This window comes from Pantherophis guttatus, chromosome 1 (genome assembly GCF_059756535.1).
Source record: "Pantherophis guttatus breed Tessera chromosome 1, ASM5975653v1, whole genome shotgun sequence".
In the NCBI taxonomy this organism is placed as follows: domain Eukaryota; kingdom Metazoa; phylum Chordata; class Lepidosauria; order Squamata; family Colubridae; genus Pantherophis; species Pantherophis guttatus.
The window spans coordinates 273,589,372-273,650,319 of record NC_142063.1 but is presented as its reverse complement, the minus strand read 5'-3'; the positions used below and the strand labels follow the sequence as shown (position 1 = coordinate 273,650,319).

The window sequence follows — 60,948 nt, the reverse complement described above, 5'->3', positions numbered from 1 at the left end:
TTCCCAACCCACTCTGGGGCCAGCCAGAGGTGGTATTTGCCGGTTCTCTGAACTACTCAAAATTTCCGCTACCTGTTCTCCAGAACCTGTCAGAACCTGCTGAATAGCATCCCTGGACATAACCACATGGGCCCAACCAAATAGGTTTGTTCTACACAGAGCGAAGGATACAGACAGAGCTGGGAGGTTTCTGTTAAATCTGATGGATATTTAAGTGCATCAGAGCTACATCTTTCCCTCTTATTTTTAAACTGCTTCATGAGCTACATAATGACGAGGTCATCTAGATATTTAAGCTAAAATGGACAATATCTCATATTTCTATTTGTTAATTCCCCCTGAAGAGAATACAACTAAAATGTCCCCCTGATATTTAAACTGATATCTGAGAAACTTGGGGAGGAAAACTCAAAACTTAATAAAAATATTAAAAATGAAATATGGAAATCAGCTGATCAGGATAATAATACCTGCTGACTATGTTCCCCAAATTACAATGTTTTTTATTATTGTTTTAACGATCTTAAGACTTTTTCTTTAGGCAACAGTTTTTATTGCAGGTTTATCCAGAACAGTTGATGAGAAAGCCTTATTGTATCCAATTAATTTCATTGCAATTATATTTAATGCACTTGAAATAAAAGAATAAAGCCATTGGTATTATAAGAGGATGTTTGAGGCTGTGCGAAAATATGAAGTTATAGATGCTATCAAAGTGTTGTAATAATGAACACTTCCCTGTGGATCAAAGCTTTAAAATGCTGATATTAGACCTAGAGAACATAAGGATGAATTCTGAGTTAACAAATGCACTGAAAATTAAATGAAACAGCTTTACAAACAGTCAATTAAAACCATCTATGTAGGTCAGAAATACAATAAACAAAAGCAGCTATTTTTATAATGTGGAAATTGAGGCTTTGCTAAATATTTGGAGGAAGTGGAAATGTTTACTGTGCCTGCCATGGTTACAGGCAACTTGAGCCAGACAGGGTCTTCAAAGCAACCTTCCACGGAATACAGCTGCTTTAACCGTTTAGAGATGGTAGACAACCATTTTTCACACTTATGACAGTTACAGCGTCCCCATGGTCACGTGATCAAAATTTGGATGCTTGGCAACAGGAATATGTTTATAATGGTGGCAATGTCTTGGGTCATGTTTTACAACTTTCTGACAAGCGAAGTCAATGGGGAAGCCAGATTCATTTAAATTTTCAATGAGTCATGTACATATTTATGTCAGTTATCAATCTTGTTCTAACATGATCTTAATTTTTTAAAAATTTTAATAGTACCCTGGAGGTCCTATATAGAGTATCTTTGTATATGGAATAAGTATATTAATAAAGAAAATAACATATGAACAGATAAAAGAGGTACAGTTACTAATGTTCAGATATATGGATTCTTATATTCCATATAAGATAGCAATGAATGGAACGATGCAAGTTTCAAGGTGGAGTAGGATTCATTTAACAATTGTGGCAAGAAAGGTTCTAAAAATGGGGCAAAACTCACTTAACAACTGCCTTGCTTAGCAACAGTAATTTTGGACTCATTTGTGGTTGAAATTATATTCCTTTTTGCATTTTGACCTTTTGATTCCTCTAAAGGCACCATATGTTATTGGAGCTCTACCTCTCTCCACACATACTTTGGGAGATAGGTGGTGGTAGCAGAGACAATCTCAAAGCAGAAGACAGAGCCATGGTAGGAGCAACCTGAGTGGTTTTGGAAAAGAAGGTTTGTGACAACCCTAAAATTAGACCAGAACATGAAACTGTTCTATAGGCTCCATAGAAAGACTATAATTATACTTTATTGAGATAGGTGATAGTAACAGAATCTTGCCTTTCTGCTTTTGTTTTACCTTCTCTCTCTCTCTTATCTCATTAAATCAGCCTGAACCACTTCCAAAACAATGTTCTACTGTAAGGAATGTTGTTGAACCCCAAATATTTCCCCCGAATATTTCCTTCAAGGCAATCTCCATGGATCTGTGCCTTCAGCCTTACATCCTGCAGGCTTAAAATCCTCTACAAATTATTTGCTGTGACTTTTGTAAATTATAGAGGAGAAATTCTTTAAAGATTCTCTAGCGATAGCAATAGAGATATTTATTACTAGCAATAAAAATATTTCAAGAAATCCAAGTGGTTCTTGTTTTCTGACTTTGCCAGTCTCCTACAGCTTGACATTAATCTTAAAAGCCTACCATACAATATTATACCTGGTGTCCTTACTAGAATTGCTCTGGGTCTTTTTCTCACACTTTCCCCTACCCTTGGACTTAAAATTCTCCACTGCAAGAATCTTATCTTGCTCCTTGGTTTGCTAGTTTCCCATTAGTGTTCATGAAAAAGAGGCAGTTTTCAGTCTTTTAAATTATCCAGATATTGCAGAAATAATACACTACTGAGAAAGGAATTTGTGTGAAATTAACTCCTCATATACCCAGGTCATGTGGCTGGATTAACAGAGCAATAATAATATTATTTAACAAAAATTGGAGGCAATGTCTGTGTTTCACATTCCCTTCCGTTAAATCTCATAATAAAATATCCAGAAAAGTCAAGAAGAGATTTCCTTGATCAGAAAAAAGACAATATTTATTGCTGACTGGAAACGGCTTATAGACTTTTTGTGTGAAACAGGAAAAAAATGAATTTATAAAGAGCCTATGTTTTAATTTATATACTTATAATTGTACTTATAACTTCTGTAAAGAAGATCAGAAGCTACTCTTTGTATCTTTTTTTCTGTTTTTCTATTACTTTTTTCTTCTCTTACACTTTTATCATTCTAATTTTTCCTTTCTTTTTCTTACTTTATATTAGTTTTAGTTTTTCTTTTAAAAATCTTTAATACATCTATAAATTAAAAAAGTAAGCAAAAGAAGACAAAGACAAAGAACAGGAGAAATTAAAATTAGGAGTCAAATTAATATGGTTAGGATATCTATTACATTTATTTTTGTTTTCCTTCTGCAACAGTCAGCTTTCCACAGAAAAATTAAACTCTTTTTTACATTTGACATATTTAGGTTTAGTAATATTTATTTGCTGTATTTAGATCAAAATTTTGTGCAATAGTCCTTGCTTAAGTACAGTAATCGGGATCAGCAACTGGATTAGACACAGTTGTAAATGTGTTGTTATGCAGGTGGATTGACTTATGATAGTAGTTGTGGCAATTCTCATTGCCACTGTTAAATGAATTCTGCACAATTGTTATGTGTAACATCACATGATCATTATTTGTGACTACCTGGTGGCTTCCCTTCTTTTCTCTCTACCTGTGTTGGTGTGTACAAGTGTGAATTTCCTGTTACTAGCATTCATTTAGATTGGCAGCATGCAATCAATTAATTTTCTGTTACGATTTATGATTAAGATTTCAATGAACAATACATAATTACATTTCAAATTGATTTCAGTATTTAATAATATATATGAAAATCTGTGTATATGGGTGTGTGAATAAACACACACAAACATATGTATGGTTGAAGAAGTAGTGTGATTAAGAGCTTGTTGATTTCTATACAATAAAAGGTCATATTTTAGATTTCTTTCTAACATCTATGCAGTTGTCTTATAGTTCTAAAATATTTTGTCATAAATCTGAATAGAAATGAATATGCTATCAGCAGGTTTAAGTAATGCAATTAAGCTTAGAAATTTATATAAATTTTGTCAGAAACTTCTTGAAATAATTTCTATTCCCCTTTCAGATTAGGGATTAGAGATATCAGAGCAGAGATTACATAAAACTCATACATTTATTACAAGTAAATAGAATGCCTTGTTTCTAAGAGTGGAATTGTTTTAGACTGGAGCTGATAGCTTTTTTCCTTGATCTTCATGTCTTGCAGTAACGATCATAGTTTATCAATTTTCCCACTTTGGTTCCTTCTAAGCGCTCTTTAAATACGGTGTCCATCTCCTTGTTGTTTGCTTCACTAAAAAGTGTTTTCCAGTCACTTACTCCACCTGTAAACAAACAATTATTTTCCTTTTCTTATATGAAAACCACACATCTTGTACTGTCAATAAGTATTTGCCTAAAGTCTGCAATACTATTGAATACTCGGAGAAATAAATAATAATTAGCTGTTTTACAAATGCTTTTTTCAAATGCTCCATACCTGCCTTTCTGGGTATATTTCCATCCATCCATCCATCCATCCATCCATCCATCCATCCATCCATCCATGCATTTTATATATAGCTGAATAGCTCAGAGTGCATAGTCCTTTGCAAATATATACTGTCAATTTATAAGCAGATGGAAATGGCTGCTGTTTGTACTTATTTATTTTGTGGATGTTTTATTGTTTTAATGTTTTTAAGTTGTTTTACTTATAATTTTAGAAATAGTTAAGTCACCAATTAATCTTTAACAATTTAAGAAGATGTTGGTTAACCATTTGTCTGAAGTGGTGTAGGGTTTCCTTTCTAAGCAGGGAGTTGGACTAGAAGACCTCCAAGGTCCCTTCCAACTAATACAGATACTACAAATTTGATTTTAAAAGTGATTTTTTTAAATCTTTGGCAGTTTCCTGTAGTTAAAAATATATACAGTAATTATCCAGTGTTATTCAGAGATGAAGTAAACGTTGTACAACTATTACTTCTCTCTCTCTCTTTAAAAAAGGAATGATCATGGACATAGAATTTGGACGTTGGGAGTTTATTCATCATCAAATCATTATAGACAGATTAAACTCTAGCATGGCTAACCGGATTTGTAATTATTATGCTTCTCTCGTTTTGTGTCCACCTCTATTTAAAAATAATAATAAAAGTTTATTCCTTTTTTCTATATTCTAAACAGAGCATAGTTTTCCTTTAAATTAATAGATTTGATCATGCATTCTGTGATGGCTGCTGAATTCTTTATTTTTTAAAAAAATGCAAATGCTCAAGAGCAAATTAGTTAGAATTTCATATCATTTTCTCTATCTATGGAATAGGGATGAATAATTAATTCTCACTAAAATAGGATATCATATTTACCAGTAGCTTCAATGATGTAACGAGTGCAACATTATGGATTTTCAAAAGTTACCTTTCCGGAAAAGAACTTCACCAAATTCTCCATGGGTTGTTTTAGATTTTTCTTTCATCGTCTTAAATGTGCTCCTTTCTGCAACACCTTGAAAGTCTTCCTCATTTAAGTTCAATTCAAGAAATGTGGAAATCTTTTTGGCTCCTAACGCTGGGTTCTGAAAAAGTGATCAATTTGTATTGCTGGTGAAAAAAAACCCCTCATTTATTTAATGTCCCATTTCTAAGACAGATATCTGACCAACTTTGGGAAGGGAATGATGCAATATATCTTCATGTCTAAGGTTCCCTCTGGTTTTCTCATTCTAAATGAGATGCTATGCTCATTCTAAATGCTATGGCTACATTCTGCACCATGCCTGCATGGTTTCAGTTACAATCAGAAAGTTCGACATGAATATATAAATATATGTATAAATACACACACACACACACATTATTATAGGGAGCAAATACAATTTCCCCATGCTCAGTTTGATCTCATTTCATGTTCGTGGATGTTGGTTTATGCTGTGGTTGGCTGGTTGGCACTGTTATTTTTACTTCTTTCCTAGAGCAAAAAGGGGTGAAATAATTATTTGGGGGAAAAGAATCAATAAACAACACAGAGTTTCCTTAACTGAAAATCATATGTGCTAACTGCTGGAGGATCATGGGTCTTTCTTGATTATGAAGTTCTTACAGGAAACCTGGAGGTCATTGATCATCTATTTTTTTTTTCTTGATCATTTTGGTAATAAGAATAGAAGACCAGTAAAAGAGATTCAGTTAGTTGGACTTTTTAACTGTTTCTATAGAATGCATTTAAAGAAACTCTAGAATATTTTCGCATGAGACGTATACTCTGGCAGAAATGTTAAAGAAGCTTAACTGATATTTAGAATGGATTCTGAACATCTAGCAGTGATTAGAATTCTGATCTGATTTGTTCCAGAAAGATATGGTGTTAAATTCCTACTACACCCTGAAATTCGCATTGTTCTTTCTCTAAGTCTTTCCATTCATTACTGTTTGTGAATATAAGAATCCATATATCTGAACAGTATTAACTTTACCTCTTTTATCTCTTCATATGTTATTGGCAAGACATTTTCTTTATCAATATACTTGTTCCATGTACAAAGATATTCTATATAGGATCCCCAGGGCACTATTGAAATTTAAAAAAATAATTAAGATCACATCTGAACAAGATTGATAACAGACATAATAAGTATATGACTCATTGAAAATTTAAGCTGGTCTCTGAATATCATTTCTATAGAGTCTAGTTTTTTTCCAATCCTTTTTCCTCAATTCTAATGTCCCTGAATATTGCAATTATCTAGAAAAAATACTCTATTCTTTTAAATTATGTCTGGTATGTTGTGTGTTAGTTAGTAATCAATTTACATATGAAAATCACATAAAAATTAACATCATCGGTAGTGTTTAATTTTGTGATGATACCAGATTTAGGAAACTCAGAAATTATAGTTTTGCATAGATGCCAATGTATTGTAGTACTTATTCAGTTCTGACATGGTTTATAATCTGAGCATAAACAAGCATATACAAGCAATATAAGTTAATTGGAAAATTGATATGGTCATTATTATTCCAAACCTTCCATCTAAATAACACTCTCGAGATATAATAGATTTCTTTTTGCTAAATATTGGTAACTGGATTTAAGCCAAAATAATATGTATCTTTCTTTTTTCATTTGGCCTATATGTAACAATGACTTAACATGAAATTACATTAGCTGCCAGAGGTTAGAATGAAATACCTTGAAAAACTGAATTACAGTTTTGGAAATAGCAGTAGCAATAGCACTTAGACTTATATACCACTTCACAGTGCTTTACAACACTCTAAGCAGTTTACAGAGTCAGCATATGTCCCCCAACAATCTGGGTCCTCATTTTACCGACCTCAGAAGGATGGAAGGGCTGAGTCAACCTTGAGATGGTCAGGATCGAACTGCTGGCAGTGAGCAGTGAGTTAGCCTGCAATACTGCATTCTAACCACTGCATTACCATGGCTCATCTACTTCTCTGGGCCTCTCAAATGGAAAAAGGCCAGCATACAGAATGAATGAGTGAGTTAATGAATGAGTGAACATATTTTTCTGCTATTCTATTGATTTATTAGTTGGATTTATATTCTGCCTTTTGTGCAGAAGTTCAAGGCCGCATACATAGCACACCTTCTTATTTTTTCCTACAATAACAATCCTGGTAAGGAGACTGGACTGAGGCAATGAGAAATGTTTGCTACTCTTTCCAAATAATATTATTTGTTCCTATATCAGAAAAGGAATCTGTTCATAGGATTAACTATGATTTTTTGAAATAAGCTGAGAACCTGAACTCAAATTTGAAGTGTGTCTGCTTGAACAAAGCATACAGTAATGAATAAAAAATAATGATCAAGATAGACAGGTACCGTATTTTTTGGAGTATATGACGCACCAAAGTATAAGTCGCAGCTTAGTTTTTGGGGAGGAAAATGGGGGGGGGGAAATCTGCCTACCAGGTATTCATCGACCTTAGTCTGGTCAGCTTCAGCACATTAGTTTGCTGGCTTTGAGCACGCCTGTGCGCTTCTTATCCCCTGCTTGGGGATATAAAACAGCTTCTAAGGAGCTAAACAGCTGAGAGGGAGTAGCAATGAGAAAACCAGGCAAGGCTTGGAAGATCGCTTCACTCACTGGCACCTCATTAGGGCTTAGAAAGCTACATTCAGAGTATAAGAAGCACCCAAATTTTCAGCCTCTTTTAGAAAGGAAAAAGTGTGTCTTATACTCCGAAAAATACGGTACTGTGTTGTTCATATCTACAGACATTAAACAATTGGAATGAATAAAAATTCTACTTTTTCCTATCATTAAAGCTCGGAAGAACTCTTCAAATGTATCATAGGGAGGATAAGGACTGAAGTTGTTTGAAAAATGGAAAAAAGATGCAGCAACATCTTTTGGATTTCGAATCAGCATCAGCACCTAAAAACCAAAAAACATTAGAATATCAAATGAGAAAGCATAGATTATATCTCCAAAATGCACCAGATTCTCAAACTACCTTTTAATCACTGAAATCTTATATACACTTGCCTGGGTGAATACCCGAATCACATTCAGTTCCTGGTATCTTACTTGGTATATTAATACAAAGATGTTAGGGAACAGAATGGCCTAGTGAGACATTATATTGCCAGATTAGGTGGGTGGACGGCAAGATTGGAAGTTTTTGAAAGTAGCTTGCCCTTGCCTTCTTCTTAGGCTGAGAGGGAGTGACTGGTCCAAAGTCACCCAACTGGCTTTATATCTCATTTAGCCCGATGCCTTAGCTACTACACCAAACTGGCTCTCTAGATTAGTATGGAACCTCCATTTCAAATCTAGTTACAATTACTTCCCCAAATGATGCCTCTGAATTACTAAAGGGCATAGCTTTAATTTGGAAACAGTCATATCCTAAAATGCAATTAAGTTGCACTGCAGTAATTATAATTATCCAAATTTAAAGGACTTATCAACAAATAATTATAGTAAACACAACTATTTACTACCCAGTCATCCATTTGTATGGTACATAATGATTATTATATTAAGCATGCTCTTGCTTATCTTTTCTTATTTTTTTTCATTGTTCAAGGCTGACTTTATCGATATACTGGTAGAAGTGCTTGTTCAATTTTATCAAGATTGTTACAATTTTAGGGCATTAAATCGGCTACTTACTTTGGCTTTGTTCTTGAAAATAGATGGTGGGAATCTATCAGGACGGAGATGAGTAAACATCACTCTCCTGGAAGGATAAGTATCCATCCTCTTCAATAATAAATAAATAAATAAATAAATAAATAAATAAATAAATAAATAAATAAATAAATAAATAAATAAATAAATAATCAACTCCCAGAATTCCCCAGCCAGCATGAGAAACACAAGATTGGACAATTCAGGTTTGAATAACTCTTGGACACTCTTTAAATTAAATTTCAAAGTCACAAAAATTATGTTAGAATTTCCCTTCTCTACCATCCCACAATCATAAAATCAGAAATTGTTTGGAAATAAGTTTATTGAACTCAAAAATCACGCCTGGTTTTGCAGGGGGAAAAAATCTAGGTAAAAATAATCCAAAGCATGGATTAGACTAAACTAGGCAAACTAAACTAGACTAGACTAGACTAATAATCACACATTTCAAATATGCAAATCTCCAGTTTTCCCACTCAATTTTAGCACCAAAAGTAACACACTTACTGGTCAGTGGATTGGTTAATATATCAACCAAGATCAATTTTATCTCAAAGACGGAGTCATGCAGAATCAACCCAGCTGTGCTAGATCAAACATAGTCTGACTGACTAATTTTATTCTGGGGACACCCTGCAAAAATACTCAATATTTTACCTCTATTGCTGTTTTAATATACGGTCTGATGAAAATTTACCACGATTGAGTAGGCAGTGTTTGTCAGTCTGCATAAATAATACTAACCTTATACTTTTCAGTATCTCCTATTTCGAGATAAGGAAATTCTGCTAGGAGCAGTTTTTCATTCAACTTCTCTGGTTCATATTTCTTTGCGGATGTTATTACTAAATCAGTAACAATCTGGCCAACCCAGTTGGTACCTGGAAGGGGGGGGGGACAAAATTAAATACAATTATAGTATATAATTGTAGGGTAAAAACATAAAAGTAATACCAATCAATTTACAATTGAAATCTTGTGAAAAAAGTGTAGGAACTGGACACATTCCAGTGAACATATGGCAGTATTTAATGTTTACCGTTTATTACCAAAATGTTTACAAATAGTCACTAACCAAGGTAGTTCCAAAAAAAGAAAAGAAAAGAAAGGAGAAGCTGTATTAAGCTTACTTAACCACTGCACTTTTCACCAATTGCACTTTCCAAATGCTTTTATAAAGTATAACCTCTCTAAAATGCATTGGAGTAATCAAGACAGGAAATAACCAAGGCAGAATAATTGTAGCCAAATTCCACTGGCTCGTTAAAAAGTATTTGGCCACATAATGCCAACTGTCATAGAATTACAAGCAATTGGGCTTTTGTGTTCATACTGCTTATTAAATGAAATTATCAAGTCTGCATAAATAAGGCTAACCTTACACGTTTCACTATCTCCTATTTCAAGATATGGAAGTTCTGCTAGAAGAAGTTTAGAACCTAAAACTCTCAGAAAACCCAATTTTTTATTTTTTTTTTAAATTTGATTTATTTTAAAAAAAAATTTAAATTTTATTTTATTTTATTTTATTTATACTATTTTGCAGACCAAGCATTAGGGATACGAGAAGCATTGAAATAAAATACTTCTGCTTTGACAAAGTGGACACGCCGCTTTCAAGGCAGTCGCTTCTCAAGGTTACTTTGAAAACTGCTAGGATCTAACAAAAATCCTGCCAAAATATTAAAGTATTAAACACCTACTATAGGTTGTCTTTCCTGCTTCTGTAGAATGAAAGTGACATTATATATTCAACAGGTAAAGTTCAATTTTAACCTCTAACATTGGCAGGAATCTATTTCTGAATGGAGCTCTTAGTCAGGATAGAAAACATTTGGACGTAATGGAGGCTTCAAAGTCTATCTTTGCTGCTGACAGAACTAAAATTCTGATGAAACAAAGTGCAAAGTCCATATCTGTCCAAAAGTTTTTCCAGGATCTTTTTCCTTACAACCTTTGGACTTGCAACACTCTCAGTCAAAGTATGCCTTTTAGAAAAGGTTTGCATTACGACTTGCCAAATTTAATTTCAGGAATACTTTGATGAAATGCACATATCCCACGATTTCTAGGAGTGTTTTGTAACGATAGACTTTCTGATGTTAGAGTACTACATTCTCATTTTCCAAAATACATGTTGACCACAAGTCCTTGCACGCTTGTAAACAATTTCAAGTAATATAGGTAACCCGCATTAAGACATTTGCACATTTTGATAACTAGATCTGGATTAATAGTTTTAACTTTCAGTGCAATAGTAGTAACCCCATTTGTACATAGAATCCCTTGGGGAAAAGATAGACAAAGTAAAAGCAGTTAAATAATACACACCTTGACAGTGAATCTTGGATCCTTTGACTACTTTTTTCTCATCAGCATGGCAAGGCCTCTTTGAACTCAGAATTTATTTGAGCCTATTTCCTTATTGTAATATGGAAAAACTTGCCTTTGATTATTATATGATTATCGATTATTTGATTATTATAGTCCATGTCCAAGGTAAGTTTTCAACACATTGTCCTCATTTACATGAAAATATATTTCATTAGAGATACTGATACTTGAGGGGCTAAAAGATTAAGAGTTTGGCAAAAATAATAATAATAAAGTAGCGCTTTTACACAATACTCCTTACTAAAAATATATAAGCCTCTATATAAAAATAAGCTATGAATAAAATTTTGCCTACCCACCGCATTTATCCATCCATCCAACCCAGTGGTGGGTTCCTCCCGGTTCGGCCCAGTTCCACCGAGCCAGTAGCGGTGATGATATGATGTCACCAAACCAGTTCTGCCCCCCCGCATTATTCTTACCTTTTATTTGGCCCCACCCCCAATCTATTTCTGCCTCCTGAGTCCCAGCTGATCGGCTAGAGGGAAAAAAACTATTTAAACTCTTGCCACAAGGCTTCAAAGGGCCACCCTACAGCTGATCAGTGTTAACAGAAAACAAATGAGTAGACCGGTACCTGCAAAAATAAATGCATAGACCAGTGCCTACAAAAATAAATGAGTAGACCAGTGCCTGCCAAAATAAATGGGTAGACCAGTGCCTGCAAAAATAAATGAGTAGACCGGTGCCTGCAAAAATAAATGAGTAGACCGGTGCCTGCAAAAATAAATGAGTAGACCGGTGCCTGCAAAAATAAATGGGTAGACCAGTGCCTCCAAAAACAAATGAGTGGACTGGTATAGCTCTGCAAGCAGTTAAAAGCCTGGTAGACCAGTACCTCTGCCAAATCCTAAATAATTGTCACATGACCATCAAGCCACGCCCACAAAATAAGCCACACCCACAGAACCAGTAGTAAAAAAAATTAGAACCCACCCCTGCATCCATCCATCCATCCATCCATACATACATACACCCACTCATCTGGACACATACACATACACATCCCATGATTTTAAAGAATATTTTGTAACAGCAGACTTTCTGATGTTAGAGTATTATGTCCTAATTTTCTAACTATTGTGTTACATTTTGATCACAAATCCTCGAATGACAGAATAATGCAGCAGAGATTTTAGTTTCTGTTGGACAACAATACAAGGCAAACACAGCTGAAAAAACTGAGTAAGGCTGATGGAATGTTGGCTGGTTGCAACATGTTCCTGTTCTAAAATGGAAGCAATCTCGTGGGATGATTAGTTACATAACAGGACCCTGGACATTAGTCGTGGAAAGTGATTTCTCAAGTTAATGCTGGGTGTTCAACGCCTGTAAAGGAGGATGATATTCCTTAAGGGGGGATGAGCGTTTTGGTGATCACGAATCCCGTTTAACATTTCTAAAGGGCAGAGAAACACCAAAGTCAGATTCATCATGGAATTTGTAGGAACATCTTTGCTTTAAACTGATATACTGTATGCCTACTTCAATGGTTACATCATACTTTTAATCTATTCCACAGCTCAAAATGGCAGGAAACAGTACTCTTAAAGGGGGTTCTGAAGGGCATTCAGTAACTGTAGGATGCTTTGGGCTTTAGTTTGCTCCTCCCTGCTTTAGGCTGAAGTTCAATGAGAAGGCCTGGATACATCAGTGATGCCATTAAGATAACACATGGAAAGTAAAGCAGAAGATAGATCATCATTTCTGTCTGCCTTACATAGGGAATGCCAGCTACATCCCACAAATATATTAAAAACTTTGTGGGATATAAAGAAAAGCCAATCCTCTACAATACACTATTTATGTTGGAAGCCCACAACAGGGAACTATGTTTAGTAGCACCATACATAGTGTTATTAGCATATTCAAAGGCATATTGTACCCTTTACAAAGGTGTAATTCCCTTTTAAAGCTGTCCAAATATTTTCCTAATCTTATACTAAATATTGTTCAACTCTATGGTATAATAGCTACTGCACACACACACACACAACACACACACACACACACACGTGTGTGTGTGTGTGTGTATGTTTGCAAGTCTTGGCATATTCGGATCTTTTCCCATGTAAGATTGAGAGTATCTTGGCGACGTTTCGACGAGGTCCCACTCGTCATCTTCAGGCTGGTGTCTTCGGCTTCGTGCCTGTGTGAGTAAAGCGTGATTGGAGATGCCGTCTCTCTATAAATACTGGTGGGGATGTGTGGAGTGCTAGCTCTGTTGTTGTAGGTGGGTTGATTGGCTGTGTTGTTACATCTTGATTAGTTGATGGAGTTGATGTTTGCAGATTAGTTGGCTGTTTCGTAACATCCTGTGTGGGCGAGGTCCTAGCTGTATGCCCATTAGTCTTTTGTGTTTTAATGACCTGGGTAATGGGTTGTAATGGTAGCATCCTGAGTTCTATTGTTGTGACATCCTGAGTCTTGTGCTTCAACATCCTGTGATGCACTGTCTTGAGCAGATGGCTGCAATGCAACATCCACAGGACTCAGGATGTCACAACAATAGAACTCAGGATGCTACCACACAACCCATTACCCAGGTCGTTAAAAGACTAATGGGCACACAGCTAGGACCTCACCCACACAGGATGTTACAAAACAGCCGATTAATCTGCAAACATCAACTCCATCAACTAATCAAGATGTAACAACACAGCCCACCAACCCACTTACAACAACAAAGCCAGCATTCCACACATCCCCACCAGTATTTATAGAGAGACAGCGATCACGCTTTGCTCGCACAGGCACGAAGCCGAAGACACCAGCCTGAACATGACGAGTGGGACCTCGTTGAAACGTATATAGGTTTTTTTTGTCTACAGCCTTTCATTACTGACCCAGGATTCTAAAATTATGTGAAAGGACTGGTTCATTTTCTCCACAGGATACATAATGTTGTGTATCTTTTCCCTCTCTGTGTGCATTGTTTCTGGTTATGCTAATGGTTATGCATATAAAATATATGAAAACGTGCCCTTTCCAAACAGGATTTTTCTTTGGAATGATAAAAGATTGAAAGTCCTACGAAAGTCATTGAACCTGCATGTTTAGAACTGCTAGTGTCATTAAACTTTTGTAGCTAAAATGTCAGCAATATAGAATCTTAGCAAGTATGGCACATATTCAATTGATCACTTTGAAGTCTGTTTAACACTACATGGTTTCTCTCTATAGACGTAATAATAGTTTTCTTTCCACAGTGCAACTTCAGAGATGAAATAGATATTATTGAGGTCCAAAATTGCTCAGGGAATGGCAGAAACCAGGAAATTACAGATAGGCAAAGATGTTTTTTCATATTATTCCTGAAGTTCCCCTTACCCTTTGATTTTATTCCAGGCTGTTACCTACAATTCATAATTCATCACTATTTCAAGTAAAATCTAATAGGGCCTTTTAAAAATATGTATCAAAAGCCCAGAGTCAACCTGTGTAGGTAGAAGAAAACAAACAAACAAACAAACTCACCAGATTTGCAGTATCCTGCTAGAACTACATCATCACTCCTAGCTTGGAAGACCTCCAAAGCTTTGAACTGCTCTGGGTTGCAAAAGACAGTTGGATATACAATTCCTTCATGAGTAATCAGCATCTCCTCTGGTGTCATCTGCTCTCCTTCTTTCATGACTTTTTCCAGAATCTCAATAAACTTTTTTCTCACGTGTGCCATTTCTGCCTTTTTTTTGGTATGAGTGGTGGAATATATATATATTCAGCTGTCAAAGTAAGGCAGTGATTAAAAACCTGCATTTACCGTGCAAATCAAACTATCCAAATACAAACAAAAACAGGAAAAAGATTTTTCTACAACTGAACCATTTCAATCCCGGATACTTACTATTAGGATGAAATTGGAAAAACATAGTTAATGACTATGTCTCTATAAACACTTATTCTGTTGGCGAGTTAGGTTACTACTCTCTGCCAGAGAGTTAGCTTTCTATTAGGATGATTTTGGAAAAACATAGTTTTAAATTATGAAAGATCTAATGACAACGTCCCTATAAACACTTAATTCTGCTAGAGAGTTTAAGCTGTTCCAGTTACAAGTTGTAACATTCTCTAATACAATGCTATTCGGTTCGGATGCAACAAGTAAGTACAACTAAAACGAGCAAATATTTTTCTCCGCTCTAAAAAAGAAATGATCATTTCATCTTGCTTTCTTGCATTTTCTTGCATCTTGCATTCTTTCCCTTTCACCCAGTTTTGCTTGTCTACTCCTCAATATTTCTGCGTTCTTTGAAATATATCAGGATTGGCTTACATTCTTCCACACTCTTCCCTCTGCAGTAAGAGACAATGTTTCTGATGCACTTCAGTATATCAGCCCTTAAGACAGTAATCAATCTTGATAGAGATCTCAGACCTTGTTTCCCTGGCAATTTAACTCTCAACAAGACGCAGCCTGCAGAAAGCTGGAGAAGAACCACCTCTGGTGTGTGTCAAGCATAAATAATCCCAAATCCCTGCCCTCCCTCTCCTCACCTTGTTGTATTTAATTTTGTGTTTCACGTCACCGGCTAACATATTTTCCCACTTTTTTATTTCCTTTCCCTCTGCTCCCCTCTCTTTCCATTTTAATTGTGAAAGTTTTTTGACCCTCACATTTTAGTTTTAATTTTGATTTACCGAGTTTGAGAAGAGTCATGCTGAAGCACTGTGTGTTTTGCTTTTCTACTAAAGAATGCTCATTTCCATTATTTTTAGAGCTGGTTCTGTTCATCAGCTTTGAAAATATTTCTGCTAGTTTTATTTTATTTTTTAAAATGGTTGTTTTATTTAAAACATTTATATAGCCACCCATCTTTTACATCAAACTTTAGGGAGCTCCCAGCCAATAATTACAACAACATCAATAGTAAAACAAAATAATACACCCATCCATTAAAAACCCTGGATCTTATTATTTCATTGGAAGGATCTGCTCAAAGAAACAAATAAGAAAATAATATGCTGCACAGGATCTGGTGGACATTTTATTTTATTGTTGTTTGAAGTTCAGAGTTAACTATTCATATCATGTGGAGAAGTTCTGAGACAGCCTTCCTGATGCTTTGGATTACAACTCCCATAATCCCCATATAGCATTATCACCCTGCATATTCACTGACTACCAAGAATAAACACACACCTCATTCTTGCAAACCCAAAACATTACAGATTCTTATACACTGTCTTACTATTCAGTTTCCACTCTAAGACATCTATATCTACCATGTTTCCCTAAAAATAAGACCTGGTCTTATAATTTTTTGACCTACAAAATAAGCACTAGGGTTTATTTTGGGGGAAATATGATTTCTGGGTGATCAGCCTGGCTGGGCACTTTGCCCTCCCGGCACGCACACAAGAGGCACCAAGTGCACAGGGACTGATGGTATCTGGCAGCAGCTGAAACCTGCCGGTTCCTTGGGTTGCACATTCTGGGGTTGCACAGCCCATGCAGCGTAGGTGACTTGATTCCCTTTCTAAACAGCAGATGGAGATAGAGGTGCAGGGGGGGAGTCAGTGGGGGAGTCAGGCAATCCGAACATACCACGCGGGTTACATGAAAGCCAAGAGTCGATGGGCTGGGGCAGGCGGGTAGCCGTAGGAGGGTTGTTGCGCAGTGCATCCAGGTCACTTGCCTTCCCCCCCATGCCTCTGCCTCCATCTGCTGCCAGTGCCACTGCACGAAGATGAGCCTCCCACATGCCTCCCTCCTGCCTCTGCCTGCACCTGCTGCTTGGACAGGTAATCAATTCACCAGTGCTGCACAGCTGTGGTTGCTGCCGGACACCGTCAGCCTGTGTGCACTAACTGCTTCCTGTGTGATGGCCACACCCACCCTCTTTGCTAGGGCTTATTTTTGGGGTAGGGCTTATATTGGGTACACATTCAAAAATCAGTCTAAGTCTTATTTTTGGGAAAACACGGTAACCAGATTAATGCCAAAAAGACAAAACATGAGCTCTTCTGAGGCAGACTCTGCCCTTTCATGCTTATGTTGCAATGTTCTGGCCAGCTGTGTAAGAGATGTAGCTTACATTGCAACATCACAATTTATCTTTTCACCCTTTGCCCCACTTTTTTGCTCAGGGATTTTACCTTGCACTGTAATCTTTCTTAGCATCTGCTCCTCCACATGATATGAATAGCCAAAACAATAACTCTTTTTATGTTTTACCATGTGACCCATGAGGCCTTTTATTTTTAAAATGTAAATTCTAAGACTGTGACTGTTCCTGTTGCAAGTCAAATTTACAAAATATGGCAATAAAGCACAAAGGATCAGCAAATTACAAGATTTGTCAGTTGAGGTTCTTTTTCTGAAAAAAGAACTTCTCTGACTTTGTTGATTTATTCAGCAGACTCCTTTATCTTCAGTGTCCTCCTTTATCTTAAGAAAACACCATGAAAGTAGGAAGTAACGTAAACTCCCACTCATAGGTGGAGTTATTTCTTATTTTACAGGTAGTCCTCAACTTACAATCATTCACTTAGTGACTGTTCAATGTTGCAACAGCTCTGAAAAAAGTGACTTATGGCTGTTTTTCACATTTATGTCCATTGCAGCCTTCCCATGGTCACCTGATCAAAATTTGGACGTTTGGCAGCTGGCATGTAAGCACTGGGGAACTATCAGATGATTGGAAAAGAGCTGATATAGTTCCCATCTTCAAAAAAGAAAAAAAAATGGATCCAAGAAACTACAATTCTATCGGCCTGACATCAATACGTGGGAAGATCCTGGAAAAGATAATCAAGCAATGAACCTGTGAACACCTAGAGGCAAACAATGTTATAACCAGAAGCCAACGTGGCTTTGTTAAAAAACAGATCATACCAGACAAATCTTATTGCATTCTTTGTAATGTGACTAAATTAGTGGATCAACTAAATGCTATGGATATAATTTACTTGGACTTCAGTAAGGCACCTGATAAAGTAGTCTACAACCTACTACTTGATAAAATAGAAAAAAAATGTGGATTAGACAGCATCACTCCCAGATGGATTAGTAACACGCTGATCAGCTGCACTCAGCATATAGTCTTCAATGGAACTGCATCTACATAGAGTGAAGTATGCAGTGGGTACCTCAAGGTTCTGTCTTAGGCCAAGTACTCACCAATGTCTTCATAAATGATTTAGATGAGAGGATAAAACAGGAACTCACCAAATTTGCAGACGACAAACTGGCAGGAATAGGATAGGATAGGATAGGATAGGATAGGATAGGATAGGATAGGATAGGATAGGATAGGATAGGATAGAATAGAATAGAATAGAATAGAATAGAATAGAATAGAATAGAATAGAATAGAATAGAATAGAATAGAATAGAATAGAATAGAATAGAATTTTTTATTGGCCAAGTGTGATTGGACACACAAGAAATTTGTCTTGGTGCATATGCTCTCAGTGTATATAAAAGAAAAGATACGTTCATCTAGAATAATAAGGTACAACACTTAATGATAGACATAGGATACAAATAAGCAATCAGGAAACAATATCAATATAAATTGTATGGATATAAGCAACAAAGTTACAGTCATACAGTCATAAGTGGAAGGAGATGGGTGGTGGGAACAATGAGAAGATTAATAGTAGTGCAGACTTTGTAAATAGTTTGAGGGAATTATTTGTTTAGCAGAGTGATGGCGTTCGGGAAAAAACTGTACTTGTGTCTAGTTGTTCTGATGTGCAGTGCTCTATAGCATTGTTTTGAGGGTAGGAGTTGAAACAGAAGTTGAGTAGCCAATACTCCAGAAGATAAGCTTAAAATACAGAAGGAGCTCAATCAGATTTCCACTTCGGTCAATATCTAATACAGGCTTAGTTATGCTTAACCCCATCTGTTGCCCACTGCATTTATTGCTACTTTTTATAGAACTTCTTGAAAATTTTCCTTGCGATGAAGCATTCCTGTTGCTGTAGTTGTTGTATAACATGATTTTATAAACATAAATAGGTAAATTTGATAATCCAAACATGAGAACTATTGGAAGTTGTCCTAAACTGAATCAGATTATACAAGTCCCCATGGAGTCATAGAGAAATCCCTCCAGGCCTACCTGGAAATTGAATTTCTGACATTCTGCATCCAAAGTATGTGGTATTTCAGTGGGGACTTCATTTACAAGTAATGTTTGACTTACGATCATTCATTTAGTGATCGTTTGAAATTACCAGAGCTCTGCAAAAAGTGACTTATGACCATTTTTCACACTTGCAGCATTCCTGTGGTTACATGATCAAAATTCAGACACTTGGCAACTGGCATGTACTTATGACAGTTGCAGAGTCCAAAGGTCATGTGATCACCTTTTGTGACCTTCTTACAAGCAAAGTCAATGGGGAAGCCAGATTCAATTAACAACTGTGTTGCTAACTTAATAACTGAAGTGATTCACTTAACAACTGTGGTAAGAAAGGTCATAAAATGGGGCAGAAGTCACTTAACATCTGTCTTGCTTTGCAACAGAAGTTTTTGCTCAATTGTGATCATAAGTTGAAAACTACTTTTTCTTGAGATGGTTCCTTGGTCTGTTGATGAACTTTAAATTTTATACAATCCCTGGACAACAATATCATTCCTGTTGGCAGCTATTTTGCAAAGGAATTTAGAATAATCTTGGGGAAGGTATCTGATGACTGGCATAAAAGAGAAGTGAGGTGGTGCAGCTCAGTGGTAGGTTTCAACCGGTGTTACCACCGGTTCTCTTCGCACACACGCTTTGCGTGAGATCACCGCCAAACTTACACTTTGCACAAGCACATTAGGTATTTGCCCAGCTGAGGTGCAGCAATCTACTCTGCCGCGCCTATCAGCTGGGCTAAAAACTGAGAAATAAAGGTAGGAATAAAGCGGGGGTGGGCGGGAGGGCCCATTTCCCAGTCAAAGAGAACCGGTTCAGTGACGTCACATCGTCACCGCTACCAGCTCGGCAGAACTGGGCTGAACCGAGAGCAACCCACCACTGGTGCAGCTGCTTAAGGATGCTGGATCTGCCACCAAAAATGGTCGACACTCTGGCAGTTTGAGTCCTGGTAGCACTGAAGGATGAGCTCCCATCACCCACCTCTAGCTCCTGCCCTGCTCATTCAGTAGGCTGAAAGCATTACTGTCAGTAGATAAATGGGATAGCATTGCAATGGGAAAGACTAGCTGCACAAGGAGAATGGGAGCCAGTGCTAGACCTGTCTAGAGGTGAAATCAACAGAAGAGGCCCTGGAAAATTTCATCAATCTGACTGCCACTAACCAGATGATGAAAGCTGGTTCACCTTCTGTGATGCACCATGGATAAGAGTGCAGGCGCAAAACCGAAGGAAGTAATAATTGGGCTATCATAGTGGTGAAATGTAAAATTTGCTACTACCATTTCTTGGTAGCATTGCTTGGTGGGGGGTAATGTGACTGGATGGGCATGGCCAACTTTTTTTTTTTTTTACTTTTAAAAGCATTTTCAGCTGAAGAGGTTGTAGAAAAAATGCTTTTAAAAGGCTCTGACAATCCCAGCTGAGCTGCATGATCATCAGAGGCTTTTTTTTACTTTTAAAAGCATTTTTTCGGCCGAAGAAAAATGCTTTTAAAAGTAAAAAAAAAAAAAGCCTCTGATGTTTGCATGGCTCATCATAGTGGGTGGGCAGGGATTTTTGCTACCGGTTCGCCAAACCACCCGCCATCATTGCTACTGGATTGGGTGATCCGGTCCGAACCAGGAGCATTTCACCCCGGGGCTATCAGGACTACTCTGTAAAGTGTAGATCTCCCTACAAATGTATACCATATGAAATAAATAAAATACTGGCATAAAAGACTGCAGAGTTCTGAGATAGAGGAAAACACAAGAAAGGAACTCAAAATACCCCTATTTGATTTTGCTTAATATAAGATGTGACTGAACTTTGACAGGCTTTCAAGACTCAGCTATTCTAACTTACTATAATAAAGAGTGTTCCTGAAAGAACCATTATGTCTATTTCTTAACTAATCAGCTTTGTAGGGCTGACAACTATATAAATACTATATGTATTTTGATCTCTGAACGAAGAAGGATCAAAAATTGGTTGTAATTTCTAATGGTGTTTCAAATCACTGTTAAGTGTCCAGTAAGTTACCTCAAGTATGAGAATAGTCTGGCCAGGGATGACTAGATTTGAGCCAAAGAATATTATGTACTGATTAACTGAGGACAAAATGTCTACCATGGCCCTATCCCGACATGGCACTCCCATATAACACCTCTCCTGCACGAGCTGCACTGGCTCTCGGTGGTCTTCCGGGTGTGCTTCAAGGTGTTGGTTCTCACCTTTAAAGTACTCCATGGCTTAGGGCCAGGGTATTTACGAGACCGCCTTCTGCTACCGATAACCTCCCACCGGCCAATACCCTCTCACAGAGAGGGCCTTCTCAGGGTGCCGTCAAGCAATGTCGGCTGGCGGCCCCCAGGGGGAGAGCCTTCTCTGTGGGAGCACCCGCCCTCTGGAATGAGCTACCTCCCAGAATACGGCTGATTCCGGATCTTCACACTTTCCGTAAGGCCCTGAAGACGTTTTTATTTCAGCAAGCCGGCCTGGCCTGAATAGGTTTTATGGGTTAGTTTTTTAATTGTATAGCTAGGGGTTTTAAATTGGGAGCCCAATTAATTTAATTTATTTTTAATTATCTTAACTTTTATATTGTATGTTATTTTAATTCTCGGCTGTTCACTGCCCTTTGTCCCTTCGGGGAGAAGGGCGGGATATAAATTCAATTAAATAAATAAATAAAATATCAGAAAGTATTCTAATGAGGTAACACAATCTGTTATGAATGTGAATGAATGTTTGCATTTTAATATTTGTTCATTACTTAACTAGAGGGCTTTTTTTTTTTTAAGAAAAAGGAAAAGTAAACAGGAATTGGAGAACGGAACAGAATGGAGAATGGAAAAAGAAGAATAAGAAAAGGAGAAATGGATATGAAAGCCAGCAATGGAAACAAGGAAGATTTATGTACGAGGAGCATGAACCATAAACATAAAATAAATATGCCTTCGGTTTTATACTTTCTAGACTTCATCCTAATTCTTCCAGTCAGTCTTTCCAATCAGAGTTCTGGAATCCTTGAACTGTACATATTATAAGAAAAGTTGTTTGACATGATAATATAGATAAAAAATATGAGGAATATAACATGAATATAAACATGGAAAAATTCTAACCGAAAGCCTTGGGGCTATCAACATGCAGTGAGATTGGGCTATTTAAGGAAGCTTGTACCTGCCGTTTTGATCTTGCATGGCCCACAATGACAAAAGGGGCAGGAAAGATTATGGGTAATATCTAACAAAAATCAGAGTTGTAAGTCTTTTTTGCCCCAACGGCAATACGGCCCATATGAGCAGGTCTACCCTGTTTAGCTAATTTCATGTTTATAGCTTTGTGTGGTTTTGTACAGAAAGAAAGGATGTTGTCATGAATAATGATGCCCTTTCTGGGGCATCATTCTATCAGTGTTGGCTGAGGGTAAGGGAGGACAGAAATATAAAAATTTAATTCTTTTTCCATGAGAGAAAATATACTTTTAAATTGGTGGGCACAAAACATCTTTCCTCTATAGATTTAGATCTTATAAATTAAATTATTTAATAACAACGATGCTTTCTGTATCATTAGGATGGCTTTGCACAGACACGTTGCAAAGCTCTTGAGATAGCTATCATAATCCAGAAAATTATTAGCGATTTTGGCACATTCACAAATGATAAGAATCAGCTGAAACTGTGAGCCAAAGGAACAGAGAGGCTCATAAAGAAATCCTCCTCCTCCAAGCCTGGGCAAAAATATAGGAATTTTCTTTACAAGGTCTTGCATGATTAACATTGGTAAATGGTTTCCATGCATTCTGGAAACTGAAGGTGGAACATAAAATGTTGCAAGGTGGACTTCCTTTCCAGATAATGGTGAGAATGGACTACGGTTAACAAGAAAGTTATTGAAATACAGGCTTGCTCATTTAACCTCCATCTCAAAGAACTAAGAAAAGTCCATTGCTCTTTCCATAAGTCCTTTATAGAACATTACTTTATCCTCATTTGGGTCGTAAATCCCCCAGTGGGTTTATTTTATCCTGCCATTCAGAAAATCTGACTGTCAAATGATTACATCTAACAGTGGTTAAGAAAATGAGGATTTTGTGAACTTATGTCCGTTATAAGCTGCACTATGGGTATGAGGTTGATTGAAATTACTCAACCCCCAGCTCCCCAACTTGCAACTCGCAGTTGCAAGTTGACTGCAAAAATAACCTCAGTTCCTGAAGTCGCTTCGTAAGGAACCATTGTCCAGAATGCAACTGGGTGAAGAAAAAGGCAGGCAGGCAGGCAGGAAGAAGGAGGGAGGGAAGGAGGTAGGGACCTAATTGATTAAACATGGTTTTGTTTATTTAGTTCAGGGATGTCAAATTCAAGGCTCCAGGGCTGAATCTGGCCCACGTGGTGTTTAGATCTTGCCCACAGGGCTGCCTGGAAACAGCAAAGCCCTCTGCCAGGGAAAATGGAGCTGTCGCAGCTGAAAACAGATCTTGCAAAGGCCACAGGCAGCACTCCCAAGCTCTGTTTTTGCTGGCAGAAGGTTGCAGGAGGTCATCACAGCCAAAACAGAGCTCAGGAGCCCATTTTTATTGGCAGAGCACTTGGGCCACCACAGGCGCCTCTGACAATCTGGCCACACCCACCATGGCTACGCCCATCCCGGCCCTCCAAGGTCAAACACAACCCTGATGCAGCCCTCAATGAAATCGAGTTTGACATCCCTGATTTAGTTGTTTCAAAAGTCTTAGCAAAAGTCCTAATATTATAAAATCATATGGTCCTCTAGTTCATTTAAAACTTTCTTAAATTAAATTCTTATTTAGTTTTTTTATTATTTTATTTTCTATTTTTTAATCTTTTAAATCTATTTTGGAATGGATTTTACTCAAACTTGTTGCTTGGAAGATATTTTTAAATTTAAAATAATTATAAATCCAAGATTGTTTAAAAAGGGAGGTTGAACCCATTGTCCTTAAAAGCTCTGCTATGTTTGAGAGCTTGAGGGCTCTCCTTGTCTCCCAGTGCCAAACTAACAGGTCAACTGCTGTTCTGTGATCTCCTCAGGAGGTGCAGCTGTCTGGAGCAAAAGTAGATCTCTCATCCTCTCCTTCCATTGAAACAGATTTGTCAGTGGTCCATCAATCTCAGCCATGTCATTGTCTCTGTTCCTGCTGAGAAGTCTTAACTCACCATTGCCTGACATTCATGAAGAGAGTGACCAATGGCCGAGGCACAACATTGTACCTACAATTTCAGTTGCAAAGTAGGACTTCCATTTAGTTTTTTAGCTATGTGCTTTGGTATCTCAGATATTTCCAATTTCTAGTACAGCATCCACAAATCCATGATTTTCATTTTTGCAGGAGTATGATCTTTGCTGCCTATTTTCTCATATAGGTAATTAATTAGACCCTGATGAGCTCCTCTTCAACAGTTTTGTTTAACTTTTAAGCCTACAATATACTGGTACTCCGCATTTTAATTTTATTTCCAGTTTTGTCCCACCAAAGCATTCTTCAAACATCAGTTTCATTTCCAGGTTGTGCTGTTCTCAGAGAACGTTCTTCTCTCCATTAAATCCACTGAAAGAGATTCTGATATTAGTAATATCCCTAAGTAATATATTTTGAGCAAATTAGTAAATTCTAATATGGTTCCACATCTGTCTTGTTTTGATATTATTTTTCCTTAGTACACTGTTATTTATTTACTTAGCATCTTTTACATGGCCAGCCATCTCAGCAAAGTAATTGTGGGATGCATGCAAGGATTAAAAACACACAAAAGGGTATCATTGCTGCTTTTTTTAATTAAAAAGAAAATAAACAATGGTCTAAAGAAACCAAACAAATTATATACAGTAACCTTAGTAACTGGATGCTACATCTGTGTGCTTAATTCAGCCAAAAGTATAGGTCACATGGCAATATAATTTAGAACAGATTTTCATTTGCTTTTGGCAAAGTGCAAAGGGCTGAACTTGTGCCTTTTGGATTCTGGGTTTCTATGAAACTTTGATTGAAATGCCAGAATTTCAGGGCAATGGAAAGATAGCAACAGAGTAGCTGTGGCTGGCGATTACATTTTCATAAAAGTGCTGGGCCTAAGAGAAAGCTGAATTCAATATCCAATAATCTCTCCTCAAGTCAAATTGATCTTTCTGATGAGGTCACCATTTGTTGGCAGAGATAGAGATTAAAGCAGAGGTTAATTTTTAATTTAACAGAATTACAGAATTGGAAGGGACCTTGGAAGTCTTCCATTTCACACAGTGGTTGTCTTCTTAAAAATATCTGGTTTATTTTACTCTCCTTTTCATGATGTAGCTTTGCCTACTCTCTTAACCTGCATGGGTCAGCCTTACAAGATATATCAATCAGGAAACATGAGCAGATGTAGTAATTTACTTTATTGTAAGGGTTCATTAACAGAATTTTGCAAGTCTGAAAGTACTTCTCCACATTCTTGCTGTGGGCTATTTTTATCTGACAGTTCTCTTGGTTGTGTCTGGTTGTCCTATCTCCTAAGGCAGGGGTCAGCAACCCATGGCTCAGGAGCCACATGTGGCTCTTTCATCCCTCTGCTGCGATTCCCTGTCGTCGGTCAGCTCCACAATTGATAGGGCTTTCGGTTAGGACAGGTAGAGGAAAAAGGATGCTGTGCTAGGAGGAAACTCTATGGTGGGGAAACCGGACTTCCGGTCGGCTCCAGAATTGAACGGAGGGCTTCCAGTTAGGACCTTTGTGGCTCTTTGAATATTTAAGGTTGCCGACTCCTGTCTTAAGGTCATTCTCACATACCATTACAATATAGTTCTCTGCATTATTTAGATAACTTGATCTAATCAATTATTTATTTAAAGAAAGATCAAGAAAGTGGTCCTTTATATTCTTACAAATAACTATCTTAGAGCTTGAGACTTCAAAATCACCCGCCTAGGAATATTTCTGGGATGCAAACAGCATGGAGATACAATGTTCTCTGAAGAAAATTAAAAGATATTTGGTATTAGTTATATTTCTTTGGCAGAAATCTGATCTAACAATGCAATAGTTTCCTTCTGTGCTTGGAATTTCCTTAACCCTTTCATGTATACTTGGAACGTGATATTACAGAGAAAGCATCAATGTTTTATAATTTGGGAAAGAAGATTGAATCTTCTCTCCCAAATGATAAAATATTCTTGTATGTCATATTTTTATGAATGTATCCTTTTCTCAGGTTTCAAAGTTCTTCACCTATGTATTATTCAACTTGCCCAACACAGTTTCTGTACTTTAAAGTTGTCTTGATACAACCATGTGCGCTGCATAACTGTTGGGAAGTTGCCTTCCTTTCCCTAAGCTAACTTTCAGAAAAAAAGCCTGTGTGAGCAGATAGATGAAAGAGGAAGTTGGCTATTTCGTATACTTAAATTCTGAAGTTTACCATGATGTGCCTTCTCTGTGTCAGCAACTAATATAATCTTATTAGTGGGGTAAGTAGGAGAAACAATAGAACAAGTCTTTCCGTGAAAGCTTCCGTGAAGCTTGCAAGAATACCAATCCCAAAGAGTAGGTGAAAATTGGCCAATAGGAACACTTTGGAGAGCATTTTATAATATGGATTAACTAAACTTGTCATGCCAGCTGTATTAAAATAACATGTTATGAGAGATGGTTGGATAAGAATGTAAACATACCTCACCTTCATTCTGGATCATTGCAAAACTCTGCACTCTAGAATTTGGGCTATCAGCCCATTGAGATGTTTCTCACAGGACATAATAACAATAAAAAAAAGCCACTAATGGTCTTATGTAATGAAATTGCTGAAGATTTATAAACGCCAAGAAAGTATTCATTAATCATAAGCTTCATAATGATAAGTCATGGCGATGAAAATCTCTATCATCCAGGAAAAGTATCCCACCTAGCAGTAGGGAGCTGACTTCTGAAATATTTAAAACTCTATTGGTGAAACAAGAGAAACAAATTCGTGTTAAAAGACCAATGCAGGAAATAGTAAAATAAATGAATTTGTTTTCTAGATGTCAGAGCAAAACCGGAGGAAAAAAACTACCTTTAAAAGCAACATCAGCAAAAAGTAATATTGCAATGCTATCAGGGAGATGGATCTGTTCAGTATTCTTTATCCAGGCTAAAAATCTCTTGGGGATGGGACATATAACCAAGTTAGGAAAAGTCTGCAAAGCAGGGCTTCTAGAATTTTTTCTAACCCATTTAGCAACAGTGCCCATCAGAGGATTTCCTTCTGTGTAACAAAGGAATATATTGTGTCTGCACAATTTCCCTCCTGTTGCACCTGTGTGTGTGTGTGTGTGTGTGTGCATGTGTGTGTGTTCACACGCACAGCTGAACCTGCCCAGCTGGCTTTCCATACCAGTGTTTCTCAACCTTGGCAACTTGAAGATGGACGGAGTTCAACTCCCAGAATTCCCCAGTCAGCATGGTGAAGTCCACCTGCCTTCAAACTGCTGAGGTTCAGAAACTGTTCCAATGAATGCATTGAGTACATGTTTTTTTCAGCAGCTCTTGGCTGGGTTCATTTCATTTTAAAACTTCCTTTTTCTTTTGCTGGCTCCTGATAACAAAAGTGATCCTCTTCTTTCCATTTTCAGAGAATAATCCTGATGAAAATCAGATAGATTCCAAGACATTCTGACATTCTGTTGGATGGAAAAAGTAAAATGGAATTTTTAAAAAAACAACTCTAAAATGTGATGCAGTTTCACATAGGAAGTATCATGTGGATACTGTGCATTCACTAATTCATTCCATGTTATTTATTTATTCATTTATTTATTTATTTATTTATTTATTTATTTATTTATTTGTTTGTTTGTTTGTTTGTTTGTTTATTGGTTCGATTTATACACTGCCCTTCTCCGGAGACTCAGGGCGGCTTACAATGCGTTAAGCAGTAGCCTTCATACTTTTGTATATAACTGCTTAGTAGGGCTTTCGGGGCCCCCCAAGCGGTGTTCTTTTTTATACAAAGTCAGCTTATTGCCCCCACAATCCGAGTCCTCATTTTACCTACCTCGGAAGGATGGAAGGCTGAGTCAACCTTGAGCCTGGTGAGATTTGAACTTGCAGTAATTGCAGGCAGCTGGTGCTACTTAACAGTACTTTAGTCTGCTGTGCCACCAAGGTTATATATTTTATAAAACAGCGAAAGCTCTAAAAAGGAGATAGTTAACCCAAAACCAGGTCTTGACTAGTTCAGCAATATCCAGTTTCTGTTATGTCATTGTGGGTACAGTATTAATCCTTGAGGAAGGGCAGTGTCATGTTATGTAAACCATACATAGCAGGTATGTGATACTGGGTACACTCAATTTTTTAAAAACATTCTTGTACAAGTTGGCCTGCCTGTAATTAAAAGATGATATTCATTACATTTCCTTCATTGCAACATTTTAACAGGAAATTCCTATGCATGTTTATTCAAAAATAAGTCTGACTACATTCACAATGAGGTTGTCTCTCCATAATGGATGTACAGGACTGCGAACTTAATTACTGCTTTCAGAAATTGTTAGCATAATACATTTCATTTCTTTCCCCAATGGCTTTTTCTGGATGACTCTTCCTATTACCACTCTGTTTTATACACCTCATTCATAGCTTCCACCCCCCCCCACACACACACACTTTTTAATTATTTCCTTACTGCTTTCCTTCCTCACTTTTTATGACTGTTCTGTTTTTCATTACCCACCATAGGTATCTATTCTTGCATTGCATTTTGAAACAGCAATGCAAACTCTATTTATTTGCATTTTGATTGCAATGTTGTATCCAACTACCTAAGGGGCATAGTTTGTTTTTCAACATCTCAATCAATCAATCAATCAATCAATCAATCAGAACAGAGTTGGAAGGGACCTTAGAGGTCTTCTAGTCCAGCCACCTGCTCAAGCAGGAGACCCTATACCATTTCAGACAAGTGATTCTTTTGAATGACAAGTCTCTTCTTTAAAACCCCCAATGATGAAGCACCCACAGCTTCTGAAGGCAAGCTGTTCCACAGGGTTAATTGTCCTCACTGCTAGGAAGTTTCTCCTTAATTCCAGGTTGCTTCTCTCCTTGATTAGTTTTCATCTGTTGTTTCTTTCCAGCACCAGAGGGCAGGACAAGAAACAATGGATGGAAACTAATCAAGGAGAGAAGCAACTTAGAACTAAGGAGAATGCCTTCTTTGTCACTTGACCCTTTGTGGATCGCTAATGCTGCCCACTGGACTTTTTATTCTGATTTCCACCATTTCATGCAGTGCCACAAGTGCCACAATTTTGTGCAATGCTCCTTAACTGCCTCAGTCTTTATTGAAATGCAACTCAGTGGTGAGCAAAGTAAGGTTTTACACCTAGGCAAGAAAAACCAAATGCACAGGTATAGAATAGGTGGTGGTACCTGACTCAATAGCAGTAAATGCAAGAAAGATCTTGGAGTCCTAGTGGACAATCACTTAAATATGAGCCAGCAATGTGCTGCAGCTGTCAAAAAGGCCAATGCAGTCCTAGGCAGAATCAACATAGGAATAGTATCAAGGTCACTGCTTTATACTGCACTAGTAAGATCACACTTGAAATACTACATCCAGATTTGGTCACCATGACCAAACTCTAGAAAGAGTGCAGACAAGGGTAACAAAGATGATTAGGGGACTGGAGGACAAATTGTTCAATAAACAGCTGCGGGAACTGGTAATGTCTAGTCTAATGAAGAGAAGGACTGGGGTGATGTTACAGCAGTCTTTCAATATTTGAAGGGCTGTCATAGAGAGGAGGAGTGCAACCTATTTTCCAAATCATTTGAGGGGAAGACAAGACGTAAAGCATGGAAGCTTAACAAAGAATGATCCAACCTAAAATTAAGGAGAAATTTCCTGACTGTTGGAAAAATTGATCAGTGGACCAGCTTACCTGCAGAAGTTGTGGGTGCTCCATCAATGGAGATTTTTTAAGAAGATATTGGATATCTATTTGTCTGGAATAATATAGGGTCTCCTGCTTGAGCAGGGCGTTGGACCAGAAGACCTCCAAGGTCCCTTCCAACTCTTGTTATTCTATATTCCATTCATGTTCCTCTCCAAAGGTCTCCCATGGTCTCCTAATCTCTTGGATTGTCTTCTCCAGCTTTTCATAATGCTTCTCCCTCAGAATGCTAGTATCCCACCTTACTGCTAGCAATATTTTTTTTCCCATACAATGTCTCTTGAGTCACCTGGAATATAGGTAAACAAGTAAGGTTGCCTGAAGCAGTTTGGTGAAAATAAAGAGGCATTTATTCTATTATTCATCTGAAAAATGAATGAGAGCCTTACATAATAGATCTGTTTGAGTTTACATAATGGATAAATGTTTATATTACTTAGTTTAAACATACAGGGGTATTTGCCTAAGATTGAATTTACAATTGGAAAGAAAATAAACTTCATGTATATCTGATTTCAACAGAACAAAAGAATAACTAACTTCGTCTAAATCTATTCCTTTGAGCAACAAGGGAGAAAGAACTCATTCTGGCATTTTAGCTGTATTTTGGCATTGTTTCAAATCCTAACCTCTCCACTTTGACCATATAACTTATTACTCATTCAGGCTGACCCATTGGAAGAAAACCTGAAGTGTAGCCATGACAAAATTGGGTCATGGCTGGTAGTAACCTTTTTGCCCTTCTCCCATTTTCAGCTTCCTCAACATAAGTCCTGAGATGTGACATGATCAACACAGAGTAAAATTAGTTCCTTCTGTCAAATACCTCACACTAAAAGTGTTCTACTATTTCTGCTCCTCTGTTTTTTAAAATCAGTTTTTTTATGCATTCACAGCTCCTGTACATTGCTGAGTGTTGTATCTTTCAAAGTTGCAATTTTCCAATGTTGAGGTATTTCCCTTTAGTGGGATTCTGTTAAGCAGTAGTGGCTGCATTCCACCTTCCCTTCCCTCCATCTATAGTTTGCACACTGGAGCTGTGACTTACGGGACTACATTTGTTCTCAATTAGAAATGTTTTGCTCTCTCAATGATTTGCAGTGAAGAAGGCTCCATAATACAGTTTCATTTTTTAAAATTAATTTTACAAAAATAATATAGCAATAGCACTTAGACTTATTTATTGCTTCACAGTGCTTTACAGCCCTCTCTAAGTGGTTTACAGAGTCAGCATACTGCCCCCAACAATCTGGGTCCTCATTTTACTGACCTCAGAAGGATGGAAGGCTGAGTCAACCTTGAGCCTGTGAGAATCAAACTGCTGGCAGCCAGCAGTCAGCAGAAATAACTTGCAATACTGCATTCCTACTGTGCCACCATGGGTCTTGTTAAGATGTAAATGCTCACAATGAAAAGGGAGGGAGGAACGGGGGGGGGGGAATCAGGAATTTGTCTTCATGAAGTTACTTTTTTTTTCTTTAATATATTCTTTAATATAAAACAAATCTTGACAAGAATCTCCTTGTTTCGCTTTAATTCAGACTGAGGAAATGAAATGTCACAATGTAGGAAGGATTTAAAAAAAAATTAAATTAGCAAATTTATTGATAACAGATTGAAATCACAAATCATAATTAGATATCGAATAGCCTGAGGGTTACCTAAATTTTGTGTTTTCAGCTCTCAGTTTGATTACATTAATTAATTCTAAAGTTTATTTTCATTTGTCTAAAATCTTGTTCTGTTTCTGAACTCATCCCAAAATTGCTTTGATCATCAGCTTCATACAGGGAAGTTGTCTTACTCTGGTTCTCCAACTAAACTATCGGAGAAATATATATGAGAAATGGAATAAGAAATATAATATGTATATGTTATGTATAATGAGGGTCTTTCAATTTTAGGCTAAATGAAATCAAATTGGAAAACAGAATGGACTAAATCCTCAAACTGAGAATGAGGAAGTATGTTATATGTTTGTTCGATATTAAAAAAAAAAAAACTTGAATGAATTAAATAGATTATGCAATTGACTTATCACCCCGCTTTCTAATCCTAAAAGCCCTGAAGACATTTTCCTACTTGTCAAAGGAAAACTGAGTTGACATTCCATTTAAGAAAAGAAAATAAGAAACTTATATTTTGAGATTTCTGGTCTGTATAGAGTCTCAGATTTGGGATGAAAGGAAAGTTTTATGGAAACCTCAAACAAGTTCAGTATGAAGAGGCTCACAACTTGATTATTTGCTCTCCAGATTACTTTTGTACTATAGTTTGATACAGTGGTGGGTTTCAAATTTTTTTACTACTGGTTCTGGCTTAGTGGATGTGGTATGGCTTGGTGGGCATGGCAGGGGAAGGATACTGTAAAATCTCCATTCCCACCCCACTCCAGGGGAAGGTTACTGCAAAATCCCCATTTCCTCCCAATCAGCTGGGACTCAGGAGGCAGAGAATAGATGGGGCCAGTCAGAATTTTTACTAGCAGTTCTCCGAACTACTCAAAATTTCCACTACAGGTTCTCCAGAACTGGTCCAAACCTGCTGAAACCCACCTCTGATTTGATAGATCCCATTGGCTGCGAAGTCTAGAAAAAGGAAAGCCAACTATGAGGAGGAGATTATTTTGAGGAAAATAGATTTATTGAAATATGTATTTTGGGTCTCAGGTACTTCCAGCCTTAATTAACTAATCAATTGAAAATATTTTTATAGCTACTCATATTGTAACCAAAACTCTGGGTGACCCACAAAACAGTAAAGCAGCAACCCCAACTTCCCCCCAAATAATAACAATTAAAAATAAAAACATAATGGGACCTCAGGGCAGCACTCGTCCACACATCCAGATACCATCTTGCTGGGCTCCTGCTTCCTTCTATGTGGGAAGAGTCAACTCTTCAAGGCCTTCTGAATGTAAGCAGGATGGGGCCTCTCAGGGAAGGCAGTTCCCAAGGGTAGGGGCAGCTATGGAGGAGCTGTGCATTTAAGAGAGCACTTTATAGAAATCTGGGTTGTAGATATACAGACTCATAGTATTGGAAGGGATCTTAAGAGGTCTTCCAGTCCAACCATACCTGCCCAGAGTAGGATTCTTCATGCCGTCCCAAATGGCCTTTGCTTAAAAACCTCCAGTGATGGAGCACTCATAATATCATAAAGGAGGCAATTCCACTATTCCACAGCTGTTAAAAAAAAAAAGGATTTCCTCAGCTAAACTTACACTCACTATTTTTCTCCTATCTTCAGGAGTATGGAGAATAAAACTACAACCTCTTCTCTATGACAGCCCTTCTGGTATTTAGAAACTACTATTATATTGCCCCTCGGCTTTGTCTTATTTAAGCTAAACATATCAATTCCTTAGATGTTCTTCATAAAGTCCAATCTTTGTAGGAGTCTAATCCTTTCACCATCTTTGTCCTTTTTTTTGCATACACTTCCCAGTTCCTCAGTGTCTTTCTTGTATTGTGGTGATCAGAACTGGATGCAATATTTCAGATGTGGTCTAACCAATGCAGCATGGAGCAGAACGACCACTTCTTATGATTTAGACATTAAACATGATACAGCCCAAGATTTTATTTATTTATTTGTTCATTTAAATCCATTTATATGGCCACCCATCTCACAAGTGTGACTCCAGGTACTTAACAAAGTTTTTAATAATAAGATATAAATGCAATATTATACATATTATTTCTTGTCCTTAGGTAAGAAAAATCAGATACACAAGTACAAGACAAGTAATACCAGGGCTCAGAAATAGCAGTCGAGAAAAAGAATCACAAGTTAAGAATGAGCCACCTGTATGGTGTACCTGCTAAAAATACCCCTAATATATGTGATTGTACTGATATATATTAAGGTTTTTTTTAGCAGGTGTACCATATGGATGGCTCATGTTTAATCTGTGATTCTTTTTCTCAACTGCTGTATTTGAACCCTGATACCACCTGTCTTGTACTTGTATATCTGGTTTTTCTCACCTAAGGGCAGAACACTTAGTATTGAATCGCTGTCATCTTTTTACAAACTAAAATCTGTAATAGCTATGCAGGACAAATACGGGCAGTCTTCACTTAATGACTGCCCTATTTCAAAGTTCAAATTTTTAACTTTGTGCAAAGTTGCAACAGTCATGGAGTTGCACTAGTCATGCACTAGTCAAAGATACGACTAGTCCTCACTCTTACAACCATTGCAGCATCCCTGAAGTCATGTGACAGACATTCAGGTGTTTTGTAACTGGCTGATGTTTATGACGATTAGAGTATCCCATGGCCATGTGATTACCATTTGCAAACTTCACAGCAGCTTCCAACAAGCAAAGTCATTTGGGAAGCCAGCAGGAAATCACAAGTCACACTCACTTTATTTATTTATTTGTTTGATTAATTGATTGGTTTCTATGGCTGCCAAGTAATTCATTATGTCTTTCTTAACTCTAGGTGATTCGCCAGAGTAGAAGTGATGTTGTAAGTCCAACATGGTCATGTGATGTTTCACTTAACAACCAACTCACTTAGCAACAGAGTTGCTGGTCCCAGTTGCAGTCATTAAGTAATACATTACTACCTGTAATCTTAAATGTAACATAAGTGTCCTCTATAGGTTTAAAGCAGGGGTGTCAAACTGAAGGCCCGGTGGCCAGATCTGGCGTGCGAGGCCACCCCGGAAATAGTGAAGGACCAGCCTTCAATGCCTCTGCCAGTGAAAACAGAGCTTGTGAGGGCTGCGTGCAGCCCTCCTGAGCTCCATTTTTGCTGGCAGAGGGCTGCAGGAGGCCATTCCAGCTGAAAACAGAGCTCGGGAGCCTGTTTTCGCTGGCAGAGCGCTCAGGCCACCACAGGTGCCCCCCCCGACACAAGTGATGTCATGCTAACCATGTCCAGCCTAGCCACACCCACCCCACCCCCCTGAAGTCAAACACAACCCTGATGTGGCCCTCAATGAAATCGAGTTTTACACCCCTGGTCTAAAGAAACCTGCCTAGCAAATACATTTCCAAAACTAAACTCTTTCTGAAACTAAGCCCAGAACAGGATACAGAACCATTTCCATAGAATCTGAAGTGAAATAAATGGAAGATCACATCAGACATTAAAAAGTAAGAATGGGGACTTGTTCCCCCAAGATGACATGCTGAGCAGTGGGCATTTTTTCTCTCTCCTGCTGACAAACAGCTGATTTCAAAACAAAAGATGGTTATTTGGTGACTTTGCTCCCTAGATTCAAATAGGAGCAACTAAGAATGGCCCAAGATGAACTTCGGATGATTGTGAATCTTGGAAGGAGCAGGATCTTTAAGATCATAATTCTCAGTAACAAGCAATTGGAAGATCAAGTCTTTTACCATCTCTTCCTTTCAGCTGTTCATTTTTTTAAGCATGCCTTGTTTTTAATTGTAGTATTAATATTTTATTTTTTATTTACCGATGAGTTATTTTTTAATCCCTTGCTCAATTTTTTTCTTTGTTCTCTCATTGTTTACTATTGTAAAATATTTGTCAATGCTCAAATAGGCACGATAATATGTGTTTCTGTTTTTGTTGTTTAATTCACATTTTCAATGTTTTGTCAAGTTTTATTTTACTTTTCTAAAAAAAAATTCCCTTTGGAGATTGCATTTTAATTTTCTGTGTAAAAGTGATAAAAAAATGAAGAATGCACAGTTAGATTGCAGTTCTAATGTAAGATCTGATATAACAGTCCATTGATCAAGTGTCTGCTCAGTTAGTGCACCCACACACAGGCTTTACACCTGATCTTCGCCAAAAGGCCAAGAAATAATGTTCAATTAAGGTGATAGTAGGAATACAATTTTAACATTTTCAAAAGCTGTGAGGAAAAATCATCACAGATGGTGCCTCTTCCCTCCATTCCCTAGGCATTCTCAACAGAAATGAACCAGTAATGAAGAGCAACCAGTGCAACTATCTAATTCAGGGGATGTTTTAATTAACAGATTAACAGTGTTGGAAGGGACCTTATAGGTCATCTAGTCTCCCACTCAAGCAGGAGACGTTATACCATTTCTGACAAATGGCAGTCCAATCTCTTCTTCGATGTCTCAAGTGATGAAGCTCCCACAACTTCCGAAGGCAAGCTGTTCCATTGGTTGATTGTTCTCATTGTCAGAAAGTTCCCCCTCATTTCTAAGTTGAATCTCTCCTTGGTCAGTTTCCATCCATTAATCCTTGTCTGGCCTTCAGATGCTTTGGAAAACAGCTTGACCCCCTCCTCTCTGTGGCAGCCCCTCAAATATTGGAACACTACTATCATGTCTCCCCTGGTCCTTCTCTTCACTAGACTAGCCATGCCCAGTTTATGTAACCGTTCTTCATGTTTTAGTCTCCAGTCCCCTAATCACCCTGGTTGCTCTCCTCTGCACTTTTTCTAGAATCTCAACATCTTTTTTATAGTGTGGTGGATGCAGTACTGGATGCAGTACTCTAGATGTGGTCTTACTAGGGCTTTATAGAGTGGTATTAGTACCTCACTTGATCTTGATTGTATCCCTCTGTTAATGCAATTTAGGATTGCATTGGCTTTTTTAGCTGCCGCTGCACACTGCTGGCTCATATTTAGCTGGTTGTCCACGACTCCAAGATCCCTCTCACAGTCACTGCTATTAAGCCTGGTTTCCCCTAGTTTATATTTGTGGTTTTGGTTTTTCTTACCCAAGTGTTGGGGGGGGGAGAAGAAAAAGGGCCCTTTGACCAGGGGTGAAATGCTCCCGGTTCAGACCGGATCACCCGATCCGGTAGCGATGGCAGCAGGTGGTTTGGAGAACCAGTAGCAAAAATCCCTGCCTCCCCCCTCCCATTCCCAGCTGAGCCATGCGATCATCAGAGACTGTTTTTTTTAAATTTTAAAAGCATTTTTTCTATAACCTCTTGGCCGAAAAAATGCTTTATTGACAAATGGACTTGTTTAACAAAAAGAAAACCAACATTCCTCCAATTCCAGATAAATGCAGACTGTCTCGACATTGAGCTAACAATCAACTCAGTAACTCTTCCTTAGAAAGGTCTAAGGGTCACAAAAAGGATTTTTTTTGGTGTGTTTGCTGACAAACCATGAACAGAGTATTATGTTTCACTGAAGGCCACAAAGCTTGACTAAAATTCTGTGGCCCCTTGAAAGAAATTACACAATTAAATTATGAAAGAATAGATATATTTGAAATGTGATAATTAGAATAGAATAGAATAACAGAGTTGGAAGGGACCTTGGCGGTCTTCTAGTCCAACCTGCTGCTTAGGCAGGAAACCCTACACCACTTCAGACAAATGGTTATCCAACATCTTCTTAAAAACTTCCAGTGTTGGAGCATTCACAACTTCTGCAGGCAAGTTGTTCCACTTATTAATTGTTCTAACTGTCAGGAAATTTCTCCTTACTTCTAAGTTGCTTCTCTCCTTGATTAGTTTCCACCCATTGCTTCTTGTTCTACCCTCATGTGCTTTGGAGACTAGCTTGACTCCTTCTTCTTTGTGGCAACCCCTGAGATATTGGAACACTGCTAATTAGTGTAAATATGTACAGAGATAAGGAAGTGTATTAACTATATGACAAAATTTGATGAAAATGTTTAAACCAGAGATGTCACGCTATGTCCACTGTTTTTACTTTGTATTATTAATTAAAAAACTTTTTTTAAAAAAAGAAAGAAATTAGACTGGACATCACTTGCAGAAGAGGTGAGTTTCATATAATTTTACCACCAATTTGCCATGCACCGAAAATGTGAGCGTGCATGGCTTGCATGCTAAATAGGACAGCATAGCACTGGGGCGGGTGGGCACACCCACAGGTCACCACTACTGATTCGCCTGAACCGGTCCAAACCTGCTAAATACCACCACTGATTTGCAGCTAAGTTTATTCTAGATCCAATTGCTCCTTCTTTGCTCCTATTTTGTTATTTTTACACAAACATATACAAACACATGTATACACACCCAGGGAAGCAGACAAGGCTTCCAGGCTAAATGTTGAAAGGACAGGGAAGTTAACTGAAAGGGAAGGAGAAGTGGAAAAAAAAACCCCACAAACAAATTTCTATGGTTGATTTTCTCAATCATCCAGGTCAAGGACCTGTATTTATCTTGAATTGGAGGAACATTTGTTTTTGGGTTTTTTTGATTAAACAAGTCCATTTGTCAATACTATTTGAAGCTAAAAGAATTACTGGAGGAAAATTCCTAATCTGTGCTTTTTCAGGCATAGGACACATACATGTCTTTTCTCTAACTAAAGTTAATTTCTTCGTTTTAGCAAAATCTGTCAATGGAAAGAAAGAAGGAAGGAGGAGGAACAGTGGTGAAATCCAAATTTTTTTACTACCGGTTCTGTGGGTGTGGCTTGGTGGGCGTGGCATGGGAAGGATACTGCAAAATCTCCATTCCCTCCCCACTCCAGGGGAAGGATACTGCAAAATCCCATTCCCTCCCCACTCTGGGGCCATCCAGAAGTGGTATTTGCTGGTTCTCCGAACTACTCAAAATTTCTGCTACTGGTTCTCTGAACTGCTCAAAAGTTCCGCTACCAGTTCTCCAGAACCTGTCAGAACCTGCTGGATTTCACCCCTGAGGAGGAAAGAAGAATGGAAGAGGAGGCAGCTGTAAAAATCCAGATGACCACTAGATGGCAGGATCAGCAATGTCTGGTCCAGGCAGTAACTTGTGTGTTCCTGTTTGTGTGTGTAGGTAGTCCTTGTTAAACAATCACAGTTAGGACCGACAACTTGGTCATTAAGCAAAGCAGTCACTAAGTGAAGCTGTACCTGGGCACATGATTTTACCTCAGCTTTGCTTTGTTTTAAAGATCCGTGAAAGTCTTAAATGCAATAATTGGCCATAAAAAGTTGCATTTTTATCACTGTTATAACCTCAAATGTTCACTAAACAAGGAAGTCACTAAATGAGGGCTACTTATAACTGTGGAAGGTGTAATTAGGGTTTTTTGTACTCTACTATTGGTCTGCTGAAGCAACAACTTCTGACAGGCAGCTTGATTATTCTTTATACTTCAGCATTTCAAGGTCAGCTGAAGTAAAAAATAATAATTACGGCTCAAATATATACTACTTTGGATGAAACAAGGTCTGGAAGTAGTCATACTTTTTGAAAGACTGGTTTATGATTCTGACTTCTCAACAAGATTGCTCATTGTGGAGCTGAAAGCTATAGATATAAGCTTTGTGGAGATATAGGCTTTGTGGAGATATAGCTTGTGGAGATACAAGCTTTGTAGAGATATAGGCTTTGTGGAGTAACCAATGATACTACCATGGATACTGTGTGGTTTTTTTAAAAAGACTGATACAACTTTAAACAAGCTAAGGCCCGTTTCTTCTGGTTGTTTTTATTTCTCAAGTGTTAAGTTTCTTCCAGAATTATATTTGTTTGCCCTCATTTATTCACTATGACAGAGACTTCATCCACTTGTTACCATTTCTTGTGCATTGTTCATTGGTACTACTTTAAGCAGGGCCCTCCAAAGTCCTGGGCTGGTACATAAAAGGATGAGATCAAGAAGCTCTGGAATTGTGCCCAGCTCTTGGCTCTTACTGTGAACCATGAATCCTTTGTCAGCTGACGGGCCCGTCTCTGCAGCCATCTTATTTTTCCTAACACAGAACAATCCAACAGAAATACAGCTGTTTTGTTCCTGAAATCAGGTTAGCCAGATTACTTTGAGGTTCTACTGACAATTTTTTCAGTAGAACTATTTGGATGTGAGCATTGCTTCAAAAGATGTCTATATTCAAAATAAAACATTTAAATAATGCTATGCATGAGTTGCCTGGTTTAAAAAGCCCAGAGATTATACATACATACTTGTGTGTGTATAGGTAGTCATCATTTAGTGACCACAATTGGGACCCACAACTCAGTCATTAAGTGAGCCATTAAGCTCCATGGCTTAGGACCTGGAGATCGCCTTCTGCTAGCGATAGCCTCCCACCGACCAATACGCTCCCACAGAGAGGGACTCCTCAGGGTGTCATCGGTCAAACAATGTCGACTGGCGACCCCCAGGGGGAGAGCCTTCTCTGTGGGGGCACCTTCCCTCTGGAATGAATTGCCCCCGGAGATACGGATGATCCCTAACCTACACGCCTTTTGCCGTGCCCTCAAGACGTTATTGTTCCAACAAGCTGGGCTGGCCTAAACATGAATTTTAATGGTTGTCTTAATTTTTTAATAATATTGGGGCCAAATTATTTAATATATTTTAAATTGTTTTTAAATTTTATGTATATGTGTGTTTTATTGCTGGCTATGCACCACCCTGAGTCCCTCGGGAGAAGGGCGCTATAAAAATTTAAATAATAAATAAATAAATAAATAAATAAATAAATAAATAAATAAATAAATAAATAAATAATAAGTGAAATGGTCACCTAGTGAAACCTCAACTGTGCTTATGACCTTAGTTCAACTGCAGCTATCGGTCATAAAGTTATTTTTTTATCAGAGTCGTAAGTACAAGTGGTTGCTAAATGAGGCAGTTGCTAAATCAGGATTACCTGCTTACGCTGATTAGAAACTATTTGTTTCTTTATATGAAGTTCTGTTCAAATAAATTGGACTTATTTCTCCTTAATATTTAAGATCAGTACAATCATTTTTTTCACAACTTGAATTAACTCTTACGTTAGCTTTTAGCACATTCATTGTCACCAACAATCCATGTAAACTACATGGAAAGCCATTTTTTGAAAGTACCTTTTAATACTCATGTAAAAATTTCAAAATTTATACAGCTGTATGCCCAAGCTACATGATGGAATTTGTAGTTTGAGACATATAAGGTAAAGGTAAAGGTTCCCTCACACATATGTGTTAGTCGTACCCGACTATAGGGGGCGGTGCTCATCTCCGTTTCAAAGCCAGCACTGTCCGAAGACGTCTCCATGGTCATGTGGCTGACATGACTAAACGCCAAAGGCGCATGGAACGCTGTTACTTTCCCTCCAAAGATGGTCCCTATTTTTCTACTTGCATTTTTTACGTGCTTTCAAACTGTTAGGTTGGCAGAAACTGGGACAAGTAATGGGAGTTCACCCGATTACGCGGCACTAGGGATTCAACCCGCTGAACTGCCGACCTTTCAATCGACAAGCTCAGCGTCTTAGCCACTGAACTACTGCATCCCTCATTTGACACATATAGAGGGCAGCAAATTGGAATGAACTACTCTGGAAGGTCAGCCAATGTTGCTCTATGGCAGAAGAGAAGAAGAAGAATGAACTTTGTGACACCTTAAAGACTAGCATATTTATAATAGCAAGAGATTTTAAAGTCAACTCCACTTTATCAGATGCACAAATATAGAAGGAGCAAAATAAAGCAACAAGAAAGTAGGCAAAAAAATTAATATGAACAATAGTCACTGCTGCTATCCAACTCACCTGAGCCAACCAAAGTAATCAACGATAACTAAATAAGAGCTACTAATCATGGTGACCATAGATTACTTAATGACTATGTAAATTCTCAATCATCCAGGTCAAGGTTGTCCAAATGTGCTTTTCAAAAGACAGCTGGACTTCCTTAGGGTTTTTTCCTTGAAAATGTTTTGCTTCTCATGCAAGAAGCGTCTTCAATTCTGACTGAATGGGGGGAATGGGAGAATTTATATTCCTTTCATTAATATGGTCGTTTAGCACTCTGAAGGTCAGTCATTAGCCGTCTGAGAGTAGTTGAGGCCACTTGTAAGTTTATCTTCAGGTCACCTGAATCAGAGTGCAAATGGGTGTGGAGCCTTGGGACTACTGAAAGGACTTGCTTAGTTCCAAAGTCAGAATACCAATCGCTGGGAAACGCAAACAGAGCATATGCTTGTCTTCATCTATTGCAGAAGTCTTCAAACTTGGCAGCTTTAAGACTTGTGGACTTCAACTCCCAGAACTCTCCAGCCAGCATGGAGAATTCTGGGAGTTGAAGTCCACAAGTCTTAAAGCTGCCAAGTTTGAAGACCTCTGATCTATTGCATGGGTCTCAAACTCGCGGTGTCACATTGCCTTCATGTGATGCTTCGCAACATTTTTTCCCTTTGTGGAGCTGGAGTGAAGCTGGGGTGGGGGGTGCCCTGCTCACGAGCATCTGGCTCGCAGGCCACCAGTTTGACACCTTTGATATATTGGTATCTGGATGCCCTATAAAAATCTGGTTGATCCCCAAAGAATTCAGATCAAATTACTTTATTCTGATCCATCATAATTCTTGTTTTGTTAGACAATACACACGACCCATTTGGGGATGTTTGCACTGATATGTTTTTATCATATACCAAGCAAATATTTGTGAATTCTCTTAAGCTGTACTAGGTTCTCTGTAGCATGCAGTTAAGCCAGGATCCTGACATGCAAGATTAAGAATTGCTATTTTGTCATCTACACATTTTATTATGATTTACATACAATGCTATATGGTGGTCAGTGGTTTGCATGCTACGGTTTCTGATGGTCAGTTGTTATGATCTCTTTTGCATTAGAAATAATTCCTTTCATTAGCTAAGCACACAGAATAATTTTTTTAAACATGAAATGTACCACGAACTCCAAGCCAGCCCTGTCTAAACTGCAATCTTATATACACCACTGGGTGTCACTGTGAACCATAGAAAGCTCTTCAAGCTAAATTTCAACCTGCTATTTTATCCATTAATCCAAATGTCTAAATTGACTTCCCAAGGGAAGCTCGAAAATCGGTGTATTCAGGATTCTTTGCCTTCAGGATATTATGGTATGTTGCAGAGAAAAGTCTTGTTACTTGTTCACTGAGCTGCCGCAAATACATATTGTGCCCACAGATTTCATAAAACCAACTGAAAATTTCAAAAAAAAAATTAAAAAAATTCATCGTTTCACTTTGCAAAAGGATTGCTGAATTTTTAAAAATGTTTTGTATGTGATAATGAAGGCAGAAATAATGCAATGGCAGAATTTCTCAGGATCTCTGGAAATATGTAGATACTTCATTGTCACTGATGCTTGTTGTTTTTCTCATCACCATCATTTTCATCTCTTACCATCGTCCTCATTCACCCACGTCTTTCCTTTCTACTCAGAGAGGATCCTTATATAATTGCAAAAAAGTCATTTATACAGTGTGATGGGTGATGTATAAATTTGATAAATAAATAAAAATAATCATTGGGAAGAATTTTCAGGTAGTCCTCGAGTTACTGACCACAATTGAGCCCAAAATTTATACTGCTGAGTGAAACCTTTGTTAAGTGAGCTTACCCCATTTTATGATTTTCCTTGCCATAGTTCTTTAGTGAATCATTGCATTTGTTAAGTTAGTAACATGGTTAAGTGAATCTGTCTTCCCCAATGACTTGGCTTGTCAGAAGGTCGCAAAAGCGGATCACATGACTCCAGGACACTGCAATAGTCATAAATATGAATCAGTTGCCAAGCATCTGAATTTTGATCATGTGACCGTGGGGATGCTGCAATGGTTGTAAGGGTGAAAAACGGTCACTAAATGAACTGTTGTAAGTCGAGGACTACCTGAAGTCTTTTATGTTATAGGAAATTATTCAAATGCAGAACGGCTCTCAGCTTAGACTTCCTATTACACACACACACACAAAAAGTCAGCAAAGTTTGTGAGGACTGATTATTAGATGATACAATCAGCAAAACTCTTATTTCTACTTCGATATTCCTTGAAGCACATGGAGAAATCGTTAAAATCTCCTTGCAAGTACTATAGAAACTATCATCATTTCAAAGCCAGGAGACATAGTAAAAAAGCACTACCTTAATTGCTTTGGTGATTTGCTATTTCTGATATTCTTTTTTAAAAAAAAAAACTAATTACTTTATGGCATTGGGAAGGTTCTGATCTCTTCTGTTTTGTTTCATCCTTTTTATTGCTTTTATTCTATTAATGCTGTCTGTGAACTGCCCAGAGCTATATTACATAAGATGGGTGGCTGTATAAATATTTTAAATAAATAAATAAATTACTTTAAAAAAAAAAAAAACAGAAGTCAGTTACCAACCATTTACTACAATAACAATTTCCTTTTGTCCTGGAAGTCATCATTCAACTTTTGCTGTAATCAACCCGTATGATGATATGTGATATCAGAGCATAATATTCCAGTCAATACCCAGTCAGTAAGGGGATTGAAGTATTATAACAGGAAGGACAAAGTTATGACGGGGACCAAGATTCCAGCTGATGTCCATTGAGTGCTGTTGAGCCAGCATATCCTTGGTTAAGACTCTTGAGCTGGTGGTGGAAAGCAGGGGTGAAATCCAGCAGGTTCTGACAGGTTCTGGAGAACTGGTAGCGGAAATTTTGAGTAGTTTGGAGAACTGGCAAATACCACCTTGGCTTGCCCCAGAGTGGGGTGGGAGTGGAGATTTTGCAATATCCTTCTCCCAGGAGTGGGGTGGGAATGGAGATTTTGCAGTAACCTTCCCCTGCCATGCCCACCAAGCCACACCCACCAAGCCACACCATGCCCACCAAGTCACACCCACAGAACCGGAGTAAAAAAAATTGAATTTCACCACTGGTGAAAAGGTAAGATATATAACTAATGTGTAAATAAATATTCAAATGTTGCAATGCAGCTACCATTAACTCATTTTCATCTGATGGCTAAGATTGCAGCTCTTGGAAATTAGCTTTGTAATCCAATCCAATGTATTTCCTTTAGGGAGTCTCCCTGATATGTCACAGCAAGATTGAACGGGATTAGTTGTCTACCTGTCTAAAATAAATCCAAAGCAAAACATTTTTTTTAAAAATGTTTTTGCTTAATGATTCAAATGTTAGAGTGGTGCACTTTTCTAGGAGTTCAGCCCACAATGTAACTGCAACATTCAATGGCTAATAACTTGGCAAGCAGTAGTGGGTTCCACTTACCTTCGCTACCGGTTTGGAATCGGGAGGATGTGCATGCAGCACTTCTGCACATGTGCAGAACCTTCTGCGCATGTGCAGAGCATCCGTGATGACATCCAGGCAGGTGGGCGGAGCCTTCCGCTGCCGCCAATACCAGTTTAGGCCAAACCAGGTAGAAACCCACCACTGTTGGCAAGCAATTACAGTCAACAGGTGACCAAGACAAGGAAGGTTCCTATATCTCTATTGGAGATATAGTCTGGAAATCTGGAGACTGTGAGTTCTAGTTCCGCCTTAGCCATGAAAACCAGCTGGATGACACTCTCTCTCTCTCAGCTCAATTCATCTCACAGTTGTTGTGGGGAAATAGGAGAAGGAAGATGTGTTGGATATGTTCACTGTCTTGCATTATTTGTAAAAATAATAAAGGTGGGATACAAATAAGTAAATAAATAGGATGGTTAATAGTGGACACATTACAATATATATACAAGTAGTCCTCGACTTAAGACCACAATTGAGCTCAAAATTTCTGTTGCCAAGTGAGACATTTGTTAAGTGAGTTTTGCCAAATTTTATGACCTTTCTTGCCACAGTTGTTAAGTGAATCACTGCAGTTGATAAGTTAGTCGCCTGGTTGTTAAGTGAATCTGACTTCACCATTGACTTCACATGTCAGGAGGTCGCAAAAGGGGATCATATGACCCCGAGACACAGGAACGGTCATAAATATGAACCAACTTGCCAAGCATCTGAATTTTCATCACATGATCGTGGGGATGCTGAAAAAGTCGTAACTGTGAAAAATGGCCATAAGTCCCTTTTTTCAGTGCCATTGTAACTTTGAATGGTCAGTAAATGAACTGTTGTAAGTTTTTTTTTTTAATTTGATTTATATGCCGCCCTTCTCCGGAGACTCAGGGTGGCTTACAATGTGCTCAGCAATAGCCTTCATCCTTTTGTATGTTTATACAAAGTCAGTTTATTGCCCCCACAACTGGGTCCTCAATTTACCTACCTTAGAAAGGATGGAAGACTGAATCAACCTTGAGCCTTGGCGAGATTTGAACCTGCAGTAATTGCAGGCAGCTGGTCTTAATAACCAGCTTAATAACAGGGTGCCTTAGACCACTGTACTACCAAGGCTCAAGTTGAGGACTATCTGTAAAGTACTGTAGAGAGATAGGGAAATTTTCTTTTCTTTTTTTCTGCTTTGCCTTCTCAGTAAGCTTTTATGTCTTTCCAAGTACAGTAATATTTACCAATAAAATGCCAACTGGAAATTATTGGTTGACTCTTATATTAATTGCTGCGTAATATAATCTATTCTGCAGTTGGTTACAAGTCCACAGTCACAGCAACAAAGCTACAAAGAGGAAAACAAACCTAAGAATAAAAAGGATCTTGGAAAGAGTACTGGATAGAAAAGCTCCTTGGTAAGTGAGCTAAGGAAGGAAGCAAACACAGCTAGTAGTTCTGAGTTCAAGCTTTCAGGGAACAAGCTAAATAAACAGAATTATAATCTCTGCAATTTCAAGATGGAAATGCTTCTCTCCAAATATGATCTATGTGACCTGACAACCACAAACAGGCCTGCAGCCAACCCAGGTTTCAAGATAAGAAAAATGGTCAAGCAAAAGCCACAGTAACTTTCTTAGAGGAAGAAGAGAATCCACTAATCTATATAAGGAATGAAACTACCCCCAGAATTGTAGTGTGCAGTGAAAAGATACCATGAAAGAACACACACACACACACACACACACATATAGCAAACTGTTGTTATATAGGCTTACATTTTAATAACAAACTGAAACTGAATACTATATATCAGCGAAAGCAAAAAGATTGGTGTGTTGTATGTCCCTAGTCTACAAGATGAACCCCTACCTGTTAAGCGTGTGGCAAGCAAAATAATCTATTTAAAGACAACAATCGCACAATCCAGAAGGGAGGAAATTCTTGATTTCTTGCACATAGGTAGTACAGGAGATAATCTGTGATTGCCGTGGTCAAGATTTCTTTTCCCTGTTGTCTTCTCCCTGAACATAAACGACACGATAATCCCCAAAACAAATAATTTGAGGCCCAGATGCAGGGGTGAAATCCAGCAGGTTCTAACAGGTTCTGGGCAACCGGTAGCGGAAATTTTAAGTAGTTCAGAGAACCGGCAAATACCACCTCTGGCTAATCCCAGAGTGGGGTGGAAATGGAGATTTTGCAATATCCTTCCCCTGCCACACCCACCAAGCCACGCCCATAGAACTGGTAGGGAAAAAATTTGGATTTCACCCCTGGCCAGATGTTTGGGTCAGACATCCTGAAGACATAAGAAAAATACTTTCAGATTTGAAGTAGAGCAAAATAAATTTATACAGAACTTGGAGAATAAATAAATTTGTATTGCACGAGAAAAACTGAAACTGAGAAAAAGCTGTAGAACAAAGTCTGCAAATGTATAGTATCATTTTTTTAAGGTTTGCATAGGAACATTGACTTAAAGACTTAAGTGATAGCAAATGTTCCTACAAAATCTTTGACAGAAGAGTGTCTACTATAGGAGCAGTGGTGGGATTCAAATAATTTAACAACCGGTTCTCTGCCCAGATGATTTCTTCCAACAACCAGTTCACCAAACTGCTCAGGAACTTAACAACCGATTCGCCTGAAGTGGTGCGAACTGGCTGAATCCCACCATTGTATAGGAGTGTCTATGGCACAGGTGTCAAACTCGCCATGTCCTGTGACACATCCGGCCTGTGGCCCACCAGTTTCACACCTCTGGATGGGAACTGTCAATGGATCAAAATGGTGGATAAAAATCAAGCAATCAAAACTTCTTCCCTTTTTAACACATATATAATTAAGGTACAGAACACTTAGAGCTCAGTCATATCTGCCATTTTGCACCTCTGGTCCCCATGAAATATTAGGAGAAATTGTTATGATGCACAAACTGCTAATCTGAGGAAAAAAAATGTTAGAATATGCAACAGTATAGTAAAATGCTCAATAGATTTGTAAGACCACCAGGTGACACTGTTGTATTACAAGTGTTTGGAGAGAGGACTGAACATTTTTTTTTCCTGTTTTGTGTAACCACAACTTTTCTCTAAACCAGAATATATTGTATGTTTTAAATTCTAAGATAATCTGCATGTCTTTAAATCAGTCTGTATAACTTCTGTTGATCTAAGAATCATTTCAGGATTTGCACAATATGACAAGACACACTCTAACAATGGGCAGGGCCAGAATTCATTGGTCAGGGTTGGGGAAGTGACTAAATGATTAAATACTGCTTTAAGCCTCTGCAAACATTTTGCTTCTTAAACACAACAACCCTTCAAATGTAAAACCATTGGGTTAAAACCCTGAGTTGCACACATTCTAGGAAATTCTGTGTCAGGTATTAAAAGGTCATTTTGCACCCTGTTTTCAGTGTTAGGACCCCACAAATTAACTTGGCTGTTCCATCCTATGTTATGTGTTTTGAAGTATACAGTAATGTAAAATGAAAAATAAAGGGATTTTAGAGGACTATTTTAGAAAATGGTTTTAGTAAAAAAAATTGCTTGGATTTGCTTACATCTTTTCTTTTGAAAAACAGATTGCAAATAAATAAATAATACAATTAAAGGGGGAGACTATGCTTTGATAGTTTCTTTCTTTCTTTTCTAAATCTCCCATTTAGACAAGTAAAGTCCCTTCAAAAGTTTGTATAACTCAGAAGCAGATTAAGCCTTTTTGTTGTGGTGGGGGGCACATTTAGAATTTTAACAGCAGATAAAATGGCTGGTATGATTAAGATGAGGGGCCACAAAATTGCCCTTTATCAGAAGAGGAAATAGCTTTCAAGATGGCCTCTACCATCCCAGAGGGACTTTTATGGGGTCCAAAGGCATCGTTGCAAACAAATATGGTCCTATTAAATTGTTGTAATTTAAGACAGTATTTTTTAAAAAATGAGTGGGCAAGGAGCAGACACCAAGGAAATTATCTGCATGCAGAATGAACAGACAGTCTCGTGTACATGCAAAGGGATACTGGCTGGAAATGGTCACCATTTCACAAAACTCAAAGCAAGGGTAGAGGTTTCATCACAAACTAAAGGGCTCAAAATCCCACCTTAACTGTGAAGTGGCTACGTGCCAGAACCCAGGATGCCCAGGTAACTGCCAAATCCATGGAAGAGATCCATGGCCATTTTTACTTCTTACAATGCCTTTCATCTACATCGAGACATTGTGGGAAATTCAAGTAACTGGTCCTTCGTATTCCAATTAAACCCATGGTTAGGACTATAAACAGGGGAAGGGCACATCAGAAGAATCTAGGCTGGAAGCTCCTTGTATATGACACCAGTCCTCTCTTAAAATATCATTGATGTGACTTTATAATGCTTGCAGTACGGGAAGGAAAGAATTAATATTTCTGCAGCAATTCTGTTTCCATTACAATAAGTAGATCGGCTTAAATGAAAAATGTATATTATCATCAGTATGTAAGTACAAGAAGTAAACAGTGTCTGAAAAAGAATTATGCAAGTTTTCCACAAGAACATACATGCAGGCAAGCAATGCCTAGCGCTTCTAATTGTGTTTGCAAAAAGTCAGTTATGATGAGATACTTCAGACACAAATATTTTTGCAAGTGTGACCATGTCTGTCCTTAATCTTTGCAGCTCAGAGTATAACAATATCATTGTGTAAGAACTGAAAATATCCATCCAGGTAGGTCTCTCTTGATGACTCAGGGCTAAAATCCTAACCAAGCTGATTAGAAAAAGACCCTGAAAAATCTGAACTGGAGGTGGGTAATGCATAAGCTCTTATGTAGAATGATATACCTCCTCATGCTGACATTTGGGTGGATTTATTAGTAAGAAAATGAGAAAGTGGAACTCTGACAAGATTTCTGTGGTGAATTCTTAGCCTTTACATTTTTGGTGAGCAAAAAGTAGCAGAAAAGGTTAACTAGAGCTATCAGAGCCCAGTGGAATTCTTCAAGGTATCTGTTTCTGCTTGCTCTTCAGTAACTAAGACATTAAAGGCAAATGGAAGAATCTCATTAAAAAAAAATAGGGTTTCATATTTCCGATTATATAAAATAGATTCTATTGCAAGATTCAGAAATCCTTTTCCTTCCTTCCTTCCTTCCTTCCTTCCTTCCTTCCTTCCTTCCTTCCTTCCTTCCTTCCTTCCTTCCCTCCCTCCCTCCCTCCCTCCCTCCCTCCTTCCTTCCTTCCTTCCTTCCTTCCTTCCTTCCTTCCTTCCTTCCTTCCTTCTAAAGAATTGCAGGTTTATAACTTGTCAAAAGATACCAATTAACATTTTTTAAAAAACGTGTTACAAAATGATACCAAAATAATAATAATAAAAAAAGATCTGTATCACCAGGGATCCTGTCTTATTAATTAATTAATCGCTGCCCTTAATTGACCCTATACATACATAAGGTGGAAATAGGAATAGGGAGGAGGAGGAGGAGGAGGAGGAGGAGGAGGAGGAGGAGGAGGAGGAGGAGGATAGATAAATGGATAAAATGCCAAATCCAATCTAAACATCTAATTGACTGTGCAACCAATTATAATCCCCCATCCTGTTCATATCAGAGGCACCTTTAAGGTGCTTCCAGGTTGAAAAGTTTAGTTGTGACATCACCATTGCCTGGAGCTCTTCCTTGGGGGTTCCTTTCATGTCCCCATCAAGATGGTGGAGCGACTGATGGGAGCTCACTCCATCATACAGCAGCATTCAGGTCTTGAACATGGGCTTACTAACCTACAACCTAGTCACCACACCCCTAAACCAACTCTAATAATATATAAAGCCAGCCAGGAGATGAAGAAACCACAGGTGGCAAGGCAAATCCAATCTACATATAATACTGTCAAGTCTCAGTGCACAAACAGACATACTGGCCAGTATGCCATGTTTGCAGAGAGGGTGTCAAGCAAGTCAACATGGCAGCCATGATTATACAATAGATGCTCTGCCCCAAGAGCATCTTGCTTATATAGGGCAGGCTCTGCCCCTATATCTTGCTTATATAGGGCAGGCTTCACTTGCATGATTGTGGCCAGTGTCTTAATTTTTTTGCCCTCATGGACACCCGTAGATCAATGTCACCTTGAGTTTCCAAATAAAAAGGCCCAGCAGTGACTTCTCACAAGCATTTCAATCTTTCTCCTTCCCCAACACTTTCAATTTTCCCAGATGGCTTTCCTAAATGTGATGGACTTCAATTTATATGCAATCTATAGTAATCTAGTAATCAGCATATCTGGAAGTCTTCAAGCTAGGAAAAGGTGCCTAAAGGTCAAGGATCTTCTAAGCTAATTTAATTTATTGTACCTCAAGGACCTATAAGTGGAATGAAAAATGAGCTATTTCTCTAAACTCATATGCAGAAGTGCTTTGGGTATTTCTATATTTAAGGAAATACAAAAAGGAAATAGGGCGTGTAGATTACTACCTATGTTTCCCCAAAAATAAGACCCTGTCTTATATTTTTTTTTGAGCCCCAAAATAAGCGTTTGGCCTTATTTTCGGGGAGGTCTTATTATTTTGGGGTGTGTGGAGCAAGATGGGGCTCCTCTTGCTGTCTTACCTGATTTCCAGCTCTGTATTTAAATATTTTCAGGGAGGGCTTATTTTGTGGGGGAGGCTTATTTTAGTGCATGTGCTCAAAAGCCCAATTGGGCTTATTATCAGGGGATGTCTTATTTTCAGGGAAACAGGGTATTAATATATTATCAGTACCAAATGATTCTGTTTCTTCTGAGATGTTGAAAGAAAACCTTGACTAATTATTGTAATGGATTAATTACTCGTCTCCTTTAAACTTTAGGATGCCCTTTACCTGTGGGCCTTTCCTGAAATGGGAGACTTTAAGTAACAGATTCAAAATAGGCCAACTGGATCTTTCCCAGCACAATTCAGATTCTGATAATTTGTTCCCCACAACTGAGCTCTGCCCATGTGGTTGGATCATTTCAATATTCCCTTAGCCACAGATTAATTGCTCACAGATGTGGTGGTTTCAACAAAGTTGGGAAAATACTTTAAACCGTATCTTGATCTCTGGAAGCCCTCTTGGTTGGCTTAACTTATTTGAAACTACTTTCTCTCAAATTCTCTATCTTACTACACAACCACTTTATTGCAGAAATGTCATATGGTTGCCACATCTCTTGGTAATCAGGAGTTCTCATCTTTAAGGTAAAAAGCTTTCATTTTTAATCTGACAGAGATAATGCTGGAACTGAGGCAAGAAAAGCCAAGATTATTATACTAAGTGTACTTCATCTTCTTCTTTCTCTCCGCCCCACTTAAAAAAAGAAAAAAAGAAAGAAATGGTTTGCAAGTATTAACATTCACTCAAGTATAGCAGCATTGTAGCCCTAATTACGCCTTTGGCAATTATTTCTTTCCGTCTGTATCCATATATTCAGTTTCTCTTTCTCTCTCTCTCTCGAGTTGCAAAATGTGCTTGCAACATTAGTTGAAATTCTGCTAGAAGGATTGTTTTTTAAACGTTCAGGAAATGAAGCAGGACAACTTCACAATCCTGCATCTAATTCTTTATGAAAAATACTAAAGACTTACTGCTAAATTTCAGAATCGAAGAAGAATTACAGAAGCATGTCTACTTTGCAAGATTTCAAAAGGATATTAAAATTATCTTTCCTTTGACCTCCTTGGAGCAGCCTTTTAAAAATATATTTCCCCCATTGATTTCACTAGAGTAGAAGTTGTATTTGAATTTATTTTCACATTCATGCAATGCATACATATCAGATACTGTACATGTCAATCCATTACTACTCAGGCTCTATGGCTATACTTAACATCACAATACATTCTAAAACTGCATAATTGGACAAAAGAAATAAAGCCAAATTGAGCCAAATCAAATTTCCTTCTTTCCTTCCTACACGTATAGAATGAGAGACTGTAAGATGAATTTGCATACAGTTTTGGTCGCCACGATGTAAAAAAGATGTGGAGACTCTAGAAAGAGTGCAGAGAAGAGCAACAAAGATGATTAGGGGACTGGAGGCTAAAACATATAAAGAATGATTGCTGGAATTGGGTATGTCTAGTTTGATGAAAAGAAGGGCTAGGGGAGACATGATAGCAGTGTTCCAATATCTCAGGGGCTGCCACAAAGAAGAGGGAGTCAAGCTATTCTCCAAAGCACCTAAGGGTAGAACAAGAAGCAATGGGTGGAAACTAATCAAGGAGAGAAGCAACCTAGAACTAAGGAGAAATTTCCTGACAATTAGAATAATTAATCAGTGGAACAACTTGCCTCCAGAAGTTGTAAATGCTCCAACACTGAAAGTTTTTAAGAAGAGTTGGATAACCATTTGCCTGAAGTGGTGTAGGGTTTCCTACCTAAGCAGGAGGTTGGACTAGAAGACTCCAAGGTCCCTTCCAACTCTGTTATTCTATTCTATTCTATTCTATTCTATTCTATTCTATTCTATTCTATTCTATTCTATTCTATTCTATTCTATTCTATTCTATTCTATTCTAATCTGTATGAAAGTCTCTGCCATATTGCTGTGACTTCTCTTTAAGCAGAAGCTCTGAGGCCAGAGGGATTCCAGATTCCACACCAGTTCTGAATTGGGGGTGCAACCCCACTTAGGGTCAAAGATGGTGGTCATGTTTTCCAATGACCATAAATGGAACTCTATTCGATGTGGGAGACTAGGTTACCATTGCCAATGCAAGTAATTATCATTGAAGCATATACTCACTTTCTGGGAAAAAGGTTAGATCAGCTGGACCAGGCTTCCTCCTACCCAGTATTTTTTCTATTTGTGGGGGGGAGGGGGACAGTGGGCTGGAGAAACAAAATCTTCACTGCAGGAAAAAGTCAGTTGTTTAGCTAACCCTAAAATAGTAAGTGTTTTAGTTTGGGTTTGGCTTAGCACAATGCATGAACATAGCTTAACTGTTATAGCAATGCTCTATTTATCCTATGAATGAAAGTTGTCTACAAGAAAATCACATTGGACAGAGCTGCCTATATTTCAGAATGAACAGACTAAACATAAAATCAGCTCTCTGGCATCTGCAGTGCAATTGTAAAATCCCATGGAAGACAATTCTAGGAAATCTCATAACATTAATTTTTGGGGGGAAGAGGAGGAAGCATGCACTAAAAGCCTGTGAAAGCCCTGCCACATATCTCAAAGGCGGTTGGACCAGATCTTAGTTAATGATGTACTCTCTGAAACATTAAGGGCATTACTTAGGTAACTGAATAAGTTATGCCTGTCATTAAAGAAGAACCTTCTTTATATCTTCTGTTGAGGTTGGAGAGACGTTCAGATGTTTCCTTTTTCTTTGAGATGAAAGCATTAGTGGATAATGGAAGTGCAACTTGCTGTAATGCTCACTAAGATTTTTAATCGACCAGCTAGCGATGTAAGAGCCAAAAAGTCCACAACAGTTGTTAACGCAGAAAGGTTTTGCCCAAAACTTAGGTGCAGTTGAAATGCTCCTTTTAAAAGCAATATTCAGATAATTAGCAGATAGAAATGTGCCAAATCTAACCCCTTCCAGCTTCTGTTTCATCTCTTAGATAAGTCAAGCAGATAAAATTTGATTTAGCAATCTGCTTTGCTTTACACAAGGTACAAATGTAAAAAATAACTATGAAAATGAATGTATTTTCATATACATACATACATACATACATCTCACCAAAAGAGCAAAATCGATATATCTCACTGGAAGAGCAAAATCAATTCAAACTAAAATCTTTAACTTGCTATAATCACTACATTTCCATTATTAATGTGTAACAGAAAATGATCAAATTACAAGGTAATAACAAATATATAGCAAATATAATGCTATAACGATTATAGCATTAATCGTTGATTTTGTTTTTTGCAGGGCCACCTGGAACATGGGAACAGCCTTCTTTGGGGCACCACCACAGCTGCAGAATGAAAGACATTGATTCATTTTTCCTAAGAATGCCGATGAAGTGACTTCTGCACAGGATTATTATCCAAATTAGGCAACGCTTGTTTCCAATGATAACGTTTGAAGGCAACCATTGTTGTGTTCATGCAAAAGCACCAGTTACCAATATAGTCACACATATTGTGTCACTGCAGATGTATTTTCTTGGGAGTGGTTGGCTACCCCAATCCCTGGACCCCAAATTTTGCAGTCAGAAGCAGCTTTAAGGCACAGGCTTTTTATTTGCCTGGCCCTAACATGCCATATGCTACCATTGCATGGGGGAGGAGCGAGTGCTTGGATCTACTTGGGCCTTAGATGGTTCTCCCCTTCCCCAAATTATGTATAACCACCTCCAAACAAACAGATCTTTTAAGAACAGACGCTCACAAAGCTGTCATCTACTCACTCATTCCTGGGTCCCTAGGTGTATGAGAAGAGGAGGCAGAGCTGGGAGGTGGAGTTAAACATGTCCTCAGTTTAGAGTCCTTACATTGCTACAAAGAATCCATGTTCAGCCCCCCTGGCACTGATTCAGATTTGAATTTTAGTTGACTAGATTCTTGAGTATAGGTTTGAACTATAAATCTTTCTGAATTGCAACTTAATGTATGGTCCTGATCTTTTGCTCTTGATGATAGGTGACCCACAACTTTTTCTGTATTGGTCAGTTTGCACACATTTTGGGCAATGTGCCAGAAGAAGCTTAAACCCAGTTTTATCCCAAGCATGCAATCTGGATGAGACCATCTGAAACAACTGCACTACCAATGCACTAGAAATTCTTGACCTCATAAATACACAATCAATGAAAATAGCACACAATCTGAAAAAAGAAAATAGGAATACAGAATTTCAGAAGAAGTATCTGGACTCTGCAAGGAGGAAAGAACAAGCAAATTTTGACAAAAACAGAGAGAAAAGTTGTTATAGCTGCATATCAACCATGCTTGTTAATTAAAATACCTTTTTCAATGGAAACTAGAGGAACTAAATAAAAGCAATTTAGTGGTTCAGCACTTTGATGGTACTGTAATTATTCCAGAATTCTACATGATATGCCCCTAATTTATTGAATCCAAATCCAGGAAATTTGAGGTATACTGCTTATAAAGTTCTTCCAGATCAGTTTAGTATTTTTATTACCACATTAGCCAAATGAATAGTTCTGAGTAGTCAGTCAGTGGTGGGTTGCCCCTGGTTCGCACCGGTTCTATAGAACCGGTAGTAAAACCGGCGGGAGGCTCTGCCCACCGACCCTGACGTCACCAAAACACTTCTGCGCATGTGCAGAAAAGCACGCGTGAACGAAGCGAGCACACGCGGCCCTGCTGCGAACCGGTAGTAAAGGTAAGTAGAACCCACCCCCATAGTCAATTTGATCTAACATCAGTTCTAAATTTGAAAGGGCTTGTTTGAAGCTATTCTTATAGGCAGATTGCAGGGAGATGACGGGGGAATTTATATTCAAGTTCCTGTTTTAAGATGAACAAAGGGACTGATATGAAAACTGTGACCACAGTGAGCATTAACTATTAATTATCAATATTTAACATGAAATTTAAATTTGATTTACACAGCCTTAGGTAGGAAGGTTTATACAAGCCCATACTTCTTTGCCATTTGTTCATTAATCTGTGAGCTGAAAACTTTCCTTTCCTCCAATTGCTTTGCTTTTGTGTTTCTAATAAGAATGAGAGCGACAATACTTCATTAACACAGAAGGCTATTTGCTTCCCTTCCCCTTGGTTAAAAGGCCCACAGTGTTTTCATTACAGAATTGCAATATAAACCCATGTGCTGCTCTTAGCTGGGAAGGTCTATTCCCTTATCTAACCTGACCACTCTGCAATCCCCCCACCTCCCCTAGAAATGCAAATCCAAGCAAAGACCACCCAGCTGTACTTCCTTTTGCCGCACACTGCCACTTGAAAGGCTGGAAACTGTGGACCAGTTTACAAGGAGACCAAGGAAAAGGGAAGAATAGGCATTTTGCAGATTTTGCAATTAACACATCACACAACTGCACACATCAGTTGGAACGAACTAGATACCAACCCTGCTTCTCCCATGTGAAGTTCAGTAAAAGAAGATGAGATTCAGGCAAACAAGTCTACAGCAAGTACCAGGCATGCTTTTTCTTCCTGCCACAAAGGGGCCCAACAGTCCAAAACATCAGTCAAAGTCAAGTACCTCTTTGATGTTTGGGTGTTTTTATCTTTTGGCATCCATACCTGCCTCTTTCCCTTGTTTCTATTTTACCACAGGGACAAGAACCTATGATCCTGCAGATATTGCTGAGCGATAGCTCCCTGCAATCCTGCACCACTGGAGAAATTGGCTGGGAGGAAATGTTGAAAACTGCAATCTAGCTACATTTCAATGGTTCCTCCTGGTTTTCATTTAACAGATTAACAGAGTTGGAAGGGACCAATTTATAGGTCATCTAGTCCAACCCAACCCCAACCCCATCCCCCCACCCCCACTCAAGCAAGAGACACTATACCATTTCTGACAAATGGCAGTCCAATCTTTTCTTCAAAGTCTCAAGTGATGAAGCTCCCACAACTTCCGAAGGCAAGCTGTTCCATTGGTTGATCATTCTCACTGTCAGAAAGTTCCTCCTCATTTCTAGGTTGAATCTCTCCTTGGTCAGTTTCCATCCATTATTCCTTGTCTGGCCTTCAGGTGCTTTGGAAAACAGCTTGACCCCCTCCTCTCTGTGGCATCCCCTTAAATATTGGAACACTGCTATCATGTCTCCCCTGGTCCTTCTCTTCACTAGACTAGCCATGCCCAGTTCATGTAACCATTCTTCATATGTTTTAGTCTTCAGTCCCCTAATCATCCTGGTTGCTCTTCCACTGGTTGTTTTGATGATATCCATGGTGAAGTACCCAACATTTTGCCATAATGGAAAGGAGATCCATTTCAGGTCCTGTGGAAATTATGCTTATGTTCTTGACCTATGACCATGATTTAATTCTCACAAGGCATCTTTCAGCCTTAGGGGCTTATCTTTACATTCTCCTGGCTTCAACACAAACATTCGTCTGGAAACAGATTTTTTTTAATGCAAGATCCTCACGTTGCCTTCATCTCATCTCCAGCCCATCACTATAGCAGCTTCAAGTCTTATTTCACTATTATAGTTCAAAGTAGAATGTTCCCAACACATTTTTGTCAAGAAAAAATAATAAGGACATTTCTTCAACAATGCGACAGAACAAGACAGGACAAAAACCTGGGAGACCCTGCTAGTTATATTCTTCCCTTGTGAGAAATGTCCATTTATTCCCACTGTTTGTTTTATATTCTTTAGCCAGTTGCTTATCCAAAAGAGGACTTGCTCTTTATTCCATAGCTATTAAGCATCATTCATTCATTCATTTATTAAAAACACTTATAAGGTTGCCCAATTATCACATGGTGATTCCGGGCAGCTTACAAGAAATTTTTGGTGAGAGAATTTATCAAAGGTTTTTTGAAAGTCTAAGCAGGTAATATCTATTGGCTCACTTTTACCTACATGCTTATTAACACTTTGAAGAAACTTCTAGTAGATTAGTTAGACATGATTTTCCCTTATTGAAACCATGTTGAGTATCCTTGATCAAGGTTTAGGTCTCTGTCAATCAATAAAAGCTGGCCTATTTTTATTCAGTGTTACTGCTTAACATCCACTGATGTTACTGGTTTATTAGACGGCCAGATGTTAAATCATCCAAATGCAGTTTTACAGTGCTATCAAGGTTTGTTTTCTAAATACACATGTAAGTGCACATTTATATACATTAAGCAGACTTTTTAAGTCTGCTTAATGTATATAAATGTGCACTTACACATGTATTTATACTTATAATAAGAAAGAAGGTTAAAAATGCAGCTATATATGAAAATGATTCCATATGTTCATTTTATGAACCAATCAAATTAACATCCTGTAAAAAGAAAATGAAATTTATTAGGAAAGCAGATGGATATATTTTAATCTACCCTAAAAGCATGAAATATTTTCTCAGGGCTTTTTCACAATATTCTTCATCAAGGAAAATGTGTTTTTTCTAATAGGCAGCTTCTGCGTCAGCGATTTGTGGGTTTCCTCATTTCTTCTCCCTGATTGTGCCATGTCATCCCCACTGAAGTTTAGGTGCCTTTTGGAAGGCTATGTCATTTTCTTAACCCTAGCGGGGAATTCATAAACCCTTGAGACACCGATGCTTTCTGGAAATACTTTAAACTACTCAGAGGGGATTGTTGAGTTATTTTAGCAGTCATTTCATAATGCAATAAGTGGCTAGGTATGACACATCTGAAAGATCTGGATACTTCTTTTTCAGGACAGTATGACACTCCTGAAGGTCTTTGTACAGTCATTCACTGATGGAAATCCAGCTTCATCTATTGAGGTCACTTCCCTACCAACTAGCTTTTCTACCTGCCCCGCCCCATTCTTTTAGAAAGTGGTTTAAAACTAAATTACATTTTCTTTACAAATTTCTGCCAACTTTGGAATGCAGAAGACACTGTAAGCCAATCAGCCCACATCCGCTCTGTCTAGTCATCAACATGAGAGTGCAAAGAATGAGCTGAGCTACCACGTCATGGAGTAATTTAAAAAAAAAACTCTTCACCTACATTGGGCACAAAAAAAATATACTCTAAATTGACCCAGTATGATTTTAGTATAATTCGACCATGTACTGGATTTTATTTATTTATTTTATTTTATTTTATTTTATTTTATTTTATTTTATTTTATTTTATTTTATTTTATTTTATTTTGTCAAGCATATATAAGATAACAGGTAAAACTATAAACATAATTTGAATACATGAAAAAAGTAAGTAAAAAGGAATATTAGGACAGGGACGGTAGGCATGGTGGTGCACTTATGCACTCCCCTTACAGACCTCTTAGGAATGGGGTGAGGTCAACAGTAGCCAGTCTAAGGTTAAAATTTTGGGGGTTTGGGGATGAAACCACAGAGTCAGGTAGTGCATTCCAGGCATTAACAACTCTGTTACTGAAGTCATATTTTCTGCAATCGAGTTTGGAGTGGTTTACCTTGAGTTTGTATTTATTATTTGCTCGTGTATTGTTGTGGTTGAAGCTGAAGTAGTCATTGACAGGTAGGACATTGTGGTAGATAATTTTATGTACTATGCCTAGGTCAGACTGAAGTCGGCGTAGTTCTAAATTGTCTAAGCCCAAAATTTGGAGTCTGGTGGCATAAGGTATTTTATTGTGGGTACAGGAATGGAGGACACTTCTCGTAAAATACCATAGATTTTATCTGTTATTTATCATTTTATTCTAGAATTTTTAATTGTATATTTATTGAGTGTTTTTACTTGTTCTGGTCTCTGGTCTATGATTGTAATAAAACTCATTCATTAATTCGTTTGACCCAGTATGGATATTTGTATGTGTTGATCAGATGGTTTGTAAAATTAACCTGAGACTGCTATATGGGAGTTATGTATTAGAAAGAGAGTTGTAAAAAAAAAATGCAAATAAAAACTTCTAAATGCCTCATAATCGTCCTGCCTTCTATGAGAACTTTCTTCTCTTTCATTAAAAAGTCCATGTGAGTTGCAAAATTAAAATGACAGCACGTCAATAATGTTGCCATTAGTGACAAGAGGGAAAAAAAGGAGGGGATTGATTTCTGATTTTCTTCAGTACAGGTATAAATATAAATATATATATAGTGAAGTAACATCTTATTCTAAGTTAAAACAAAACACAAAGACGTCATATAAAAATATAAAGATTAAACAATCAAAATAACATTAAAATTATATACAGTAGTTTCTTGGTACTTATCATTGATTGG

General features: G+C 37.9%; 1 protein-coding gene and 2 long non-coding RNA genes across 4 annotated transcripts; 1 reads left to right on the top strand and 2 right to left on the bottom strand.

The window, feature by feature from the left end:
* Positions 1-2,947: 2,947 nt before the first annotated feature.
* On the bottom strand, positions 2,948-15,724 carry LOC117672046 (sulfotransferase 6B1-like). 2 transcript variants are annotated; one of them, XM_034428424.3, is made up of 8 exons: positions 15,492-15,724; positions 14,693-14,940; positions 9,566-9,702; positions 8,801-8,890; positions 7,933-8,059; positions 6,128-6,222; positions 5,074-5,230; positions 2,948-3,995 (listed from the first exon to the last, which is right to left on the bottom strand). In XM_034428424.3, exons 2-8 carry the CDS (start codon positions 14,892-14,894, stop codon positions 3,865-3,867), a joined length of 939 nt encoding a protein of 312 aa, XP_034284315.1. In that variant the 5' UTR covers positions 14,895-14,940; positions 15,492-15,724; the 3' UTR covers positions 2,948-3,864. The 2 variants fall into 2 exon arrangements, with proteins under 2 accessions (XP_034284315.1, XP_060548323.1); XM_060692340.2 differs by having other exon boundaries at positions 15,594-15,699.
* A 1,104-nt stretch (positions 15,725-16,828) lies between these two features.
* Positions 16,829-18,108, top strand: LOC132712127 (uncharacterized). Its single transcript, XR_009622823.2, has 2 exons — positions 16,829-16,960; positions 17,783-18,108. It is a non-coding gene; the product is annotated as an uncharacterized LOC132712127 (long non-coding RNA).
* Positions 18,109-25,081: 6,973 nt separating this feature from the next.
* LOC132712126 (uncharacterized) lies at positions 25,082-30,467 on the bottom strand. Its single transcript, XR_009622822.2, has 2 exons — positions 30,223-30,467; positions 25,082-27,960 (listed from the first exon to the last, which is right to left on the bottom strand). It is a non-coding gene; the product is annotated as an uncharacterized LOC132712126 (long non-coding RNA).
* Between the last annotated feature and the right edge of the window lie 30,481 nt (positions 30,468-60,948).

What these genes read in the sequence shown, in the direction of transcription:
- LOC117672046 (XM_034428424.3), bottom strand. Translation starts at nt 14,894, where the DNA reads ATGGCACACGTGAGAAAAAAGTTTATTGAGATTCTGGAAAAAGTCATG. An exon ending in AGCAGGATACTGCAAATCTG is followed by an intron (nt 9,703 to 14,692) that starts GTGAGTTTGTTT and finishes CCCCCCTTCCAG; the next exon opens with GTACCAACTGGGTTGGCCAG. An exon ending in AGCTTTAATGATAGGAAAAA is followed by an intron (nt 6,223 to 7,932) that starts GTAGAATTTTTA and finishes AAATTTCAATAG; the next exon opens with TGCCCTGGGGATCCTATATA.